Below are 72,089 nucleotides of genomic sequence, written 5' to 3'. Positions count from 1 at the left end.
CTGAGGCAAATAGTGTTGACAAACCCCTTTTCACGCGAACAGACAGCAAAATTAAATTTTATAAGACCTTCATCGGTAACCATCGAACCTTCACCAATAATGACATATGGCATATAAATCCGAGAGGAAACAAACAAAACCAAAAGCATGGTATGAGTCGCTGAAATGAAAAACCTAAGAACTATAATGAAGAACAATAGAAGAAGAATTAGAAATTAGAAAGGAGAAGAAAATTAGAAACACAAATTTCAGACAGCAATGTGGAATACAGGACGCAGGGAGATAGGGCCTTGGCAAATTGACGCAGGGAAATTGTCAAAGACAATAGTTCGCACACGTAACACGCATGAAAAAAAACAGGCTACCACGCATAGCTCTGAAAGACAGTTGGCAGTCCATCTCCGAAGAACTCTTACAGAGGCAACCTTAAAACTAACAGATCTACTAAATCTCAAATAAGTAGAACAAGAAGAAGAGCTAACACTGGAAATTAACACATACTATCTAATCAAAAAACTTGATGTATGCCTGCAATAGCAAAGAGGGGTCAGGAGGTCATGATTCCAATGAAAAGATAAATGATGTTTAAGGAAATTAACTGAGTATTTATTTTTAAAGAAAATCTTAAAGGAGTGTTTGGTATCATTTATTTCCAATCTAAGCCTTAAAAAAGTAACCTTTAACATGGCGAATACAATCTGGTAACGTAGCGTCCTGGAAAATGATATCGATGTAATTTATATTCTCATTTTAAAATCGGCGAAGACAGTTCTATGTCCCACATAAAAATTTACATCACCGATTCGGAAGCCGGGAGAGTCTCCAAATGCGTCCTTTTTGCATTTTCATTTATGAAGCCGAATTTTGCTGAAATCAGCTTCGGACTTATTATATATACAGTGTGATCCATATATTCTACATCACATGGAAATTTTATTTTAATAATGCGCATAATTTTAATTAACTTTTTTAAGTTAAGATACACTTTAAGTTACACTATTTCATCAATCCTACCATTTTAAAAAACTGCCAAAAATACTTCTTTTTCTTTCGATATGTTACAGTTACTATGAAAAGATTAATTAATATAATATTGCTGTATTAGGACAAGATCAAAGAAAATTATATATATTTGATATCAATTAAACTTTTAGTTGCGTAATCTGGGGCGCGACCTTTAATTCCATTGTTGCCAACCATTGACATATTCGGCGCCTTGCTGACTAACTGGATATTAAATTTCGCGCTGGGGATTCAGGTGGTAGCTCTGACATTGTCATTCGTTTTGACACTTTAGTTTTGCATTACGACTTTTTGGTTTAAAAAAGTGTTGTGATACTTTAAACTTAAAAATGTTTATTAGCAGACCTTGCAGTCGAACATTGTTTTTTTAGAACCTCTTTTAGTGCAAAGTGTACAAGATAGCTTAATAGCTGTAAAAAACTCATCGCAACTTCATTACAATATTTTGAACGGGAAAGTAATGGCCCTTTATGTCCTTAAGTGCAGTTAAGAAGGTGAATTTTATTGATATAAATAATGACTGTTTATATATTTATAAAAATAAATTGGAAAAATAAATTCTCTAAATTTTTTTTTCACAAAAACTATTCGATGTTTTGCAAGAGACAATAAATGTAGCAAATACTATAAGGACCATTTTACGAAAAAAAAAATCGGTCGTCGCGCGTCGGTGAGAAAATATTTATGCTCAAATTTACGTAGGGGTGGGGTTAGTTTTTACCCTTAAAGCGCTTGGCAAAACATAGACACCCAAATTTCATTCAAATCGGTATATCGGTTCTTAAAATATCTTAAAAAATGTGTTTTTTTTGTATAGAGATAAATTGTCTCCAATAAACTTATTTTGATTACAAAAATACACAGTAGTTCTAGTCTGTTCACGGAATCTTCGAACACCCTGTATACTAAAAATATTATATTAAGCGCAATAAACCTCAGATTAAATTAAAACTTTGCTACAGTGTTATCAGGACGCGGGTCTTATCTTAACATGTTCAATGCTTCATGCTCCGATGACTCAATGACCGCAAGGCCATACTAAACTGCAAAATGACAAGCACGATACCTTTTGTACATTAATATTATTCAGTCTCCATATCGCTATCGATGGTGCGATGTCTCTCGACGTATAGTAATAATAAAAATATTAAAAATGTCAATTTTGAAATTTTATTTTTTCATTGGTATTTTCTTATAATTAAAATTTTTAATTGCCTTCTATAAATTAGTTCTCAAGCTTTATTCCGAAGCTCGCAATTAGTGGAATAAATTAGTGGTTTCAATTGGCGTAGAAGTTTGTTCCTTTAATTTCAATGTAAGCATTTAGAACCTTAAAATTAGTGGTAGTAATTTTCAATTAGTAGAACAATAATTTAACAAACTTGAGCTTCATTCAGAACATGGAAATTAGTGGAATAAATTGGAGGTTTCAATTACCGTAGAAGTTGATTACAAATTAAAAATTTTAAATCTGATTGTTTTTTTTTTCGTTACTGTATATACTCGTACCCAAGTAGCATTTTCACGACTTGCGACCACATGTTTACTAAACACAACGTTGGATTAGTTACTAAAAATAGTTAGCTCCCTACCTTTGAGTATTAAAATAAATTTAAACGTTTTTATAACGTTGTTCCGACGTTGGACTAGTACTACAGTAAAGTAGAAGCTTCTGCGACGTCGAATAAACGTTGTCTTGTAACCTTTTTTGCTTAAGTGATCTTTAGGTGATTCGGACAACGTAGTTACAACATTGGACAATATAGAGTTTTCCGACGTCAGTTTCAGGACCTATTCCAACGTTATGCAAACGTCGTCTGTTTTACTAATTCCAACGTTGTTTAGATTTCCTTATTCTTACGTTGGTAGTACGTCGAGTCACTACCTTTTTGCAACTGTATTGAACCATAACATTAAATTTTAAATTTTCACTTCATTGTTCTGTTCGGTCAGACAGTTCAGTGCTGTTTTTGTTTTTATAAAAAAAACTTAATTAAAATGAGACATAAGAAAGGTACATATAAAACTAAATTTAAATATACATCGACATATATTACCGATAGTTTATCCACTCCCTCGTTTATTTATATTATAGAGGGCGGCACAAGCTAGACCCTAGGATGACTAAATTAGGCAATCTTGCGACTAGTATACTACCTGTTAAGGCTGAACTGCGACTTTATTAGTCCAGTATGCGACTACTCGAACTACTCCATCTTAATCTCCAAAACAACAAAGTGAAAGCCGCCATGTTGTTAAATAAGAAAATGTTTCGTTCCTAAAATAGCAATTCCTGTTTTTTGAATACATTAACTTGAAATATTTGACCCTAAAAAACACGGGGAAACAATTTTTTCGACTGCGAATAAATTATTCTCATTTTACTAAAAAAAAAATTCAGGGAAATTTTTAAAACTTCTTTAATTTTTAGGCCCATTAGTATTTTTCAAAGTAGAAACAATACATTTATCAATAAAGTTGTTTGCGTTTAACTTTTTTGCCTTGGGTAACGAGTTACAGAGTCGGTTAAAGTGTTTCAATAATTATGATCTTCAAACATCCTCCACACTTAAATACTTTTGTTTTGTTTTCCTTCACTGCCATCTGACATATGTCTCTAACTAAATCATAAAAATAATATTTTTACTATAATTATCCCAATTTAGGATAAAACGCGACTTAGACGCCATATTAGTTTTGTATTTTTGTGAATTAGGATTTTAAACAACGTTGCAGTTTGTACTAAATTAGGCTGCTAGTCAACGTCGGTATCCAACGTCGTTTCGACCCAAAAATTATTCTCCAAACTAGTGCAGACTAGGGTTGGCACGAGGTTGTGCTGACGTTGCGCCCCGACGTTTGGTCGCGTGACACAACGTTGTCCCGACGTCCAAATGCTGCTTGGGTAAGCTTCATTCAGAACCTGGAAATCAGTGGAATAAATTAGTAGTTTCAATTAGCCGTAGAAGTTTGTTCACCTAATTTTAATGTAAGCATTCAGAAAGTCATAATTAGTGGTAGTAATTTTCAATTAGTGGAAAAAGTTAACAAACTTTTGACTTCTACACTAATTATACTTCAAAATTTGCGAGGAATGTCCTTTTGGCCTTTGACCATCACCCGTCAAGAAAAATGTTGATTAGAAATCAAAAGTTTATTGTTTTATAAGCTAAATATTATGCTTTCTCTATGGATACAACAGACTACCGCAAGTTGTTGCTAGGATATGTTATTAATTTTAATTGCGATTTTTAGACATTATGAATGATCGTAAAGTAAAAAGTATAAAGTGTAATTGAAACTACTAATTTATTCCACTAATTGGGAATGAATGAAGCTTTACACTTTATACTTTTTTTGTTTACGATCATTCACAATGTGTAAAAAACACAATGAAAATTAATAGAATATCCTAGCAACAGCTTGCGGTATCAGTTGTATCAATTGAGAAAACCTCATAAAACAATAAACTTTTGATTTTTAACCACAATTTTTCTTGACGGAAATTAATCAAAAGCCAAAATTATATTTGTCGCAAATTTTGAAGTATAATTAGTGGATAACTTTTTCTACTAATTGAAAATATCTACCACAAATTGTGACGTTCTGAATGCTTACATTGAAATTAAAGGAACAAACTTCTACGCTAATTGAAACCAGTAATTTATTCCACTAATTGCGAGGTCCTGAATGAAGCTTTAAACTTTTGCCACTAATTATACTTCAAAATTTGCGAGTAATGTAATTTTGGCATTTCATTATCATCCGTCAAGAGAAATTGTGGTTAGAAATGAAAATTTTATTGTTTTATAAGGTAATTGTAATGATTTTCACAGTTTTTCTTTATTCAGTGTGTTTTCCCCACTCTTGTACGACCGCGAGTCTTGATGGTGCAAGTCTTGGCAAAACAGCAATTTGCAATGCTAATTTGCTGTCTAAAATAGCGAGAGAAAAAAGATACTAATTTAATAAATATTACAAATAACTAAATATATGTAGGTATGCAGTTTACAGAAAAAAATACTCTTATTATGTATATATTCTGTAAACTTTTCCTACATGTATGATGGGTTCATTATGCTAAATTGAACTTACCTTTAAAAACGGATTAGATGTGATATATCTCACGATTCTAATAAAGCGTCCGTTCAAAAGATTGCCATTTTCCATTTCAATCATCAAAACATCACAACAAACCCACCAAATAGAAAAAGTAAAATATTTTTTCGGAAGGCATCCTATCATTAAACAATACCAGCAAATATGTGATCCTCACACTCCATCCAAAATTCACTACAAGTATAGCATAGTCTGTAACAAAGGTTGGGCAAACGATAGCATATGCGTTCGGTGCAAACCTGCGTTATATTTTACATGACAGTTAAATAATTGATTCGTTGCAAGGCAAAATGTGCTAAACTATATGTCTAATCGTTGTAATGCCAGCAACGCTTTGATGGAAAAAGAGTTTGCAAAACGTGCAACGCTACAATAATATTAAAATGACCCTGGAAAATATGTTATATTAGCGTTAACTATCAGTTAGAATAAGTCTAATTAGAGAGATCAGTTTAACATAAATGAATGTTTTTATTCGCTGAATGTGATTTGTTCTAAATCGAATAATAAAATGTCAGTTCTAACAACATGTCTATATTTAAACTAAAATGATTATAATAGTTCTGCTAACTGCACTTTGTTTTTATAAATGGGTTTGCTCTCAAAAATAAGACTATTGCTGAAAATACTATATTGTTTTTTTTGTGCACTTGGACACTGCGCGCCGCCTCACTTGGACGCTATCTAGATTGTACCAACTGATTTAAAATCGGTTTATACCAAATACATTTAAATTTACATATACCGCGGCCTCCCCATAAGAGCAATGAGAGAATTTATGTCCCAGGATTGAAGGACAGAAGATCGAGTTTGACATAAGTCCATCCTTGTTCAGTAGCTGGATGTAATGCACATGCGCCGAAATGCTACTTTTCTATTGGCCGAATGGTGTCGAGATGGGTTATCGATTTATTTTTGGACGCGTCGTCGGCGTGGATTTTGTTTTCAGTTTGGACTTGGGCAGTCGCCATTAGTGTTTTCTCTAACTTTCTGTGTTTTCTCTAACTTTCTGTGTTTTCCACGTGTACTGTGTTTTCGTTTGTATTTTAATCTTTGTGCGTTTATTGACAATTTTGTGATTTAGTTTTAAAGACTTTTCCTGTAGTTTAATTAATAGAACAATGGGAATGGGCTACTGCTTTTTGTGTGGTAGAAGCCAACTAACAATTAATAATAGAAATTTTTCTCGATGTTCGTTTGTATCATGAAAGCAAAATCAGAAATAAAAGGGATGTTAATATAAGACAAAAATATACGAAACTAATTTTATTCAAAAATCAATAATTGTTAAAAGCATTATATTTAGTCTTACTAGGTATTTTAAAATAAAAAAGACATTATAATGTAAAGACTAAAAATAGATACTACATAAGGCTAATTATAATGCTTACACAGTTACACACAGACTGTCTTATTGTAAATTATTATTGTTTTTTTTTCATAATATAAAAAAGTATTTACAATGCAACAATGTAAATAATTATATTTTTTGTATCTAGCTTGATTTATGTATAAACTTAATATGTACGTTATATTTGTTTAATAAAAAATATGTTAATAATAAAGAATTACTTTTGTTTCATTTTAAACCAGGACTGATGTTGATTATTGATCATAAATACATGGGCAGTAAAAGAAACAATAGACAGTAAAAAATGTACTGTGATACTTTGTTTTGCTGCAATTTTTAAGTCGAGTGAAATAGATATGCAATTTGTACTACAAAGTTTTTAAGACAGTTCCTTAATTGAGGTTTTACTAAATTATTTTTTGAATTTTAAAAAAAGTGAAATAATGCAATTTGTACTACGAAGTTTTTAAGACAATTTCTTAATAATTGTGGTTTTACTAAATTATTTTTTTGAATTTAAAAAAAATATTGTACCTGTGACTTTTTTTCATTCGTTTTATTTAATAATAATTGTCTAACACAACAAAGTCTACTTAGAACGATATGATATAAATATAAATGAGTTCATTAAAAAATAGCCTAATTAAAATTAGTACCTAAATAAGCAAAAATTATCCCCTAATAAAACAAGAAATTAAGGAGTTCAGTAAAAGGATTGCAACTATATATTTTATTCAGTAAATTTTCATAATAGTAAGTATAAAAGCACAATCTCTAAAACGACAATATGAATAATGTATATTAAGATTTAACTCGCGTTTCAGTGAAAAAACTATATTGATATTAAAATATTTTAATACCTTCAGAATGCTAATTACATACCATAAAATAGGAGTTTTTACGATGCGGGAAGCCTATCTAGAAAAAGAATTTTAGAAATCAGCAATGGGATTCTGTAAGCTCTGTAGCAAGAAATTTCCTATCGAGCCTATGCTAGGTAAAAATGTGATTCTGATACAAATTTTTGTGTAGGATCCAGTGGCGCAGTCAAATTGAAAAAAAAATCGATTTCTGAGATAAAAATCAATATATAATACTCTATACATAGTTCTCACTGTTAGAGAGGAATTTGAAATCCTTACACACTAGGTAAAATTTTTGGTAGTATGCCAATTAAAAAATATAATAAACAAAAACAAGATAATGTCACACTTTTCACTTCCCTCTCGTTCTACCTGTCATTATTCTATCGTTTCTTTTATGTCTTTTCTTTGTTTTTTTTTTGAATTAGTCTTATATTCTTTGCTCTTAATACTAACTGTTCGTTTTGCCGTAATATAAATCGTTTTTGTGTATCAATATGGCCGCAAATAAAGGCTTAAGAAATTTTGAAAAATGTATGTTGGCTTGTTTTAAACAATTCGATGAGAATATGCATAACGCCTCCGATTTTTTTTTAAATAGAAATATTGGTGATTGTTGAGTAATTCTGAAAATAAATGGATTTTTTTAGGTGTTCTGAACGGAATCAGACCAACACAATCCTATTCAGCAAAATAAAGTCAGATTTAGTTATTTACGGATCATTTTCCAAACCCCGTTCTACAATAAACTAAATAATAAATAGTTTTGTATAGTATAGTGGGTTATTCTTTGATTTTCTTAATAAGTCAATAAGTTAAATTGTTTTCTTGTGTCTTTAGTCAGTACTTATCATAGCCTAATTTTGATAATTTTACCTATTTGTAAGGATTTCAAATTTCTCGCTAAATGTAAAAGATCAGAGCAGAAGATCAACAGCAGAAGTGTATCAAAGAAGTATTTTTCATAAACCTGAAGACAAGCCTTACCAGTCTAGAAAAAATATACATGGTGTTTCCATAAAAACAAAAACATAACTTTTGTTTATATTTAAGAACCCGTATTATTTACGAAAATCTATCTTACTGGATTCTACACAAAAATGTCTAGTCAGTTTAAATCTTCCCGATAAGAACTAAGATACTTGGAAGGGTCTGAAAATGCAACATATTCAGTCTTAAGTAGTCATCCTATATCTGTATAACCTAACCAAACCAAGTGGTAGATGAATATTTCGATTAGCGCTTCTTAATATTTACAAAAAAGAGACTATCTAAAGCTAATCTAAAAAAAAGACACTATCTAAAATTCTATCTATCTACTATTCAGGCAGATACACCATAAATACAACGAAAATGGGACACCCTGCAAAGTTTGACTTTCTAGAATATAACAAGTATTTTAATTATGAACTTGTACTTAAATAATGGGAATCGGTATATATGGAGATCTTGTTAGTCGGAAAGAGACAAATGCAAAGTGTTTATTTCATAACTACTTAATTCGGTATTTCATTTCATGCGCTTGTGCAAATACTTGCTATTCTTTATTCTCTCTTTGTTCAGTATACAGATTGTTAATTGGATGGTTACTTATTAGGGAACAGAATGGCAACACTGCCTACATTCCAGATGAATACTAAGCTAAGCTGCCGACTCTTCATGTCGCGTCGTCTTTCGATGAGCGGGCCGAGGTTGCCATATTTCAACCATAAAGCTTTCGTCGCGAGTAATAAACAAATTAACAACCTGATTGTACTGAACACATTGACGGTACTATTCATACACACAATAATCGGCACCCAACGCCAATAGCTGCCGATCGTGTATATGACTATATTATTATTATTTAACAACATATGAGTCTTCAAAATCCGATTGATGACCTTTAACCGTTTAAATCATTACAGATGCACCAATTTATATCGTTTACTCAATAAAGTAAATTAGGTATCGTACACATCAAAGAGTTAATAATTAAAAATGTAATAATTATCAAAAGTCGCCGATCCCATATACAAACAACACACAAACACAAGCGCATTTTCAAATTGTGTAATCGCTTTACTTTATTTAATTTACCTACATAAGTTACTTGATTGTGTGAGGTCATATTAATAAATAACCTTTCGTCTAAAGTGATTAAAGCAATACATATAAATTAGTAGTAATATAATTTATCATGCCATGGAATGACAAGAAGTTATCGGATGATAAGAACAGAACATATTTTTCTAGTATGAATAAATGAATTGTATGCACAAAGGCATATTTTAAGGAGTGTTATTTTGAAATTTGCTTATTTATAGTAGTATTTTTATTTATACAGGGTAATTCAAATTTCACCTCGACCAATGGGATATTATGGAGGAGATAAGTGGATGACTAAATTAGGAAATAGTTGTGCATTAATATGCCTAATAAAATTCCGTTTAGAAAAATTTAAAATTCCGAGAATTTCCAGAGATATCTGCGAAAGAACGAAAATTAAAGATTTCTATTTAATTTTTTTCTCGCGTTGTTATTTGACAGGGTATTTAAAACGAATGGTTTTGTGTCTAGCCCCCCTTTCTCCCAATCCTGGATCTGCCCCTGGCCATACCAACTAACTCAAATTAGTAAAAAAAGATAAGAATTGAGTATTATTCTGGAAAGCTTAAAAAATGACGCTTCTTATGAAGTCCTGGTCAACTATGGTTTTCATTTAGAAAAAAACATTATATCCAATGATATGTTTGTATCATATGTCAAAAATGACTGGCTTTAGAAAAAAAAAACAGAGGACACAATCTCATTAAGGATGGAGTTATCTACAACTTTTATCTGAAAACTTTTTGGAGTAAAACTTCTTTACGCGCGATGGAAGTAAACATTCAAGGCCGCGACACACGAGCTAGAGTTACGCGAGACGTCACGCCAATGTCTCCAACCGTCACAAAATGGTAACAAACTTGGAGCATCGTAACTCTGGTCCTCGAAGAGCCCCATCTTTTCATGATATTTTGACGACGTTTCGTGCATTGTGAGACTCCATCATCAATGGCAAAAAAATCGTCCGATTTAATTGGTCTTTGGAGCGTCGTTATTCGAGGCCTATGTGAGCTTGGGGGCTGAAACTCGGATTTCATGATATTTTGACGACGTTTCATGGCACTAAGAATCCCTATCATCAATGAACCAAATCAAAAAATCGCCCTATTTAAACGAAGTTTGGTATGTCGATAGATTGGACCAAGGCCATCTTGACCGCGCACAATGAGAGACTGTGACTCTTACAGTGGCACGTGTCACTGATAGAGATAGTTTTGACGTCAGAAACGTCAAAAATTTGATATCGTCCGATCACGACCAAATTTGGTGGGTAGGCTATGTGAGCGACGGTGCACACGGTCCCATCATGCAAATTTAGATACGACGTTTCGTTTACATCTTTATTAGGGTGGGATTAAGGATTTGATATTGAAGAAAAATGTAGGTCAATTTTGGCATAATTGGGGACGGGCTACAGGATGACGCCTCAACGTTTTGAACCGATGCCTCTAAATGGACAAAATCATCAGGAATTTTCTTAATCTAATAATTAAATTATGGGTCGATCGGAACCAAACTGGGTAAGTGGATAGAGGTACCCGAATGGAGTCCTCAGACAGACAGAAAATCAGATGGACATCGTAGGAAACTCACCCTGTACTTTCTTGTTCATGTGACTACCGGTTGATGTTGGTTGTAACGCCACGTGCGTAATTTTATTCAATATAGTATTATTTTCGAGATTTTTTTATAAAAATAAAGGATATTATGAAGACGAACGGACGCGTCAGGACATTACACCCTTAAAAATATTACCGCAAATTTTTCGTCGTTGCTTTTTGGGTAATCATAATTTGTCAGTTTAATAACAACATATTCGAGCCAAGTTGTTGTTGTTACCGCCTTAAGTCTTTTTATTCCTTCCTCATTTTCTCCATTTCGCTCTCTTATTCACACAGACGTAAATAAAACATCGACATACCCTACAATCGTAAATGGTTTTGTTGTCTTTTCGTAATTTATATTCCGTTTTCGTACATTTGGCGTGTTAGGCGCGAAGATAAGAGAACCTTGGTTTAATAACAGCGTAATTTAACACGTGAACGCAGAAAATAAAATATGTAATAAAAACAAAACAATATTGTTTATTTCGTACCAATAATTCGTCGTACCAAATGTTTTACCGCTTTTAAAATTGGTATTTTCAATGCGCATTCGCTTTATTGAATAAATGAAATATGAAATGTCAAAGTTAAGGTCTTAATTCTATAAATACCAAGATCCGTTCAAAAATAATAGTGATCATCATCATAATATACAGATTTCGTTACAGTGAAGCTCCTCCTAGGTTATTTATCTTTTATTTGCGTTTCATTTTTGCGCTTGTTTGTTTTCTAATATCGTTGTCCAATGATAGATTATGGTGCCTCCTTGATGTTCGGATACCACACTGTAATTTTGGTGCTTCATTTTTAGTTCTTGCTTGGTATTTGTGAAGTTGGTTGATTTTATGTTAAAAACGTTTTATTACATGATTTTTAGTAGCCAACGCCTTTTTGTCCACATTGGTACTTTTTCTCACTTTTACTCACTTCTAAGATATTGCGATTCAAAATGTCGATAGAGTTATGTTCTATATATTATGCGCATATTTCCACGCCACCGTGGTTTCCTCGGTAGACTTATTCCACTAATGTTATTGAAACGGAATTTTCTGGAACAACTTTCTAATTATTTGATTCTAGTTATTGATTTCTCTTCATATTTTAGTCTGATTCATAATTTCCGAATTCCACTTCAACAGTCATGTCTTCTTCGACTTCTTGTTCTCCTTCTTCCTCTTCTTCTTCATGCATGTTCACAAATTCTCTCTGCGGTAGCATCTCATGAATCCTCATCAGCAGTACATACGGTCAACAATTAGTACACGCTGGTGAACAAAGTATTCTGCTGTGTTCAATTAATTACCTAGTCATATTTTAACCTGATAATAGGTTCGATACAAGTGTTGCTGAGCTGAGACCGCTGTTGGAGGAAGACAAGATAGTTGTACTTGTTTATTGTTCCGTGCATTTTTTACAAAAGATAAATATTTGTACTTCGTAAACTGCAAGGAGAATGCGAAATCCTGCTGTGATTATGGATTGAGGAGAAGAATCAATTTATTTTTAATACTTTAGCGATATCAATCTCATCTTTTTTTTTCAAATAATTTTGATACTGCTGCTTTACATCTTCTCAAAATTGCTGCTGATGTAGTAAGTAAGCCAGTTATCGCATGTAAAAGTAAAATATGGTTTTACGATTTAGTAAAAGCAAATACAGTTTTTGAACAATATATTTTAGTTCGCTTTTGTTTTAGTTGTTGTTCCAGGTTTCAACAATAGATAATTTGATTAATTGGAGTCCGTGCATTGAGTAGTATTAGCAAATCAACATATTAGTTGTATCCCACACCCGGCATTTCATCAGCCGGCTATTTTTTTAAAAATAAAAATAGTTTGGGTACCTAGGTCGTTTTGGGTACCTCAGCCTTAAATGAATACTTGGGATTCACAATCCTTAGGTAATAATAGGCGGTTGAAGCGTGGTGCTAGCCGCATTACCTTCCTTGTATACCGAACGGCTCTAGCATGGCAAGCTGTACCTTGCTACTCCCAAGGCGGCAAACGCTATATACGGGAGCTATTATTATATAACAAATTAGATGTCACAACCACAATTTGTTGTATTTGCTGCATTAAATTTTATTGTTTCAACTATGAGGACATCAGCGTCATTATCAGCTTGTTTCACTGAAATATTTTCAGTGATTTAGGCCCTTTTTCAGGTAATCTTCAGTCTAGCTGGCTCATAAATCGATCAAAGATGATAACGGAACGCGAGGATGTTTTTGTAGTTCAACGATGTTGTTCTGCAGCCTTCATATTTTTTGTGGAGTCAATGAGTCAGGCTGAGTATCTTTTAAGATTTTTTTTTTATTTTTTGAATCTTTTTTTTAATAAAATACTAGGTGTTCTTTATGAAAAAAAAATCTGCCAAAATAACAATTGTTGGTATTTATACCGCTTTTTATTATTTCATGAACCTACAGGGGCGCTGACTGCGTGGGTGCTAGGGTGCTCCAGTACCCACGAGAGGAAAAACTAATGGATGCGCAGAACCCATAAACATAGGCATCAAAGCTAATCAGTGCAGCAACTTTAAGCGACACTTATCTACAGCAAGGCAAGACGTCGCTCAAAAATTGTAGTCTTTAACGTAAGTCCTAAACTTAAGTCCTTTGGTACATGCATGATGTGCATCATACTGTGGTAGTTTTTCGAAGAAATCAATTTAAATAGTTCTAAGAAAGTTTCTTCGTCCATTCTTAGGTAGTTCCAATCCCGTTTTTCAATTTTTAAATCAGCAAGCAAATTGACATGGAAATAATTGCAAAATAAAAACACTAAATCACCACAATACACCAAAACACTTTTACTTTTACACTGGACGCGCAGTTTATAATCATCTGCTAATGATGCTAACATGGTTAGCGAAACGCGCGTCCAGTGTAAAAGTAAAAGTGTTTTGGTGTATTGTGGTGATTTAGTGTTTTTATTTTGCTGTGTAACACCAAAGGTTCCAACCCACAACTGTAATGGAAATAATTATTTCATTTAAGTAGCCAATCTTTGGTCCATTTTCTTCTAATAACTAACCGTTGTTTTTTTTTTCTTTTTCTTTATTGCACATGTCAGCAAAATGCAAGACAGAACAGTATGTCGGGAGAAATAAATGAAAATTGTTTCATTTAGAAAAAAATATGCTTAAGTGAGTGTGTCACTCAGTTCATTGTAGGTAAAACTGTACTATAAAATTGCTTATGTACGACAGTCAGTACTAGAGGTTAAACTGCGCAAACTGTGGGGACTCTAATAATGTTTAGAGAGTTTATATATTTATATGATAATGATAATAATTCTAAATTGGAAGCGAATTTTAAACTACTTTTGGCGTTCCTAACAAAATACGTCAATTCTAACAATACTAGCTTACTTCAGGTTATTCTTATTACTGATTCTGAACCGTTCTAGAGCTCTATATCCCATGTGTAGATAAAAAATTGGCGCATATTTCCTCCTGCGCATTCGTGTCACAGATCTAGAACAGTTCAGAATCGGTAATAAAAACGGAATTAAACTACTGTGATCATATCCACGTGTTTGTGAGTCATTGTCAAGCAATTTAGCTAAGTTTATGAAATGTGCTATGTGATTTCAAAATTTGTTGTGTTTGCGTGTATTTTTTTTTGTTGAGGAGGGAGAATAAGCATTGCATAAGACACCCTGAAAGGGTAGTGCCGGTTTCCTACCGGCTAAAAAACCCTCCTCTGCCCTGCCACAGAACCGCATTGGAATCCGCTTTCTCATTTCTTTAATCCGGCCGCTGTGACTCCTCTTTATTTTCCATAATATGTCTTATAATCATTGTAACTTTGTCCCAGGCATTTTCCCCGCCAACTAAGCTATTTGCTACATTTCCTATGTTGAACACTTTTTTTGTATTATGCAAATATTGACCTCCAATTTGATCCCATCTAAGGCATGCAAATAAAGTATGTTCTGCGTCATCTTCGTCATGATAATTCGGCATGACAATATATACACTGAAATGTGGTCTTTTTTTTCGAACAAACAGATATTTACCAAAGCACCCATGACCCGACAACGCTTGCAGTAGTAGCAAGTAGTCTACTTCTCCGTAGCCTCTAGTAATCCACTTTTCAATGTTCGGGATAAGTTTATGTGTCCATCTGCCATGTTTTCCATTTTCCCATTTATTTTGCCACTCAGTAATCATTTTACTTCGGGCTTCTTGCCTTGGCAACCCACAGTAAGTTGTATATCTTTCTTTTATTAGAAGCTCTATTGGAGGAATTCCAGCCACAACGCAAGCACCTTCACCAGATATTGTTCTGTATGCACAGCAAACTCTGATGCATATTGTTTTCTGCACTCTTATAAGTTTCTGCAGTTGTTTTTTATTCTGCATTATAGTATGCCATGCCGGTGCTGCATATAGTAATTGAGAATGTACCACACTTGCCAGAATACACCTTTTGGATGGCTTGGGACCCCTGATATTCGACATGGGACTAGTCAATGCCGATATCGTCTTCGGCGCTTTAACAACAGTTTTGTCAATATCTACCCCGAACGTCAGTTTTGAGTCCAGCCATACACCAAGATACTTAATGGCACTACTCGGATTAACTATTGTTTGCACTACATTAAAAAATATAGTCTAGCTATTTTTTTCTTGGTCGCTAGTAGAACTGCTTCCGTTTTATGAGGTGCAAGTTGAAGGTTTTGCCTCCTCATCCACTTTGTTACTCGTATTAGTCCGGTGTCGGCCAAATTCATCAAGGATTCCTCACTACTAGCTGTTACAACCATGGCGATGCCGTCTGCAAAACCAACGAGTGTAATTCCATCTGGCATGCGGGTCTCTAGCAAACTATCATATAGAATGTTCCACAAGGTTGGGCCAAGGACCAATCCTTGAGGAACACCACCATAAATTGACACAATCTTAGTGGTCTCACACGATTCAAGTTTTATTTTTCTTTCACTCAGATATGATGATATTAATTGTACAAGATGCTCATCGATTTTTTGCGTGTATTTATTTTGGAGAATTTTTACTTATGACGGATAAATTTGTGGATCGAAACTGTAATGTGCCCAATCACGAATATCCATCCCTCCACTCTAGCTTATATGAGCAATTTTTAGCTTCATTCATTTTGTATAACTCCATATAAAATACAGTATCTGTCTGTTTTACTGCCTGTCCTTACACGATTGTAATGGATAGGTACCTATAGTTAATATTTTCATAAATTGGAATTTGCAAAAATTTTGTAAGTTTTAATTCTACAAAACTCAAATTATGCTCAATAGTATTGGAAAAATGACATAAATTGTTATGGTATTTTCTATGTATTTTACTACTTTTGTTATCTAAAGTTACTATGGAGTACTTATGCAAGAAAATCTGCTAGAACAAATCTAGAATGTCACTTTATCTAAAGAAGAAAACATTCGACTAATGTGTATGCATGCGAAACCTAGCCACTTAAAACGGACATCACAAGGAAACTGCAGGTCGCACAACACCATTACCTTTATCCAAAAGTGCTTCGTTTGTCCATTAGAGGGCACCAATCAAAATTAAACCAAATGATAATTAATTTAAAAATTATTTTTTTAAGCTTTTTATTCAGCTTATTCATTATTCATGAATATAATTTGTGATACTAACATAAAATTCCATATTTTCGCCAACTAGATAGCATAATAACCCGCTAGAGCATAATAGATTTTATGCGCCTCCATGGATCTATGTGACAGAAAAACATTTTCAAAACAAACAGAAAAAAAAGCAAGTCAGCTTTGGAAAAATATTGTGTTTCCTCAAAAAGTATACACGGTGGTGTTTTTTTTAACCGGAGACAAAAATGTGGTAAATACTAGAGGGACCATTTTACGACAAGAAATTTGGCCTTCGGTGGAGTCGGAAAATATTTATAAGTACTAAAATTAATATAGGGGTGGGGGAAGTTTTGACCATCCCCGTACTTTTTTTTGTTTTTTTGTGAAACTCAAATGTTAGAGTACTTAGCAAAACATAGACACCCAAAATCTCATTCCAATCGGAATAACGATTTTTAAAATATCTAAAAAAATGTGTTTGTTTTTTTAAAGTTTGATGCCTTCTAGCGGACAAACGAAGCACTTTTGTATAGAGATAAATTGTGTCCAATGAACTTATTTTGATTCCAAAAATACACAGTAGCTCTATGTTCAGAGTATATTGGGACACCTTGTATATAAGCTGCGGAGGAGAGTTTTCATTATGGTCTATTTCATGATATTTAAATAGCCGATACAGTTAAAATTGAAAAGAATATCAATTTCTGTTATCTTGTGCTTCAATCTACCCACTTTGCTATTTTAATTAAATTTAAATTATCACTTTGTTTCCTTTAATCTTCGAAAATATACGCTTTATAACCCCACGCAGTAAATTTCCTCTTTGATACTAAATAACCATTATTAGATAGAAACCGTAGTATTTCCTTGTACTGTTTAAGAATTATTGACAACTGTACATCTGGCGAAGCGGTAGTCGTTAAATCATTGAGAAGGGCCTCCTCTCTATTTCATTAAACAACAAGAAATTGTGTAGGCCGTATATTCTATGGTCCACGCTATCGCGATTTCTATCGTTGCTGTAATATGAAACGGGAAGCAATAAGTTCGATGTTAAAGAGAGTCTTATCGTTCGATATAACTTTGCTACTCAAAAATGCCAGAGAGAATCAACATCAGATAGAAGGCAGAGTTTCTTGTCCTGAATTGACGCGATTGATGGGTATGGTTAGAATTTATTATGTTCGTCGCAATTTATGATCCCCCCTTTATGTGTTCAATTATAAAAGGCGATTTAAAGTTCCACTCCAAAGTCTCGTGGGTTAATTAGAAATTAGAAAGTTTATTAAGCTTAGTTTAGTTAGGTAGCCTAAATCTTAAATGTGTACACTTCAAAATGTTAAGTTTGTATAGGTTATTAAACCAGTCGATAGTCGGAAAATTTATATTTTTAGTTTTTACTATATTTATAATGACGTTACAGATCACTGTCACACTGTACTTAAGGCTAAAAATATAAAGTTTACCAAAGTATAATTCCCCGTACAATATAAAATATAAAATTAAATAATCCTCGCATAATTTTCCCGAAAAAATAAATTGACAGATGAGAACTTTTATTATTAATTTAGAAAGATACACTAAAAATTCAAATAATTTAGCTACAAATTTCTTAAAAAATCATCAAAACCGGCACAATAGTACAAAATATATTAAACTTAAAAATTGCATCAAAATTTTGAGGTGTCCGTTTTTCATGCCGGTGAGTGTATTTGTATATGAAAAGCATATGGTTCTTGAGACAAGGGTATACTTTTGATTTTAGACAATATTTTTATCCATGTGTTATAGCGGATTCATGTAATTCGCCGCCATTAGAGTTATCACTTGATACATAAATATTTTTTGTTATTGGACATGATGAAAAACTTCCGTATAAACATTTTTTTCAATAACTCAGTACCTAGGAATCTTTTTTCTCACTCTTCAAATTAAATGATAATAAAATAATCCTATTTGTTGTGAACTTTTTCAATCTCCCTGTATATTCTTGTATCTATAAAAAGGAGTTAAGTTAAAAAAGATCATGTCAGAAATGGATCTTATTAATAAAACGTCAAAACAGATACATATTCTTCTGATACACTAGATGAGCTCCGTCACGTTAGAACCCGCTTTCAAGTAAAGTTTTCGATTTTTGGCTTATTATTAACTACAAACGATGCAATTGATTATAGCAAATTCAATTTTTTTGTAGTACTAATAATTAGCCAGAAAAAGTTAGCAATTGTGCGCAATGTAATAAAGAGAAAAAATATTGTTTTAACAAAGGTCTCAAAACCTTCAAAATCGTTTGTAGTTTTATGTAGTAGGAAAAAAATTTAATAAAAGATCCTTGGAATTGGTGAATTATAGTAAAATATGAAAATTAACATAGTTTGACATGTCTTTAGTTGTACCCAAACTACAAACGATGCAATTGATTGTAGTAAATTCAATTTTTTTGTAGTACTAATAATTAGCCAGAAAAACTAAACAATTGTGCGCAATGTAATAGAGAGAAAAAATATTGTTTTAACAAAAGTCTAAAAACCTTCAAAATCGTTTGTAGTGTTATGTAGTAGCAAAAAAATTCAATAAAAGATCCTTGGAATTAGTGAATTATAGTAAAATATGAAAATTAACATAGTTTGACATAATATTGACATAATAGTTGTACCCAAACTACGAACGATGTAATTGATTGTAGTAAATTCAATTTTTTTGTAATACTAATAATTAGCCAGAAAAAGTAAACAATTGTGCGCAATGTAATAAAGAGAAAAATATTGTTTTAACAAAGGTCTAAAAACCTTCAAATCGTTTGTAGTTTGGCTACAACTAAAGACATTCTGTCAAACTATGTTAATTTTCAAATTTTACTATAATTCACTAATTCCAAGAATCTTTTATTGAATTTTCTTGCTACTACATAAAACTACAAACGATTTTGAAGGTTTTTAGAGCTTTTTAAAACAATATTTTTTCTTTTTATTACATTGCGCACAATTGTTTACTTTTTCTGGCTAATTATTAGTACTACAAAAAAATTGAAATTACTACAATCAATTGCATCGTTTGTAGTTAATAATAAGCCAAAAATCGAAAACTTTTCTTGAAAGCGGGTTCCAACGTGACGGAGCTCACTAGATGTCAAAATTTACTCATTTTTTTTTTTACTTAAAAAGTATAAATTACCGAACAACATATACCACATCCACAACCGACAATAATAAATCTAATTATCTGCGCAACAATTTTATAAAAATATAAAATTATCTATTATCTGTAGCTATAAAACCTGCAGTTAACTATAAATCTCCTTCAGAAGTCCTTCAGTTTAATAATCTGACCTACCGTAACTCCAATTAATCCTTTTGTCTAGACTAAACACTAGGTTCTGCATGAGAATTGCTTAAATATACCTATATCCCCCAAAACTAAAATATGTTGGAAAGGTATAATTTGCACCGTATGTTTTATTTATATCGTTGACCTGCTCCTTCAAATGTTACACCAACCATGAGAGTCTGTTTCTGTAGAAGAACTATTCAAAATAGATCACAAAAAAGAAGATGGAACGATACGATTAATCTGCCTTACTTGACATTGTGATTCATTATACAGGGTGTTCCAGAAATAAGTGTAAGTATTTTAACTGGAAATAGTTCGAGCCCAGAAACACGCCCATGAGGTTTTTTTGCAAAAGAAATATTGAGTTTTGAAAAGTTTTCTATTTTCCCTGAAATTTTTATTGAAAAACTTTTGAATTGTTCAGATTCCGTAATTTTTTTTAGAGTGCTTCGAGAGAATGCAATGATGCCACTTCCTACGTTATCCACATTCTGTGTGTTGTAATGTTCTTATTTGGGTGGTTCGCATTGAATGCTCTGAAGGAAATATGCTCTAGGACTTCTATAAAAATCAACTTTATTCTTGAATTAATTGTACAACTGTTCTTCTGTAAATCTTAATAGTAATTATTCTATTTTTAGTATTAATGGGTCGCGATAAATTAATCATCGCGCGACACATAATGCATAGTTGCATTTCATAATATCACAAGTAATCTATACTAATCTCTACTAATATATAAAATCCTTAAGTGACTGACATACTGATTAATCACGATCCTGCTTAAACCACTCAACGTAAGAAGCTCAATTTTGGCATACAGGTTGATTTCTAGGGTGTAGAGGTTCGATAAGAAGGGATTTTTCGAAATTCCAGTTCCAAGAGGGTAAAACTACCCCTCAAATATTACAATTTTTTTTATTTAAAAAAAGGTCGTTTCCGAAAAAAACGCTTAAACACGTATATTTTATTTTGTTTTTTTTACATATTTTAAGATTTTTTAAAAAGGGTGAAACTACCCCTCATATATTACAATATTTTTTATTTAAAAAACAGTCAAGTTTCCGAAAAAACGCTTAAACACGTATATTTTATTTTGTTTTTTTACATATTTTAAGATTTTTTAAAAATGTTTACAGGTTGTTTCGAAAAATCTGGTCATTGACTAATCACGATTCTGCTTAAACTGCTTGACGTTTAAAGCTGATTTTTGCCAAACGGATTGATTGAGAGGTTCGATAAGGAAGGGTTTCTCGAATCTCAAATTCCAAGAGGGTGAAAACGCCTCTAAAATATTACAATATTTGTTACAATATTTTTTATTTAAAAAACGGCCAAGTTTCCGAAAAAACGCTTAAACACGTATATTTTATTTTGTTTTACAATTTTAAGATTTTTTAAAAATGTATACAGGGTGTTTCGAAAAATCTGGTCATTGATTAATCACGATCCTGCTTAAAGCGTTTGACGTAAAAAGCTGATTTTTGGAAAACGGATTGACTTTAGGGTGTAGAGGTTCGATAAAAAGGAATTTTTCGAAACTTGAATTCTAAGGGGGTGAAACGACCCCTCAAATATTAGAATATATTTTATCAAAAAACGGTGAGTTTTTCGGAAAAACTCTTAAACACGTATATCTTATTTTCTTATTTTACATATTTTAAGATTTTTTAAAAATTTATACAGGGTGTTTCATAAAATATGACCATTGAGTAATCACGATTCTGCTTCAACGTTTAAAGCTGATTTTTGGCAAACAGATTGACTGTGGGGTGTAGAGGTTCGATAAGGAGGGGTTTCTTGAATCTCAAATTCCAAGAGGGTGAAAACGCCCCTCAAATATTACAATATTTGTTATTTAAAAAACGGTTAGTCTTTCGGGAAAACGCTTGGACACGCACAATTTATTTTGTTTTTTTACATAATTTGATTTTTTTAAAATCATACAGGGTGTTCCAAAAAGTTGGGTAATTGATTAAGCACGATTCTGCTTAAACTGCTTGACGTAAAAAGCTTATTTTTGGCAAACGGATTTTTCGAAAGTCAAAATGGAGAGTTCAAATTGAGACATTGATTTCGAAAGTCAAATCAACGAGATGAAACCACCCCTCAAATATTACCAAGTTATATAATAATATCGCCATATTGTTTTTTCTCATGCTGACATAAATGTGAGAAAATTTTATCCAGTTTGTATGTTAATGGAAATTCTTGCTTGGCTTTATCATCACCATTACAAATGATTAATTCGACTCGAACGAAGTCGCGGGTACACGCAGTTGTAAGTACACATTTTTTATATTATTACCAAATATTTGCAATTGTTTCCCTCAATAGTTATAAGATAATCCTTACTCTTAACTGGATGAGTTAAGATCATTTAACAGCATTTTATACAGCATATCATAATAATAATAGGCAAATGTAAGGTAAGCCCGTAAAATAGCATATTGTTTTATTAGGAGTAAAAATTAAACTTTTTGCGACGAGGCTGTACGTTTGACGACATACAGCCAAGGCACTAAAAGTAATTTTTACTCCGAATAAAATATGCTATTTTTGATAAAACGCCACAAATAATTTTTTAAACAATTTCAATCGTTCCAAAAAAATGTTGCCATTATTTTTTTAAATTTTCGAAGTTAAATAACTCGGTTATTATAAATTTATTTTAAAAATGGTAAAGAGAAAATATATTTCTGTTGGGCAGATCTACCACCCCTTAAATACTTGCACTAATTTCTGGGACACCCTGTATAATTACTTATAAATGTGTAGAAATTTTAATTTGAATATGACCATATATATTCCGTAACATTATGCTATATTTTGAGTAGTAGTTTTAGATATATAGTCCGTCTAGAAAGTATCCGGAATTTTATATTCTTCCCCTAATTTTAATGTATTTTTTTTCCGTAACACCCTAAGACAACAGTAATCCATCACGTAGGTTGTGCCAATAGTAGGCTATGGTCAAAATCGCATGGCAACACCATCTGTCAAATATTGTTGATTGTAAACCGGCTTAAGATTTGAGAAATAATGTCGCAAGTAAAAAAAAAGTGAAATGGTGGAATATTTCTATAGAAAAGGTGTTCGAAACGTTAAAAAATCAGTGCAATTGACTGAACTCGGAAGAAGTGCAGTGTATGAGACAATAAAGAGGATAAAAATTGGCAAAGATATGTAGCATGGACCAGTTTCAGGAAGACCGCGTAAGATTCGCTAAAACAATTTAAACGCTTTAGTGGCATTAGGACGACAGCATCCACGCCTATAGGGTTTTGCAAATTGGTTAACAGATTTGGAAGTAAGCGAAAATTAAAAGTGTGTCCAGAAACCGTACGCATGTCACTGAAAAGACAAGGCTACATATCAAGGAAGCCAAACAAGTCTCTGCAATAACACCTCTACAAAGGCAGCGAAGAATGGATTTTTCTCAACGTTTTCACGAAGATAATTTTAATAATGTTTTTATTTCTGACGAAAGTGTTTCCAGCTTGGTGGAAATCACCTAAAAATCCTATCAAAAGAAAATGTTACCGTTCAAGTTTCAAAATTTCCCACTAAAAGAATGGTTTGGGGAGCAATATCTCAGCGTGGTGCTACACCTCTGTGTACAGTTGATGGAACTGTTAATAGTGCAAGATATTGTGATATTTTAAATGGTTTTCTTCTTGAAACGGCTCATGTTTTATATCCAGAGTGGTGGCGTTTTCAGCAGGATAATGCGAGATGCCATACGTCTGTCTATACTCAAGCTTGAATGCAAGAACACCTTTTGGCAACAATTCCAGAGCCAGCAGCTTCACCAGACCTTAGTCCCATTGAAAACATATGGGTCTAATGAAGATTGAAATAGAACGAGCAGCTTCTTGAAATAAACAAGATTTGATTCGCACAGTTTTACAGGCTTGGACTACCGCCACTGAACATTATGGTGTGGACCTAGTTTCGGGTGTACCTGGCCAAGGATCACAACAAAGAGAATTCTATTTTAATGACGTCACGTTACCTAGCAACCGTTTATTATCGCTTGCAGGCGAGAAATTGGTATCATGAAGGAAATTTAAATGCTCGCCCCTTTCCCCACCCTCCCGGGTAGAATCGAATACATTCTACAACATTTAGCTGATAGAAAATATGTTCTTGCTCTTTCTTCTTAATGCTTCTGACATAGACGACAAATTATTCACGTCAAAAAGTTAAAACGTCATTTTTATGAATTTTTGTAAGGTTAGGTTGGTTTTGGTTAGTGGATTTGGAATAATTTTCTATTTGATTTGTTTTATTTAAAATATCAATGCAAGTGGCAAGTCGGTGGTGCAAGTGTATAAAATAATTAATTTTAATTATCAATATCCACAAACATGAGGATTCAGTCTGATCACTGGGCAGTAATTTTGGACTTTGCAGAGCAACACCCGGAAATTATAACAAATAAGTCGAAAAGTTTAAAAGGGAGAGAGGTTCTTCAACAAAGTTGGAAGGAACTAACGGTCATGCTTAACAGTCCTGGCATGGGGGAGAAAAAGACAGAAGAATGTAAAAAAACCATAATAGATTGGAAAAGTAAAACTAAAGCTAAAGCCGGTTCAATCAGCACCCACCTGGAAGGTACAGGAGGTGGGCCCCCACAAAATGTAACACTGACGTCTTTTGAGGAACGGCTTTTAGCCATAATGGGCAAGGTAGATGCCGAGGGAAATCCAAAAGTTATGGAAGTGGGATAAAAAGATCCGTCAGCCCTCTGCATATAGTGCCCGAACAGCAGCCGCCCTTAAAGCAAATTAAATTGAATAAACCTATCTTCTTAACCCTCAAAAATAGCCAATGTACGCCATTTTTAACAAGTAAGTATTTAGTCTTCATATAGGAAGGAACTATCCCCATTTTCATTCTAATTCCTCTAAGATTGTAGCTCACTCTCAAAGTAATAAAAAGATGTTATCTACGATAAATAAAGAATACACAGACAGGACGAATTCATGAATTCAAGGAAAATGAAGCTCAAAAAAATAATTAACCCCCAAGTAGTGAAACCCTTGATGAAACCTATTTTGCAGGTAAGCTTGTGACTTAATATTCTTAGATGCAGCATCTAAACAGCCAAATCTTTTTTTTTGTTGTTGAAATCAGTATATTGGTCCCTATTTTGATGACTTTCAATTTTACTTTCAAAATCATCATAAAACTTTGCTAAAGGATTGCTATATTCAATGTTCACGTTTGTGTCATAATGCTGCCACCAGCATATCCAATTTGAATGTGCTTGGTGTCATTGATTACAAAAATTTAATAAATAAATTAGAAAAAAAACCTACTTAAAATTCATAGGTCAAACTCAAAACCAGGCCAACTCGATTAGAATAATTGCCGAAGAAACACAAGCACAAGGACTTTTGAAAATAGGTTCCTGTAATATTTAAACACCAACTCAGATACCTGATAAAAGTTAACATTTCTATCACATCTCCTCATACAACCCATTATAGTAAGTATCAAGTTAGATTAGACATTTTTTTGCAAATAGATTATTTTTTATTTGGTAATTTAGTAACAAATTTTAACACATTTAGATCTAATAGAAAACAATCGTAAAATGACACCCACATCCACTTATAAAGGGACATCATCACGATGCAGAGAAACCCAGCTGAATGAACGGCTTGAATCCATGAACAATTCTGTGCTTGAAGTACTAGAAAGAATGGACAATAAAATATCAAAAATTGCTAATCATCTAGGTGAATTAGTTGATGCCATAAAAGACCTGAAGAAATAATGATAAATTTATATTTTTTCCTCAAATAACTACTAAAACTTCTTTGTCCTTTATTTCAGTTTTTCATTGAATTTTTTTTTGAAGCTTAGGAAAATATGTAATAATGCTCGATTTTATAAGCTCCAATTAATTTTCTCCTGCTTTTAAAGAAGGGTGTTTTTTTTGCAGGTTAACTTGAGCTTATAAAAATAGACATGAATAAAAATTAAGACTTCATCTGTATTTTTCAAAATTTGTAGTTTATTGTTATCCTAAAAGCTGAGCAATAAGTTAGATCCATACTAAAGTAAAAATATAAAAATTATATAAGTACTTCTGTAATATTAATAAATGAAAAATAGTAACTCTATTAAGAAGATGAATGAAATAATTATGTGAAACAATACAAAATACAAAACTATTTCCTATGCAAGTGAAAAGTTAGATGCTCAATTAATTGTTATACAAATGCCGAGTTAAAATATCTTTGAATTAAAAGATCTCTAACATCCCTGCCATTTACTGCTTGATGAGCATTATTTAGATATTAATTATTAATATTATTAAATTCATTGTCATTAATTATAGGGGGCTCCTCCAGTTCTGATCTGCCACTAATGCAAATGTTATGTAGTACTGCACAAGCCGTTGTCCTTTGCCCACATTTGGTAGGATTATATCTTATAACTCGTTCTCCCATTAAACACCTAGGTACAAAAGGAAAACAGCCTTTTAAACACTATATGACTATTTGTCAATTCACTTGAAAAATAATTAAAGGATTTGTTTGGCAGATGCTTTACTATTTTATACCTTCTAATAATCATGTATCACGTCTAGAGGGCAAGTGCATATTAAAGAAATAAATATTGATCTTACTTACCTAAATCTCGTTTTTAAAACACCATTGCATCTTTCAATACAAGTTCTGGCAAAAATCTATCCTCGGGTGAATCTGGAGCAGCATTTAGAATCGGTGTCATCAGCCATGGCTCCTGCGGGTAGCCACTATCGCCAATGAGCTAACTCCTATGATCCCCATTATTATAACATTCTTCAAGATACTCTCTTATGTGGATTGTCTCCATATAAATGCATCATGAGTTGCACCTCCCCATCTGGCATTAACATTTAAAATTTTTAAATTGGCATCACATATCTAAAATTCAATTCATTAATTATTGTTTTTAAGATTAAATTACTATGAACTTTAATTTTAACTCACAATTTGCACATTCTTGGAGTGAAATCCTTTTCTATTCAGATAATTGTGCTCCTCCTCAGCTGGAGCTACAATAGCAATATGGGTGCAATCTATAGCACCAATGCATCCCGGAAAATGGTACTTTTCCATAAATTGCCTTTTTATCTTTAGCTTATCGTTAAAATTTCGAGGAAATTTAATCCATTCTTCAGTTAGATGGTCGACAATCAGATCAGTTACTTCATCAATACATTTACTAACAGTATTTTGGGCCATAGATAACTGAAAAGTTTGTCCTATCGTCCTTTGATAAGAACCTGTTGCATAGAAGTATAAACTGGAAAAAATCCTTAATGTAGGATCAACCGCACTTGGATGTGTTGTTTGTGACATATGAGGAACTATTGTTACACATAAATAATGAACCATATCTTTAGTTAATCGAAACAGATCAATGAATTGTGTGTCTCTTAGTAAAAATGGGTCACTTTCGCCCCTCATAAACCCTCTTTCAATATTATATTGATGAATTTCCTGTTGATTTTCATCATTATTGACCAAAATTGCACCCAAGATTTGAACAGGCAGCATCTAAAATAAAAATATTAGCTTGCTTGCTAGGTAGTTGCTGAATATTGACCCAATTTAATTGTGTATTTTATGTATTGACAGTATTCAAATACCTACATTATTTTTATTATTTAATGTAATAAGTACTTTGCAAGGGCACAAAGCTAACACACGTGAAACTTGAACTCCTTGCTTTCAAATTTTCAACAGAAAAACAACAAACTATGAACTAAGAAAACATATTAAATTAAATATACATATTATTTTTTTAAATTTTTAGGTTAGGGTTAGAAACTTGCGTGAAAAATGTCAAAAAACATAAATGTTTTCTGAATAGATAGTAATATTCCGAAAATTGAAAACTAAATTGAACTAAGATTTCTATAATCGCAAGGGATGTGACGTGATACCCCTGGACGTTTAGTTAAGTGTTTGGTGTTCAATAGAGGTTGTATAAGTAAATAAAATTAATAATTTGTTATAATTTTTTTAACTCAAGTCTTAAAAATATATATCAATAATTGTAATTTTGCTTTCTTTTTTCCGGATATTTTCTAGACGGACTATCAATGAGACTCAGTGAGGAAATATTCATAATTTTTTAACATTGAAAATGTTTCTGTTATCCTATATAAGGGAGCCCAAATCGAATTAAAATGCTACATTTGCCACACCATGACGTCATTTATACAAGGGTATAGGAAATCTCGGCACAGCGGCGGCAGTCGGCCAGCGCCCGCAAAAACCATTACATCGCTAATTGTTTATTGATATATCTTTATTAGTTTAAAAGCAAAAAATATGGGGTTTGCTTTGATACCTTGTCAAGACATAAGCGAAACTTTTAAATTGTTTCTTTTTATCATTTAGGCCTTCGTTTTTCGTTAAATGAAAGTTATATTTAAAAAAATCTATTTTTAAACCAAATTTTCGCATGATTGAAATGATTATTCATGTTTAAAGTTTTTTTTGGTCATAAGCGCTAATGGAAATGTTTTTTGTAAATAATTAAAAAATTACTCCCTACGAAGACTTTATTGTGTACTGGATCAAAAAATAAGTATTTGTTTTCTCTATACGGTGGTATTAATATATCGATTTTTGATGATAGTGCCCTTTTACCCGGTCTAATTTTGCACTACTTTCGGAATAAGGGTCCCCATATCATGTACTGTACTTCCATCCCTGAAAAAATCAGCTTGTGACACCGAAGTGAGAGGTAATGTCAAAATAAGCTTTAATCTACCTACATCATAGGTAGGTGTAGGTACTCTAGGTATATTTTACCTAGACAGTAGCTGAACTAGCTGACAGTAGTAATTAATTTGTTATCCGATATGTAGTTGTCATTATATAAGTTTAATCATCTTATACCTCCTATAACGGTAGATTTTGGATTTTTCCTGATTGGTTTGTTAAACAAAAATATACTGGGCATATAAATGTCTGTTACAGGTTAATTCGTTAAAGAAATATCTTACACACATATTATTTTAATAATAATAGTATAATAGTAATGGCTATATTATGTTATAACACATACATATGTATTGAATGTACTTATTCAAAACATATGTATGTGCATTGTTTTGTTTTTTTAATCACACAAATAAGAAATATTTTATAGTTTTTATTATGAAAAACAGTGATTATACAATTTATTTACACCCCTTACACTGTTTTCTGTAAGGGGTGTAACCAGGAGTATATTTCGTAACCTCTTACGATATAAGAGGGCCACAAAGTGTTTTATTACTTAATGCTTAAAATTTAATAATATATTTGTACACAAAATAAAATAGACTAGAAAGTCAATTAATTAATATTGACGTAATTACTAAATAAGTACAAGATTTTTTTTCTAATTATTTTAGTGTATTTTTAGTCACCTAATTATAAAGGAGAGATATCCAACCATTGCATTATTTTACTCACAAATAAATGTTTTATGGTTCTTATTATAAAACAACGTTTAATTTATTATACACCCCTTAACCCAAACACTCCAAGGAGGATATTTCGTGACCCCTTATTTAAAGTGGACAAGCTTTATTAGTCAATGTTTTAATTACCCAGCGTCTTTAATAAAAATCTAATGTAATTTTTCATAGAAATATCTGACATAAAAAGCAAATTTTATCAAAAAACTTTTTGATTATCTACAAGGAGTAAACCGCTGACAAATGTCTGTATACTAATGCCAAAGTAATGCCAAAAATACAAATTAAATACCAAAATTTCTCATATAATGCCCCACTAATGCCAAGCTGATTCCAATATAATACCACTAATACCACGAATAATATGTAACACATTTGTTTCACGAATTAACCTGTAACAATACTGGTAGGTACGTGCACAGATTTTTTCCTAGGTAACTTAAAAGTCGTTAAAAAGTCTAATTATATTTAAAGAAGATATAATTCCAACAAATTACATTATAAGGCCAATAATGCACAAGTAATACCATTAAAATTTTAGCGTTTTTAACTTGTGTAACATATTTCTTTAACGAATTAACCTGTAACAATAGTGGTAGGTACGCGCACAGATTTTTTCGCTAGGTAACTTATTAAGTCGTTAAACAGGCCTATAAAAGCTATAACAACATAGGTAACTAATATTTATAATTTAATTCGAGTTTTAATCTCAAATAATAAATGTTTTTACTGGTGTATTTCTGAAGTGTTCATTATTAAAAGTAGATATTCTTCAAGTTATGCGAAGTAATAAGTAATGTTTCCGGTGAGACCGCGTATATGTCACCGGATTCTGGTTAGTATAAAGACTTTTTCTATAGAAAGAGTTTTTTCTATATTTTCCTTTCAAAATAAGACTAATTTCTTCTTATTCTTTTAAATATTACAGTGTTTCTTTTTCCTAAAATGTTATACTTAATTTTCGCTTAAAATTAAAAAATCACAAATGGAGGAAAATATACGTTATTGAATAAAGTTTATACAAATCACTTTACCATAACAAAAAAGTAAAAACATGTCATGGCGGAAGATATTCAGGTGGCATTTCACACATTTATCTATTAAAATCGAGATTAAAATAATAAACTTGCGTAACATGTTATACACGAGATAGAAAGTTTCAGAATCGATTAATACGCAATACGCTACGCAGTCAACTTATTCCTATGCGCGGATGAGCGTCTTCAAGACTCTTCCTTCGGCCAGGGTCACGACGCCGCCGAAGAGGAATCGGCCTACGTTTGGCTAAACAGGCTGGACACGGTGGAGTACGATATTGGCGAGTCTGAATATTTATAAAAATTTGCAAAGTAAAATATGTTGGAAAAATAATTAGTCCATACATATATAAAAGCTCAAAGGGTTTTTTTGTTGCATCCATCCCGCCGAAAGCGCTTTACCAATCTTGATGATTCTTTTTTTAAATGAAAGGTATATATGTGTAGATTTGTTATGAAGTATTTTTATAGTGCTTAATGGCTATTTCTTTGTGTAAAACGACTAAATACTAAAACATACCTGAAAACACCTACACACAATACCTCCAGAAATAAATTAGTTGTCATTGTCAGTGGTGTGTCAGTTAGATTATATATTACGTTTTTAGATATTTTAGAGTGAGTTGATGCCGCCAGCTTTAGATACATAAATATTAGCACAAAGGTTCGTTTAAACGACATTAGTGAATTAGCTACACAAAGCGATTTTAGGAAATTCATCCTCTTAGAGAGTAAAATTATCTCGGAACAGTTTGTTGTATGAAAATTCCTTACTATTTCGTCTAGAAGAATGAAATCCTACAAAAAGAATTAGAAGAAATTTTTGAAATTCATCAACCAAATGGGTAAAGTTAGTAAAAATTTATATAAAACTTGGTGACGTCTGGATTATACACATAAAAATTGGCACAAAGGTAAAGCGAATTTATGAAATTTATACCCTTAGGGAGTAAAATAGGGAATGAAAGTTTGCTGTACGAAAATGCAATACTATAACATTATAAACCAGACAGTATAAAATTTTATACAAGGGTTTATTTAGTGACATCATAAGGAAATATATCTTCCTCAATTATCCTTCAAAGAATAAAAAATAACCTATAAAGAGAGTATTAGTGCTCTTAATAAATAAAAAAAAGATGAAAAATAAAAAACATCTATATGTTCACTAGCTCTCTATAAAGAAGTAAAAAATCATTTAAATCAATGCATAAACGATTCGAGGTGTAACGCGAACGTAGTTGCGAGAAAAAGCTAGTAATTTATTAAATTATTTTATTTAACTCATTAATTTTCATTGAAAAGGAATTTTTGTAATTCGCCACTATATTAGTTAAAAACTAAGAAACTCATATCAAATTTAAGTTTTGCGATTTTGACTTATACTTTTTATAAAATCTGAACACATTTTAAAAGAAAAAAAGTTTTTGATAATATTTGTGTAGATTGACTACAAGTTGTATAACATAAATTTCTACGACCGGTCTACCTAGTAGTCTGCAGCATCGCCTTTGGTGCAAACGTGGGCCTGTTAATCTGTGACGTGACGCACAACAGCCAAGAAAAGCAGAAGCGTGGCTAAGAATTTAGTAATTTAAAAAAAGTCTTTTAGATACAGTAGTAGGTATTAAAAAGTTTTGTGTTTAAATGGGGTTTGCCTTTAACAGTTAAAAAAATATATCGTAAAGTGTAACTTTCCGTAAGAATTCTTTATCTGATCATTGATCATGATCTGTCATCATGTTAACCTGATGTTTTGTATGTTATTTTGTTTTTTTCGAGGTTTTTTTGCTTGCTTGTTTTACGGATAGGTGCGATCGCATAATTATTATTGATAATGTTTTATTTAATGTTAACATTACTACTTTTTCAGTGAATCTTTAAATCTCTTGTTTTTTGTTCGTTATTTAAACATAATATGTATGTAATACACTCATATTAACACTAATCATATTTTTACGTTTTTATTCATCATTTTCAATGCCCCCCCGGTTGCATCTTTGTAAAGGACTGTGAATTTTTTTAAGTTAAAATTTCGCCATTGATGTTAAATATTTAAAAACATGTTATAAATATGCTGATAAGAAAGGGCATTTACGAGCATGACTAACAACCGGTAGGGTCGTATAGCAACTTGGATATTTATTTTTACACTGTTTATAAACACCATTATAGGAGTCATAAAAACTGGGGTTCGAAAATTCCACTGGGTTTTACCTGGGCACCCAATAACTTTATGGCATAGTAAACCCAGCCCTTTCTTGCATCATTAAATAAAAACATTAATATGTTCAAGTCTTATTACCATTGTATATTATAATTAGACATATTTTAAATTTTCCCCAAAAATAATATTAATGATTAAATAATAACACCATATACAGGGTGTCCCAGACTGAGTGTGCATTAGAAATATCTAGAGAACTACAATATCTAGATCAGAGATTTTTTGCACATCAGTGTCTCACAACGAGATCTATTGATCAAAAATATTTTCAATATGGCGGCACTTCCGGTAATACCGGAAGTTGACAGCACCTTTTTTATTTTAAATGGGTACCCCCATTTTTTATTACATACTTAAATTCTCGGTAAAATTTTATGAATTTTTATATTTAACACTTTATACCTTACATTAACCGTTTTTGAAAAAAAAAATATTTAAAATTTTTGAAAGAAAAAACTGCCTGTCAAAAATGTTTTATAGCCAAAACAACAAATTTAATCATTATCACAGTCACTGTGGCATAAAGAGAAGACATGTGGCTGTCTATTTGAAAAATTAAATTGTTCCAATGTCACATAATAAATCAAGAAAAAAATACGCTTTAAAAAAAAATCTTAAATAACTTATAAACGATTTATTTTAGGTATAGGGACATGTATAATCCAAAAGTAACGAATTGAAAAACCTTTTCACTAGTGAAATAAAAAAGGGAGTTTCTATTTGAAAAAAATGATTTATGATAATTTTTTAATTGCTCATCATTATAGCTACGGTCAATATTATTAGTAGTTATATATTAGTAGTCTTCTCTTTATGTCACAGTGGCTGTGATAATCACCAAATTTATCGTTTAGTCTCTACCGATTTTTTTGACAGGCAGTTTTTTTTCTTCAAAAAATTTAAATATTTTTTTTTTCTCAAAAACGGTTAATGTTAGATACAGAGTGTCTATATCAAAGTTCACAAAATTTTACAGAGAATTTAAGTATGTAATAAAAATATGGGTACCCCTTTAAAATAAGGAAGTTGCTGTCAACTTCCGGTATTTCCGGAAGTGCCGCCATATTGAAAATATTTTTCTCTCCGATCTTTATATTGTAGTTCTCTAGAAAGTTCTTATGCACGCTCAGCTTGGAACACCCTGTATATCGGTTTTGGAAAAAGAAGAGTATCAGAAGAGTATAAGTCCCCTCATACTCAATATTTAACAAGACAAAATAGTTTACCAGACTAATTGTTTTAAACATGTTAAATGGCACACCTGATATATGAAGCTTCTTCAACACACTGTATCGAGCCCTGTATGTATTTAAAATATTTCTACGAGCAATATACGGTAAGTATTAAAAATAAAAAGCTCTTGGGTTATTACCATTACGGTCGATTTTATATATGTATATTGTTATTATTGCTATAATGTATAATATTGGGTAGTAGTTTCTATACCGCAGTGTATTGGAAAATAATAAGCAACGCCAGAATCAAATTAAAATTTATGTTTAATTCTGTACGTGGGCATTAAATTATACAATAGCTTGTAATATTGCATATTAAATCCTAATCGGCTGATTGCTTCATTGGTTTTAACATTTTGGCTGTTTCTGTTTTTACACAAAATGCATTTAGTATTATATCATTTATAAGTATCATATCATTTATAAGACATACCCTACTAGATATGTATTATGGTAATTACGACATTACAATTAAACCAGTGGCCAAGCTTAACACAATGTTATATAAATTGGATTTATTACTTTTGACAGAGAAAAATATCGTATTATATGAATAAATTTTTGGATTGTTTGCATTTTAATAATTTATTGCCTTTGTGGGAAATAAACAGATATTAATGGAAATAATGTTTTAAATAATGACTGGAAAGAGACCTAACACGACTGCACATTATGATCGGTACATATGCCAATGCCACAATGATTAGAATGACCATTGATGGAAACTGTACTAAAATAATTTTCAGGTCCGGGGCTTGGAACATACTGAAAAAGAAAATGCCACTTCTCCAACTCCCAGTGGATGAGATACCAAGAATGTACAGCTTTTAAAAAATCCTCACTGTATTATTGGGCAATAAAAGGGATAGGAAGAGACTTTTTCCCAGCATGTAAAAGACCACACATAAGGTGGTATACCGATGCTTCCAAAACCAAAGCAGGGACAGGAATAGGAGTATTTGGGCCGAATACTAAATATTCCGAACCAATGGGCACCTACCCCAGCATCATTCAGGCAGAAATCTAGGCTATCAAAAGATGCGTACAATTTATCTTAGATAGGAACTGTCGAAAACGGAAAATAGCCCTCTTATTCGATAGTCAGCAGCAATAAAAGTGATCAATTCAGTAACCATCAATTCGAAGTTGGTCAAAGAATGCCAAGAGAAGCTGAACCAATTAGGTAAAGAACATAGAGTCCTCCTACTCTGGGTGCCAGCTCACCAAGGCACAGAATACAATGAAAAAGCAAATGATCTAGCTAGGAAAGGAGCCAACACTCCACTTACTGGACCAGAACCGCTCTGCTTTCCAAGTGGAAACCAACTTAATGCGGATCTCAAGAACATGGAACACTCTATCCAGAACCTGGAGTGGGAATAAATCTCCAATGGTCTAAGACACTCGAAGATATTTCTCAGAACTTACGATCAAAAAAAAGTCAAAGATTTTTCTTTACTTAAGTAAGAACAATCTTCGGATTGTCTCGGTTTTTTAACTCCTCAAAGAACATCTCAGTAGATTGTAGCTAAGAAACAACGGCGAATGGAGTGGAGGAAAGAGCGTTAAAGTTCACCGCGAAAAAGAGCGTTTAAGTTCACCCTCAAGACCCAGCCGTTTAACATAGGCCGTTATGTCCGAGGGTGATATGTCTCCTAGGTCTGATAGGTCTAGCATGGGTTTGCCAAACATCTCAAACCTGGTCCTACAACCTAACCTAACCTAACGTGCTTCATTGTTCGTCATCCTCCATACAGAGTCGGTATTCGGCGTCTTCCACCAGTCCCATCCTCTGTGATCTCAGCCGGCAGTGGCCCGTGTACAATGCAGTGAGTGTACGCGCTCCATTCCTACCAGCCTTTAGGAGTTCTCCTGTTCTATGTTTGGATGGTCCTGCTAGGATTTTCTTGGCATGTTCCATTCCGGGACTGTCATTCCAGTCCCGGAACGTCGCACCCCTAACCCATTCACAAAGCCTGTCTCTTGCGAGATTTTCTGGAATGCTAAGTGTCGGTTCTGGGCTCACGAATGGCGAGCCTGCACCAATTTTGGCGTGGGAATCAGCACGGTGTACACACAATAGATCTGTAAGATCGCGGTGATTAAGCCCCCTCCCAAACATTCAACATTCTATTAAATTCATTCAGTAAACTTGAGAAAAATGCGCTACCTATAAACGTAATATAAACCGGAACTAACACATTGAACAATATTATACTAAATAATAAAAGAAATATTTAACTCAAAGATAAATAATTGCAAATTATTAATTTACATTGCTATCGACCGTCAGTTTCCCATTTGAAATGACCACAGGCTTGGTTTGGTTTGGATATCCTTGGTCCTTTATTGGATGTCCCTCAGGCCCAGTCCAACCCTGGAGGAGATGGATGGAGAAGATCCTTTAGGACTATTTGTTATATTATATTATTTTTCCCGAAATTTTTCCTTATTTGATTTATCAAACCAAATTTGTCAATAATTCGTTTCCAAACAAAGATCGATAAAGGAACTTCAAGCTCACTAGAATTGCTTATTAGAATTGAAAAACATATATGATACTAATGAATATAATCCACCGAGAGATAACAACGTAGAACATTATCTGAAAATACGAACAATCTGCTATAAATATTCATTAAGGTTATGAAGAAAGACTCATTATAGATATGTGTTGTACAAAAGGGCAGAATAGTAGTCTTATAGATAAAAAATAGCATAGCAGTATGCCAGACCCAGAGTTGGTGGTTATGTTCCACTTCCGCACGTTAGTGGTTAAAGGTAGGTAAAAAGGCTTTACGATTTTTGCGTCTATTTTCATTTACTAGTGTATAGTATAGATACATACACTGATAAAAAAAAATATGTCAAAATACACATTAGATCATTGGTTACTTTTATGCGACACATATTTGTGTAAAATTCCATCTTGTCTGGAATTTTACATTTATCATGTAATTTTACATTTTTGGTGTGTAAAATTAAAATGTGGAAATGATGCATTTGGTATTTAAGCTTACAATGTACTTATACTTCTTTAGTGTCGTAATTATACGACTAAGTCCACTTCAGATTATGTATTTTTACTACATTAGCGTGTATTTTTACATTATATGGACATGTAACTTCTTTTACTCTGTCCGATTTAATGTGTATTTACCATAGACTTAAAATAAAATATAGACTACACTATTTACATCTCAACGCGGTCAAACAATCTTTTTTGTACACATGTTATTACTTCTGGGTACAGTCGACCGAGCCTTCCTCATCCAGCCTATGTTGTCACGTCTTTAATATTATCAATATTTTTTTTCTTGTTATACACATATATTGAGATATTAATACTACAGTTTAATAAAGTACGTTTTAATATTCCATAGATGTATTAAATAGTACTTTTTCGTTACTACTAAATTATAAGTCGGATACTGTTTAAAAAGGATAAGTTTTTTACAATATGACGACACCGATTAGAGGCGAGGGAGTCTATTCATTCATATATTACCTTGTAGTACGCGTCTCACGTGTGCGGTAAAGCTTTGTTGCCGCTATGTCCCCGGCTGTATTAACGCATTTTCTTAGCTTGTAGTCCTTAAGTGTTTATTTTATTGACTTTTTCTGTTCAAGAACTATAAAATATGGTTCGCCAGTGCCAAATTTGCAAGAAATTTGACTTAAATAATCCATTTAAGTCTTGAAACGACTTTCGACCGGTAGGCAACTCTCAATTTACCCATTGAGAGTCAGTGGCGTTGTTGTAGAAAGGCGCTTATTTAGATAATATTTTAGTAAAATGTAAAATCTGAATTTTTTCTCTTACATTACATTATTTACTTACTTACATTGTAACAAAATCATAATTATAACCCTGTTAATAATTAATAATGTTTTTATTAAAAATATATTCCGGTTTATTCTAAAATTATCTTCAGAATCTAAAATAACATACAAGAATTTTAAAGTTATATTACATTGAATGAAAATTGAATGTAATGATATTACATGAATGAAACAATATTTTTTAATATACCGGGTTGTCTCAAAAGTGGCTCACCCCCTATAATTTTTTTATTTTTTCAGATAAAAAAAACAGATTCGTATGTAAGTAGGTATATGACATAAATTAGGATTGATTGACGCATTCAATTGTTTTTGGTCACTTCCTGTTTCACCGAAATTGACTATAACTTTTAAATTTTAAACGGCACCCTCGGTATATCGATAGAAAATGACACTCTGAATAGAATGACATATCATATGTCAACTTTTGACATTGTCGCTTAAAAACAAATCGTATTTTAAATTTCAATCCAGGGTGCCATGGTGTTGTTAAAAACACTAAGTTTTAATCAAGGAGCCTTGGAAAAATAGTTTTGATCGTCTAATAGGTTTTGTGTCTTTTCTATGCCGGTTAAAAGATGTGCAAATCGTATTTTTAATCATACATAAGTCAATTTTTTCAAATGGAACAAGGGTGACTCATTAGCATATTTGGAAAAAGCATTTTTTTATGAATATATTGATACCACATACATATTTCGAGTCAAATTGTCGTTATGAACCGCGTGTTACAATTACAATTAAACCATATTGAAAAATGTCAAAAGTTGTAGTATATGTCATTCTATTCAGAGTGTCATTTTCTATCGATATACCGAGGGTGCCGTTTAAAATTTAAAAGTTATAGTCAATCCCGGTGAAACAGGAAGTGACCAAAAACAATTGAATGCGTCAATCAATCCTAATTTATGTCATATACTAACATACTAAATCTTGTTTTTTTATTTGAAAATATAAAAAAATTATAGGGATGAGCCACTTTTGGGACGCACCCGGTATAATAAAGACAGTACCGAGTTAAATAAATGTAATTTTCATTTTATCCGCTTCCTAACACCTTCCTCGCTTTAATGGAACAGATTTATGTTTTCTCTAATTTACATAATAAGACATCACTTAACCAGAAAAAAAATTATAACAAGCATATTTTTTTTTCTCTCCTTGTCGCCGATTCTATTATATCAGTGGAATAGATCCTGTTTTGATTAATATTAGGGGTTGTAAATGTTTGACTAAAATTAATAATTTATTATTAATTTCAAAAATTACGTAATTTCGATTATAAAATTTCTACTATAACGTGTATTTTATTATTTTTATCCTTTTTGGACTCTAAGACGTTTTTTCTAAACTTTTATTTAAAAAACCTGTCCTAAATCTTAATAAAATATAAAAAAGTTTAAATACGATATATTTCTAATTTAATTATAGCTTCATTAAAATAAAAAAATTACCCGGCTATGATACGGAGAGTTCAGGTGTTCTTGAGAAACGAAAGACAGTGTTGTGTTTCTCGGCAGAGTCGTCAGGGAACCACCGTTACGACAGAGACAACCTATCTCTCGCTCGTGTCGCACTCGTTATAACCTAAAACAATAACACAACAATAACAAAACATTGTCTGACCGCATGTTCCAGCTATTTAGGAATGAGATCAGTCTGTATTTTATTTTAAGTCTATGGTATTTATCATGTATTATTACACTATAGATGAATGAATATGACCTGGAACTAGGAATTGATAAATTGCATTCAAAAGGTGTTTATAAAAGAAACTCATTCGATTATTTAAATATCTATTAACTTTTAGTGTTATAGTTCCATAAAAATATATAACTACAAATCAAAAACATCGAGAATAGATTACTTAAAAAAACATAAAATAGTTTATATTACACATCGAATATAAAACAATTTAAACAGAATTAGTTCAAGATTTTATGTCCTACAATGTAATCTGTGAATGAATGCTATATTTCATATTAAAAACTTACCTTCTCAGATATATTTTGCTTTTACGAGTATGTCGAAATTCAAATGAAGTTTTACGTTAAGCTTTTGAATCATATCCAGGGTTACTACAGCTTCCTAGAAAAATGTCCGATTCTTAACTGGAGGCCTAGACACGCCAATACCTTTCAGTAAAAAATGAATCCTCAGATATTTTTTTTTCTAAAAAAATATTTAATAAATTTAACAATACTTATAAAAATATAATGCTTTAGAACTAAGTTTTTGTAATACTTATATATTTGTACATATATTTGCTGTATGAAAGTGACGAGAAAAGGAATAAGCCGATATAATACTCTTGGATCTGACCCTATTACAAACAAGTATTGTATAATAATATTATTTTGTAGGTATATGTATTTCTCACAAATACCTTTTTAAAACCGAATTCGATAAATTTTGTTCACTGAAATTTTCACATCTTCCTTGTTTTTTAGTTTAGTTTTTTTCTCGTTCCTATTTTGTTATTTCTCATAAAATTTGATATCAAAGTTTCCTTTCTGACCTATATTCAATTATCTTCATATCTCTCTTCCAATACTATATCAAGATTCACACGCAGCCCTATAACTTCTAAATATTATTTTTGGTTACAGAGTTTTAAACATTTTGTATTAAACTTATTAATAACAACTTACCTTTCGTTTTAACTAGACTGTTAATTTAAATAATGTAGATTTGTCCAATATAAGTTAAATGGTGTAGTTGTATCACTCAAAACGACAAGTGCTATAGTGATGGCGGACCTAATACAGGTCAGTCTCTATAGACAGTGGATGGCTTCATCGCGTGGTCTACTATTGCGTAATCAAGCAGGTGATCCGATACATTTTTATAATTGGTTGAAGAAACTTAATACATTGCAAATTTACAATTTGGACGAATTTTTACATTGTATTTTGTGATTCTACATAGTAGCCTATACTTTTCATGTAAATTTACGTTATGATTGGAGAAATATTACATGCAGCCTTGTAAAAATACACATAAAATGTATTTTTACCATGTATTTTGTAAATATTCTATTACTCATATGTAAAAAAAAACTCTAAATTGGCTTTTGAAAAAATAATGTAAATTTACCCTAATTTTTATTAGTGTAGTCTGTATATTATTCTCTTCCTTCTAAAATTCTACAACGGTGTAAAAAATGTAAATAATGTATACTACATAAATAATAACACTACATACTAATAACTACTACAAATACATATTGTTTTCTAATTAGTCGCATTTAAGGACGGTTTTGTTAATAAACATTGATCGCCCAAAACTACGGAAAAATTTCATAAAGTCGGATAAAAACTAGTGCGTTCGATCGATTCAAAACAAACACGAATCATAAATATTGCTTAAAATTCGTTATTTGCGTCGAACAGTCTATCGGCAAAGGCCGATTACAAATTATCGGCTTTTTTTATTTATTGTTCATTATTTCGAAATATTTTGTAAATCGTAAGCATCGATATTTACAATTCGACCTCGAGCGTAATGGAATTAATTGTTTTCTTATCGCTATTTTGACAACAAAAACCGATGAAACATCGATTTTAATCACTAATAATCCCTATTGCGTTCGATTAATTGTAATAATAAATAGTAATTTTTACACATATCACATTAATTGATTTTAATGAGGTTTCTAGTTAATAACATTTGAGGCCAAATTTGCTGAAGTCGCAAAGTTGAGATATAAGCCGGTCTTGTCATAGTTCGTGTTTGCTATTATTTTAAACATAGTAATGTATAAAAAATAGTCTAATCAATATGTATTTATTTCTTATGACATAATACAAGCAAAATTTAAACAAATCATTTGGTTATCTGCTGAATTTGGGGAAAGACTTAATACTTACTTATACATATTATACTTTAATAATTATTCATTTTTCAAGATTTGTCAACGTCATGGGCAGAGGACCTTCATATAAACAAGAATAAAGAGGTTAAATAAATAATTATCTCTATTTACACCAAATGCATTTATTAGTTTTATAAATACCGTATGATGAAAAAAAAAACGGAGTCAGCAATGGCTGTGAAATGTATGTCTAGAAAAGTCTAGGGTGCAAATTTTGATCTTGTACTATCCTTCATGCCAAAATTGCCTCATAAGCAAAAAACTCATAAGGATAATACAAAGGCCTCTGAAGCAATATATGCAAAAAGGACTATACTCTGTTTTTTTCTCAGGTAAGATTTCGACAGACGATGACAGAAAAAAAGCAGATGACATCCATACCAATACATTTATTTATCTAAAAAAAGTTTATAATATTTTTTAAGTTAACTATGGATGGGTTTATATATAAGTCCGTCATGCGTCATCCATTGTTGATTTTAACCAGTTTTATTGGTTTATTTCAAAAATGACAGATCATATTTCAATATTATTGGTTTAACGGAACGACGAAAGACAAATGGAAGTGACTTAAGATTTTTGAGAGTTGTTAAACGCTTGCCAAATTATAGGTTATAATTTTGTGTCAAATTATGTCAAATAGAAATGATAAATATTTTGCATTTTGGACTGTGTTATTACGTGTGTTTTGTGTTTTTTAAAATTAAGTGGAGGAAAACATTCAAAGGGGAAATTAAGTGTTGACCCAGACCATAGTTAATATTCGGTGCCGAGAGACCGCCAGATACAGTTTGCCAGAGATTATGGCCAGATAGTTGTATTAGCCACAAATAAAGTTTGTATACGATACCAAAAACTGGAGTATCTGCAAAATAGCAGCACACGATAAGTAAATAATAATCATATTGAATAATTATATTGATAAATGTAACAATAAATGCAGGAAGTTGCTTGAGCTTGAAACATGGCTTGAAAGCAAGAAAATTTTTTATATCTCTTTTTGGTATGTGGTGTTTTTAAAATACACCCTTGGGCTTGTTTTGTATTAACACATACTGTAATTGTTTTTAATAAAATAAATCGATTAGATTTTTCAATTTTATACAGTTTTTTTCACAATATTTTGAAGTAATCACTTGTATTTATATATATATATAAACGGGATTTGGTTTAAGTATTTAATACTCATTTCCAACTACAGCCTATTGCTGCCTTCCCGTTACCCTACGCCACACATCTCGATTTAGAGCGTCATCAGCTTCTAGGTTACGAGCTTCCATTGCTTCCGTTACCGTTCCGTTCCAGGATTTTCTAGGTCTACCTCTCTTTCTTCTGCCCTGGGGAGCCCATTGAAAAACTTTGTTTGGCCACCTGTTCTCCGGCATACGCAGAACATGTCCAAACCATTTTAAGCTGGAATTTCCGTCTCGATCTAGTACTGTTTCCTCCGATGGATTCATGATACGCCTGACGTCGATGTTTGTCTTTTTTTCATCCTAGATATACCTGCACTTCTTCTAAGGTAGTCCATTTCAACAACTTGGATTTTGCGCTTCGCGTCTGCATTCAGAGTCCATAGCTCTGAACCATAACAAAGAACTGACTCCACCAGTGTTCTTCCAAGTCTCTTTTTAGTTGTTACAGACAAGTTTCGGTCCCACCAGAGGCTATTAAGACATCCAATAACTTGTTTGCTCTTCCGAATTCGGGTTTGTATTTCTTCTTTCCTCAAACCCTCGTTGTTGATAGTAGCACCCAGATATTTAAATTTGTCTACTTGTTTAGTCAGTCACTTGTAACTCAAAATTTAAATATATTAATTTTCTGCTGAGCGTTCCAATTGTACCGACTTATTTCTTTGTAAAATAAAATAAACTACTTTGAATATGACTTAATACTCATATTATTTATTGAAAATAAAATGACAGACACATCTATCACTGTCAAGGATCTTATCGTTGGACAGACTATATAATCACAAGAATATTTCAAAAGATTTGTTACTATTATTGCCCATATAATTGGTAAAAAATATCAATCAGAAATATCAATTGAGTTTTTTTGTCAACTTTTGTGTGATTTAAATAAAGTCGTTTTATTTAGATATTACTGTATAAACAATGTACGAACTGATGAAATTATGGAATTTTAGGAATTTAATGTTTCTTAATTGAAACAGCATTTAAGCATATAGGCAAAACCAAACAAATGTGTATTTTACATTATTTCGACATTGCTATTCCAAGCATGATTACATGCGATAATTAACCTATGTTAAAGATTAAAGGTTAAACAGAAACCCAGTTTAACAACAATGCATTTATAATAATTAAACAGCGAATAAACTAAAAAGATATAAAATATTATAGCTGGTAATAATTATGAAAAAAAATACATTTATATATTAAATGTTCAAATAACTCAATGTAAATAGTAAATTATAAAAAAAAAGATGATAATTATTGTAATCTAACAGGTGATCATGTTTTTTGACGTAAATATTCGTTAAAAGCGTGATTCATTGTATTGGTGTAACAGCGGGATATTTTCAAATGCAAATATATTCTATCGCTTTGACTTTTGCAGACGTAAACAATTTGCATTGTGTATGTGAATATGATTTTGAAAATAAATTTTTTAGTCAAACATTTTTTTATACTGACCTGATAACATAATTATATATATGTTACTAGCGTGTACCCGCGACTTCGTTCGCGTCGAATTAATCATTTGTAATGGTGATGATAAAGCAAAGCAAGAATTTCCATTAACATACAAACTGGAGCAGAATCGTGGCTAATCAATTACCCAACTTTTTGAAACACATGATTTTTAAAAAAATTCAAAATATGTAAAAAAGCAAAATAAATTATGGGTGTTCAAGCGTTTTCCCGAAAGACTTACCGTTTTTTAAATAACAAATATTATAATATTTGAAGGGCGTTTTCACCCTCTTCGAGTTTGAGATTCGAGAAACCCTTCCTTATCGAACCTCTACACACCACAGTCAATCCGTTTGCCAAAAAGCAGCTTTAAAGGTCAAGCAGTTTAAACAGAATCGTGATTACTCAATGGTCATATTTTATGAAACACCCTGTATAAATTTTTAAAAAATCTTAAAATATGTAAAACAACAAAATAAAATATACGTGTTTAAGAGTTTTTCCGAAAAACTCACTGGTTTTTAAATAAAAAATATTTTAATATTTGAGGGGTGGTTTCACCCCCTTAGAAATCGAGTTTCGAAAAATCCCTTCTTATCGAACCTCTACACCCTTAAGTCAATCCGTTTTCCAAAAATCAGCTTTTTACGTCAAGCGCTTTAAGCAGGATCGTGATTAATCAATGACCAGATTTTTCGAAACATCCTGTATACATTTTTAAAAAATCTTAAAATATGTAAAAAAACAAAATAAAATATACGCGTTTGAGCGTTTATTCGGAAACTTGACTGTTTTTTAAATAAAAAATATTGTAATATTTGAGGGGTGGTTTCGCCCTCTTGGAACTGGAATTTCGAAAAATAACTTCTTTATCGAATATCTACACCCTAGAATCAACTTGTATGTCAAAATTGAGCTTCTTACGTTGGGCGGTTTGAGCAGGATCGTGATTAATCAGTGTGTCTGTCATTTAAGAATTTTGTACTTATATTAGTATAGATCATAGCATACCGTGTGGTTCACTGGGCATATGGGAAATCCCATGTGAATTTTGAAAAGGTCAAATATTATCTCCCCAAATGATTTTATACAAAAGTTGTATTAGACTTTTTTAAAGAGGCGTTAAAGTTGTACTTTCGACTACCGTGAGAGGGGAAACGATATTCTCTCGATGTTTTTTGTAAAAAATTAGACGACGCGTCCCATCAATAAAAATTCGACAAATTTGCAAGTAGCCAATAAAATGAGTGGGCTGAGCGATTTGCGGTGACGTACTTGTCAAGTCAACGTATAAAATATATTGCTGTTTATTTAAATGTTTTTTGTCCGCATTCCTTTCATAGACAATAGCAAATGTTATTTGCAAAAATCTATCTTCAAAATTCTAAAATTTTATAATACGGCCTAAAGAAAGCTACAATAATTAAAATACCAGCAAAAATATGATTCTGTCATTGTCAAATTTGCTATCACATTTTATTTACAATAATTTGTGTAATTTGGAAAGGCTGGTTATTTTTTCTAAATTCGAATTATCATCTACAAAAGAATTAGTTCATTTGATAATACTGTTCGCGGTGTATGATTTGTTTACTATTCATTACTCAATAACTCTCGTGGCCTCGCTCTTATCAAATACATCCACAATAATTCAAGGAATAATCGAAATATTTGTAACTGAAAGAACTTTATCAGAAAACTATACTAATTAATAAAATGTTCAAATAATCCACTATTAACAGTCCACGAAATATCAGACACCTGGCAGGTCAATTAATGGTGTGATATAGCCCAATTAAGTTTACTTTGAACGTATATTGTATAAATAAAAGGGAATGTACAAGAGAACCATCCACTGGAATCCAGGTCTCCTGATCTTCATGGAGAACTTGTTCTAAAGACTGTCCAGTTTTTTCGTAAGTGTCCGAAGAATAGTGAAGTGGCCTTTTCCTACTGCCTCCCCTAGCAGACGGGAGCGAATTCTTTTATTTTCTTCAACATGGATAAGAAACTTCAAATCATTGTTTTCTTCCTGTTCATTATTTTTATCTTCAAACTTACATTTGCTTAATGTCAGGCCTTTGTTTCAAATCTCTGGATTATTCTTTGAACTGTTGCTTATTCGGTAAAGTCTGTTCGGAGACTGAGCTGCGAACATATCTAACACAGAAGGGTACTATTTCCAGGAAAATGCCATTTAACCATCGTAACTTTTTCGGAAGTTGTGAAAATCATATTTTATACAAAATTACTCTATTTGATACATCTGATACATTCAAATTCTTGTAGTTTTCTAATAAAGTTCTTTCAGTTGCAAATATTTCGATTATTCCTTGAATTATTGTGGATGTATTTGATAAGAGCGAGGCCACGAGAGTTATTGAGTAATGAATAGTAAACAAATCATACACCGCGAACAGTATTCTCAAATGAACTAATTGTTTTGTAGATGATAATTCGAATTTAGAAAAAATAACCAGCCTTTCCAAATTACACAAATTATTGTAAATAAAATGTGACATCGAATTTGACAATGTCAAAATCACATTTTTGCTGGTATTTTAATTGTAGCTTTCTCTGGGCCGTATTATAAAATTTTAGCATTTTGAAGGTAAATTTTTGCAGAAAATATTTAAATGACGATTTCAAATGAAACGATATCTAGACAGAAGTACAACTTTAACCGAACTATAGTGTGTGGTACATAGGAACACGGGACATAGGAAATCCTATGTAAATTTTGAAAATGTCAAATATTATCTCCCCAGATGATTTTTCTAGATCTGTTTCCCCAGATCTTTTTCTTTTTTCTCTCAAAAAAGTCCAATACAAATTTTATGCAAAAGTTATAAGTATTAAACTTTCTTGAAGAGTGGTATATTTTTTTTAAATTGGAATTCGAATCGAATTTGACAATGACAAAATCATATTTTTGCAGGTAAAATAATTGTAGTTTTCTCTGAGCCGTATTAGAAATTTTACTAATTTTGAAGTAAATTTTTGCAAATAATATTTAAATGTCGCTTTCGAATAAAAAGAAATTCAAGGCAAAAGTATAACTTTAACTTCAAACAAGTCTAGTACAGCTTTTGCATAAAATCATCTGGAGAGATAAGTTTTGACCTTTTCAAAATTTATATGGGATACACCCCACATGTATAGTATGCTTAAAAAACGAAGTCATTTCAAAACAGTCGTTCTTTTTCTTCTATGATATTACAATTTTATTGCATCATCAGTTTTTTATGGATACTGGTAAGTAAAATAACAACCTTCTCTAAAATACCCTTAAAATTTGTTTACATCTGAAAACATTTTCCAAAAAAAAAGGTAAACTAAAAACACAATAGTTATTTTCATATTTTTTTTATTTTCAGTGTCGACCACTGAAAAAAAAGTCTGAAAACTTAAAAAATTAGTAATTTTTTATGGGGGCTATCAAGTGGAGACGTCTCCTTAGTTGACATTTAATGCAAAAGACAACCGCAGACGGTCGCATAAACAATAAGCGACCGTTTGAGAGCGAATTTGCATGAGAAAGGTACCGCCACCAATAAAATTTATCTAAAAGAAAAAATTATATTCATCACCAAGCCGTCATGGTCCAATTTTAGATAGAACGATCGCACAGCGTCAAGTCATTAAATAACAGAATTTAGCAATAATAATGATTGCATCGATTCCTATTCGCCTCGTTTCATAAGAATTGTGAATCTTAATATCCCTCAGATGGTATAGAGTAAGTATTATGAATTATTTTTACAGGGTGATTCTCTAACTTGGAATACATTCACTACATCAAATACATTTTTTTGGTTTGGAAATATGCTTGGACACGTAGATTAGAAGATTAGTACTTTGAATTAGGTTGCTGTAAAAATAATATAGGTATAATTCATATGCCAGCAGATTTGCAACTCTAATTATTTAATACTAAAAGACCTATTATTTAATATTAAAGGGTTTATGATGTTCCATCATGCATGGGAACCTATATAATTTCAGTTCGAACTCTTTTATCCCACTATTGTCCCCGTTTTGGTTATCTGCCAAGTCGAGCACAGCCGTACCATTCTTTTCTCGAAGGTATTAGCGGCACTTTTGACCACCCTGTAACTTCTTTGTGGATAAATCAAGAATATTAATTTTAACTAAACATGAGGACATACTATAGCTGACTAGATTACCAAAATATCTAGTAATTATACCTCATAGTTTATGAATTATTGCTTGTCAAATTTCTTTAATTTCGACATTGACTCACTGACACTACATCAAAATTCTAAGGGACTTCTAGATGTGTCACAAACAGGGGCGGATCGTGAATTTGTGGGGCCCTGGGCTGAAACTACTTAGGGGCCTACATAAGTACTCAACTAATAGCCATATCAAAAAACTGTTTCTATAATGATATATTATTATTCTTCTTCTTTACGTGCCGTCTCTTTCGTGGAGGTTAGCGATCACATTGGCAAAATCTTCACGATTCTCGGCTTTCCTTTAAGTTCTTCAAAAGTTAGGTGAGTCCAGTTTCTGATGTTTCTCAACCAAGATAGTTTCTTCCTGCCGAGACCTCTCTTTCCTTCAATCTTACCCTTAACTATCAATTGTAAGACGTGGTATTTTTCATTTCTCAATATATTTCCTAAGTATGATGTTTTTCTTATTTTTATTATATTGAGCAATTCTCTTTCTCTGCCTATTCTGCTATAGACTTCGGTATTTGAGATATGTGGATTTAAGTAACATAAATGTTACTTAAATCTACGCAAGTATTAGTTGTACAAAAGGCGACCTTATTGCTGTGGTAGCAATCTCTTCCAGGCAATCTTTGGGTGAGAGAGAAACCGAAATAGTGATATTTTATAAGAATATAAAAAAACAATAAAACAATTTTATTTATTTACTTATTATGAATTAGTAAAATAAATTGATAGGTTGTAGTCACAGAAATTGACAGTTATTTGGTCATCACATTCCAAGTCTTTAGTTAGATCACAATTTATGGAAAGAAGTGATAAACTATTTAGTCGATGGTTAGACATTGTTGTCCTATATTTATTTTCTACATAGGACATCTTGGAGAAGGAGCGTTCTGCTTTACAGCTAGTGATTGGCAATGTTAAAAAAATCTTTAAAATGGTATAGCAGTTAGGGAACACGTTAATAAGTTTATTTTCATACATGAGCATAAAAATGTCACTGCAAGAGGTGTAAGACTCAGACATAGATTGGAGTAAGTATGATTTTAATTGAATGCACTCATTCACTAAATGCTCGTCTACGTCATCGGGATTGTAATCAATAATATGAAGTGTAATTTCCAAATCTATGTTTTCGATATTTTTGTCTTGCAAATCCATTAAAAATTTGAATTTCTTGCTATATGTCTCATAGACTTGTCTCCTTTTATTTAAATCCATAATCAGCTTATCCAACGCAACTTTTAACGTGTCTCTTTAAATCTTTCTGCGCCGTATACTGAGAATTCACCTGTAGACTTATCTGAAAATTTTGGGATAATGCGTCTCTTGTTTATGTAATTGTAGTCTATTATTACACTAGTACTTAATTTTTTAGCTTTTTCGTCGTATTCCTGTAACATTTGATCTGATTAATGTCGTATGTCTTTTAAAGAAACAATTAACTTGTTGCCTTCACAAATGTCTAAACTAGGGCTCTGTATTTTTTATTAACTAAATGAAATCTCTCCAAAACTTCTTCCCAAAAGATAATCAAAATTGCAGTCTCGAGTTTCGCCATTTTATTGAATAAATTTCGTGCCTCTTTCCGGAAATCAACTTTCTCAACCTCATTTTCGCTGAAACTTTTGAAAATTTTCATAATGTAATCATAATTATTTTTTAAGGCTTTGACAGCATCATAGTGGCAAGGGGGCCATCTTGCCTGGCTTAAACTTTTAACCTGAATTTTAATTTTATTTCACGATTCAACAGTTCCCACCTATGGGTCTATTGTTTTTCGCGGGGCCTGGGGGCTCCTTGTAACCTCGGGGCCCTGGGCTGCAGCCCAAACAGCCCGTAGGTAGATCCGGCCCTGGTCACAAATATCAAATTTTGAATTTTAGGTAACTTTAAGCATATAACCAAAGGGAAAAATGAAAAATGTCGAAATATCCTTATGGATTAAAAGTAAGCTGTCTACCCGCTACCGGTAACTGACTTTCCGGCGATAGTAATAGGAGAACCGGTGATAGGATTGTTTTGAAAATGTGGATTTATATAAAAATATAAAGGCACATGGTTCATATCTAAAATATTTTCAGCATTACAGTGTTGCCATCCTGAGAGAAGTGGTGCATCTTTGCTTTTTAAATGGATCACCCGGTATATTATTACATTTTTGGAACTACTTGCTATCTCATAATTTTTCTATTATACTAACCTATACTTTATATCCTCTATTATACTACTATATCTTATATTACTATATTACTTATAAATCTATTATACTACTATATCTTAAATATAAAAAATTAAATATGTGTAAAATTGACAAAAACATGATTTTGAATAAGCATTTGTAAAATCCTGACTTCAACATTTTTAAAAATGAAATTTGTGTTATAACGAAAGTCGGAAACACAAGTCGTTAGAAAACTAGAATTAATCCATTTGATATTATCTGACTTTATACAATAATTCAAAGTTTATGAATTCTTGCTAGACAAACTTCTTTAATATTATTTTGATTGATATATTACCAGAAAAAGGTAGGAAGATAACCTACAAATGAGATCCCACCAAAAACATAGAATGTAAAAAATGCCAAGTCTCGCAATACAAGTCAGTTTATTTTATTTAGTTTCTCTTTAAATACCTATTCAAAAATTTTGTACAAATTGTTAGTATCAATATTAGACATCTTTATTTCTGTAATAATTATAATGACTTGGCAATTGCACGGCACCATAATTAAAAAAGAATAATCTACCATTTCGATTACTAAGTAAATCTAAACAGTGACCTTAAAAATAAAGTTTTTTAATTAGTATAGAATATCATATCGTGCAATTGCCAAGTCGTGATAATTATTGCAGAAATAAAATTGTCATATATTGATACTAACAATTTATAACAAAACTGTTGAATAGGTGCTTAAAGAGAAACCAAATAAAATAAACTGACTTGGTTTTACATGAGGTCTCACAGCTTTTTATAGTGGAAGAATTGTATTGTGAGGCTTGGTATTTTTTACATTCTATGTTTTTGATGGGATCACTTTTTCAAAAAAATACCATATGAGATGATTTTCCTTACCGGTACAAGGTGTCCCATTTTGGTTTAAGTTTAAGTCATAAGGTATCTCAGTTATTAGTGAACATAGAAGGATGCGGTTTGCACATACCAGCCCCAATTTTTTGTAAACCGAAATATGCTGTAAACAAAAACTTAACAGGAACTTTTAGAGGATGTTCCTTTAGCTAATTTACGTGAATTATACTTTCATCAAGATGGAGCTCCCGTTCACAACTTTGAAAATATAATAATTTTTTAAACAACTATTTTCCAAACCAATGATTTTGAATCAATAGACCCACATACTATGGTTCCCAGATCTCCGGATTTGCCCTTTCGCGATTTCTGCATGTATTTAGGGATTTTTGAAAAATTAAATATATCGTGGGAACTACAACAAAAATATCGAGGACTTGGAAAATGCTATCAGGCAGGTTTTTAGGTATTTACAACCCCATCTCGTAATAATAAATCCCCTTATAAAAAAAAGAAAAATACATTCGGAGATTCAGTTAAAAGCACAATATTTTAGTCCCAAATAAAATTTTAATATGTGTATGAAAATTTTAGTAAATACCATTTTTATTTTTTATTATCTATCACATCACGGCCCACTAATAGGAAAATCATATCTTTTAAATATTGGAATAAATAGTGAAAATAAATACAGAGCGATATATATTTTTGAGAAGCTCATAGCAAGCTAGATCATATGATTTATAAATATACAGGGTATTCCACTTTAGAAAACATAAGTTTAGTTCATATCTTCAAAAATATTTTTTTCGTAGAAAATCAGACTACGCCAAAGTATTCTACGTAAAAAGGTCTAGAATAGACAGTTTTCAGCTTGTCGATACCTCTCACAATAACATATATACGTGGGCTGTCCTAAATTGCAAAATTCTTAAAAACACTCTGTAGCTCATAAATGAGGAAGCTTATGAAAATTTTGTTTACAGCATCTTCCATTTCATAAAAAAAGGGAGAGGTTTGTGCAAACCTCATCCTCCTATCTTCACTATTAAAGGAGATAATGTATGCTTTCAACTAAAATGGGACACCCTGTACACTCCAGAGAGTTGATTTAGACACTCGCTATTGGAATGCCATTACGTGACTGATAACTGCATTTCGGAATCCGCGTAATCAATGCCACACCCGTCCAGATTTGCCATAGCTGGAAAATGGAGACGTTACCTTAAAATACTTTATTGTATAACTTTAACGTATTAAAATCTCATAATAACAGCGGAAACATTCAGTCAAGGTCAAAACAATATCGATTTAATCATTATCTGATACCAATATTTTTCTACATCAAAACCTATTAAAAATATTAACGGATTAGAGACTCATTAATAATAATTATTATTTCCTTTCACTCATATCGACAAAGATAATATATTCCTAAGAAAAATAGGAACCAGTTGTCAAATATAATTTAGGATACAAAAATCAATCTAATATCCAATCAACTTTTTTCAGAAGTATGTCTTTTTTACCTCTTCCTGGTAGTAGATATCTAATAAACTTGTTTTTTGATTGTGAGATTTTTTTTTAGTTTTTAATTATATTGGCTAAAATGTATAAATTAGATGTACGTTTCGGCTTAAGAATGTTCTTTCTGTTTTCTGTAGCTTAATAAATGCAGTGATTATAATTATATGACTATTACCCTTTTTATACAGGATGAGTTTTAAATAAGTGCAAATATTTTTAGTTTTTAGCCTCAGAAACACGTCTACGAGGTGTTTTAGCGAAAAAAAAATTATTAAAATTGGAATTTTTGTAATTTTTTTTGGACATTTGTTTAGTTTCTTGTTAAAAATACAGTTTCTTGATAAGATGGCAACATAAGTAGTATATTAAATTTACAAGAAAGAATACTCAGAAAAGATCCAGTGGTTCTCAAAGTTTAAGCAAAACATTAAAAAGACCTTTTAAAAAAATTAATTAGTTAAAATTTTTTAGTTTTTGAAGTAAAATAACTCGGTTATTTTGGACTTATTTGAAAAAAGGTAAAGGGAAAATATGTTTCTTTTGTCAAGATCTACCAGCCCTGAAAATATTTGTATGTACTTATTTAAGATTTACCCTGTATATTTTTTTATTATTATAATAAAAAACCAAAATTCAGATGACGTAGAATGTGTTCTGCTGTTTTTTATTCTTACTGACAGAATCTGTTAATATCGTCAGCTTTAAATATCTTTTACGTTTTTAGTGCCCTATTATTAGTGGACCAACTAGAGTTGAAACAGGTTTCCTTACTTTGCTTATTTGGTTTGTCGTAAATTTTGGCTAATTTTTCTTTTTTGTTTTTTTTAACATTTCAAACTGTGTACGCTTAAATTCACTCCAAACACCCGTTTGCGGAACTACAACCTTGTTCTTGCGCTATTTCTGTCAAATTTTTACATGTCGCGTTTTTCTTTCAAACAGCCATAGCCGCCTATTAAGTAAACGATTGATTTTATTATTGACCTTAAGTAAAAAATTATTGACCTTAAGTAAAAAAGCCACTATGCAGCATTTGTATGTCGTTAAAGTAGTACTTCCCCTAGGAGATGCAAGACCTTGTCGTTGGTGGGGAAGCTCCTGGTCAGGTGCTGGAGGGAATACCCCTAGATAGCGTCTAGCTTGGTTTAACAATCATCTCACTCATCGTCTTGTCCCGCGCTGTAGTGGCATGGCTAGGGAATTGAATCAAGACATATAACGATGCCGGACGAGGCTACTTCTGTCCGTCATACCAGGCACCCTCTACTGACTGTGGTCATGTGTTGCGGGTAGAGGATGTGGGGGGTCTTGGCTTTACCGCCTGGACCAAGAGGAGACAACCTCACCAAAAACCTAAATCCTACGATACACGATGGCGGGACCAGGTCAAAGGGATGCGTGGCTAGATAGATTACTAGCCATTACTGGTCTCAACCTTGGGGCATCAGGGGGCACCCCATTGTATTTACCCCTTACTACATGCGGATCTCTGTAGAAGTGGACCGACCATCCCTAGCGACTCGTGGGAATACTATGAGATCTAGCATTAAAAACACCACCGGTGAAGCTCTGGGGATGCCCCCTAGCGGCACTGGGAACATTACAAATGAAAGTTCCAAGGGACTAAATCCAAAGGAAACTACAAGAGGAGGCTGACACTTGCTTGGGATCATCCTCCAGAAGTGGCACACAAGCTACCACCTTCTCCAGCAAGGATTGGGAGCTACCTCTAGACCCAATAGGCGACACACGCTACCGTTTCGTGTACCCGGCCTGGGTCAATCAGGCGGGCTAGACGATCCTCTGAGGGTAGGTCTTAGCGGAGCAGAAGCACGGAGATACCTCCGACTGCTCCACGAAGCAAATGCGAAAACACTCCTCCGAAAAGGGGAGAGTAAAGAAACCAAAAAACAACCTGACTCATCTCCATCAAAGGGCAAGAGAGGGAGCGAGAACCTCTCACCTCTTCTTCGGCAGGGAGAGAAAAAAGCCAGGATGGAAAGCCGTATCACCAGCTTTGCCGCTATTGCTGGACAAGTGAAAATGGGCTGCCAAAGGAGGCATATCCAGAGGTTGCTCTGACCACCAACCAGCAAAAGTCTCTAAAAGAGGCTATACTGGACGAAGTAGTGGTGATCGGATCGCAACACAGCGATCTACAAAATGTGGGTCAGCTGCGTTTTGCGGAGATACACTTTCGGGTGGGCATGATCCTCATAGATTGTGCATCTCAAGACTCGGCGAATTGGTTGGTGGAAATCGCACCTAAGCTTAAAAATTGGCAGAGGCCGGAACTGGCTGCAGTGAAGGTAGAAAACATCCCTAAAGGGGCGGCGATCACGGTCTTTCTGCCGAAGAGTAAGGGGAATATCCAGGGTCAGAACTTCAATGTAAGGACATCGAGTTCAGGAGATCAACTCGAGGGAGGAGGGTCATGGTCAGGTCCTCACAATAGGAACTGACCTCAAATCCAAGGAGGCAATAGGGAAAGAGGGACATATCCTCTATTATAGATACATAAATACGGGACAACACCGGTATCAGGTCTAAGGAGAGACCAAGTTAAAGAGGTGGAGAAAATGGAGACAGATCTTCCAGCCTTCACCTCACAAATTTCTCAGCCGAAGGCAAGCTTCTCGATTATGAAGGGCGGCACGGAGGGCCAAACTCCAACTGTGGAAGGGTGTGTACCCTCGGAGGAAAAACTGTTGTCAGAGGAGGATGGGAAATACCCTGTCCCCTCTACAACAGGGGTATGATGGGTTATAGACTGTGTGATGACTCAAGGAAGGGAGGCACAATAGATCTTTAAGGTCGCAGTGATTAACCCCCCCCCCTTACTCATTCTACATTCTACATTCTACAAAATAGTAATTAATTTTTCCGGTGTAAAACGTCCCTGCTTGCCTCTTAGACTTTTCATCCTGACTTTTTCCTCTCCTTGCCGGAGCAGAGGGGAGGGGTTCTCGCTCCCGCTGTTGCCCTTTTGTGGAGATGCGCCAGGCTGTTTCTTGGTCCCAGCAAAGCACTCCTCGAGAAAGGGGAAAATAACCCTTTTTCGAGGAATGCTTTGCTTTCGCTTTCTTTGGAGCAAGTCCTTCGTGGATCTCTAATTGGATTGTCTAGATCGACTGGTTGATCCAGGCCGAATAGGCGAAACGGTAACTTGTGTCGCTTGCTGTGTCTAGAGGTAAGCTCCCGACCATTACTAAAGAAGGTTGTAGCTTGTGTGCCACTTGTAGAAGTTGGTCTCGTGCAAGTGTCAGTTGCCACTCCTATAGTTCCTTTCGGGATTGGTCCCTTGGACCTTGCATTGATAATGTTCGCAGTGTTACTAGAGAGTAGAGAGTCTCCCTACAGCATCACCGGTGATATTTTTTCTACTTCATCTCATCGATCCACTTCTACACAGCCCCGCATGTAGAAGTAAGGACTAAATACAGGTTGCCCCTGGTGCCTTAAGGTTGAGACCAGTAGAGGCTAGTCTTCTATCTAACGATGCATCCCTTTGACCAGGTCCCGCCATCGTAGGATTGGGACTTAACCGCCTGTTGGTCCGGGCGGTTAAGCCAAGACCCCAACCCACACCCTCTACCTGTGAGACATGACCACAGACAGTAGAACTTCCCTATTAACCGAACAGGACAATCCCATCCGACATCGTTATAGGTCTTGGTGCAATTCTCTGGTCAAGACACTACAGCCAGGAACAAGACAGCAAGATTCTCCTTAGACCCATCCACAGTACCACAGTATTCCCCATAGCACCTGACTAGGAGCTTCCTCACCAACGACAAGGTCTCGCATCTCCTAGAGAAAACCAGGCTAACGTAACATTGCTACGTACTGCAAATGTATAGGTAAAATGTTAAAGAAATAAACTTTCCTTAGATGTAATAGAATCATAACGTAATGCTTTTGCCAGCCCAAAAGGTTCATGAAATATTAAAATAATACTGTTAAACACGGCAAATACCTAAATCGAAGACTGCTCGAAAAACGCTTTATCTTTGATTTTTCCGATTTATGTATAAGCTGTTCTAAATAATTCAATGGCTGGAACGCTTCATGTAGTGCATAAATATTAATATTCTTTGGGCGGGCGGGCCAGACTCGAGCTTAGAGAAGACGTAAAAGGTTTTCTTGTTCGTCGAACAGATTTCCTTATGGAAGCGGATTAATTATGAATTACATGAGTCTCGCTAGCTGAATAAAAGAAAGTATAATATTTTAATCTCGCTTCAGAGCGAATATCTAAAGGACTGTATAGATTAGTTTGCTTTAGCTTCGTGAATAAAAATTAGGGCTTATCTATATTACTCCATAATGTTCGCCAGGTCTTCCAGTAATTTGGAAGTTCTCTTTTCGTTGATTTTTGTGAGATTCGATAGAGAAGATAGAGAAATATTAGTTATTCTATTAATAGAAATAAAGTAATTTAAGGAAATGAGAATCTTTCTTTTGTTTTAAGGATAAAATATCGGTTAGGCATTTTCATTTAAAATATGGGAATGAATTAATCAGTTAGGTCTGTTGCTTTATAGATATTCTGTAGATTCATATAATTGTATAAAGAGTATTAAATTAATGATGAATTGAGCATTATAATTTTTCTTTTCTTGCGCTACCATGCTATATAGGGTGAGTCTTAAATAAGTGCAAATATTTTTAGGAGTGGTATATTTCGATTTTAGGAATACTTATGAGTTTTTTTTGCATTATGACGTTGAATATCGTGCATTTTCTTTTAAATTTTCCTGCATATTTTAGAAATATTTTTAGAACTGTCTATTCATCGCCAATTTTCACACGGTATAGTTTCTTAATCTCTGATATTACCATGGTTACGGCACTAAAAGAGATGCAAATACAGAAAAAAGCCGGTGGCTTCCAATTTTTTTTAATTTTCAAGCTTAAATAACTCGGATATTTTAGGCTATAATGTACAGTAAATTGCAGTTACACTGTTTATGTACTACAGCATCAATTCTTAATAATTAACGTTACTCTCATGTTCCATTTACCAATTACTACATAATATAGTGAAAAAATACTATCCATCTTATCTTCCTATCCTAATATCTTCTTCTTACAGTGCTATACTCTACATAGAGCGTCGGCTACCTCTCGCATGTACTTGTGATGTCTGTCATCAGTGTTTCACAAGTACACGGGACCTACAGTTTATTATCCAATCCGAACGGCACTATTTTGAGAAGTTGTACAAGGCAAATATACTTAAGGTGGTTTGCCATTGCCTTCCTTAGGGTGGCGGCTCGTTGGTCGCTCTATTTAGATAAATAAATATTTTTATTTAAATAAATAAAGCGACCGTACTGGCTGGGGATCGAACCCAGTACCTTCTGCTCCTCAGATCGACACACTAACGCTGGAGCTACGGCCGATCACTATCCTAATATAGTTTTGTCAAATTGTCCTCAAAAAATCGTTAGCTGAAAAGTTTTGGGGTAGTTTTGATTTCTTCATAATATACAGGGTAATTCAAATTCGAACCCCCCCATGGGAATCTCGAAAAGTATATTAAACTCGAGTTTGATTAAATTAGGGAAAAGTTGTGCATCAATGTGCCTAATAAAATGCCATTTAGAAACATTTATAATTCCGAATATTGAGGAGATAGGAGGTATCCTAAAACTAAAAGTACATTTTCATTACTACTTTTTTCCAGCTACAAAACAGCTTTTTTTCGGATTTATCATTCGACGTTGCGCATCTCCTGACCACCATCAACAACCTTATGTTTTCTTAGAAACGTCCATATTAGATCTAAATAGACAAAATTGATCTCAAATACAAGAAGACAATAGAGAAAGGGGGATATATTCTCTATTATATATTCGGGACAGTACCGGTATCAGGTCTAAAGAGAGACCAAGTTAAAGAGGTGGAGAAAATGGGGACAGATCCTCCAGTCTCCAACTCAGGGGACCTCAGTCGGAGACAGACTTCTCGAGTGTGAGGCCCGCCGCAAATTGAACCTAGTCCACGCACAGCACACGCCCAACCCATTCTTGATTCCACGCACACGTTTTCCACGTTTCCATTTAGTGTCGATCATGACTGAAAACGAGCAACTTCTTGATTTAGAATCAGAATCCGAGAACGAAGAAGGACTTGTTTTACTTCATTTGCCTAATAAAAAGAGAAAGGAAAGTAAAAAAACGCATATTTTGCGAAAAAAAGCAAGCCACGGAAAGTTTAGATTGTCTAGCGAAGTTCCAGACAGCCTATTTAAACAGTATTTTCGATTAAACAGGAAACAGGAGTTTTTAAAGTGTATGAACTAATAAAAACACACATTACAGGTAAGGATGCAATGCCCAAAAACCTATTGGAAGTGAAGAAAAACTAGCAGTTTGTCGCAAAAGTCGCAAAAGTAGAAGGGGATGGAACCCACGACTCACGAAAACTGTGTCTGAACGCAACTAGATTCACGAAAAGACTGTGATAGAAGTGGAGTGTCTTTAATTTGCGATACTCCCTTCTTTCCTGTGTTTTACAAAATTCCCCACGCATGGGTTGGGCGTGTGCTGTGCGCGGGCTGGGTTCAATTTGCAGCGGGCCTGAAGGGCACGGAGAACTAACCCCAATCATAGAAGGGTGTATCTCGTAGGAGGTATACTGATAAAAAAGATAGACTTGAACTAAAGTCGTCATCGTTCTTGGAAAAAAAAATTACTGGCAAGAGAATTTATTTTAGGGTAAAAGAAAATATTTTGCCTGAAGAAAAACTCTCTTAACACAAGAAAACTGGTTCTCTTGAAAAATTCGAAAATTTCTCTTGAATCTATTTTCATTCAATCAAGTGCAAGTTACTTTGTTTTAAGATAATAAGAAAAATACGCTAGGAAGAATTCAAAACTATTCAAGAAACATGGCCATTTTTCCAATAGCAAAATACTCTTTTGATGAAAAATAATAACGACACGCAAAGACGATGACGAAGGACGGTATATACAATCAGTCGGCAGTCCGATCAGTCGTACGTCGCATTTCATAGGTCGCACATCATAGTACGCACGGGTTTTGTTGCTTGGAATGTTCCACTTGGAATTTTACATAATTTGCTTTTTAAACGCATATCGTATAACAAATTAGTGATCGTTATTAACATGCATTTGTCATTTTTTATTGACAAATTTAAGGATATATGGATTCTTTAAAGGAGTTTCTGAAAAAAATGGAAATTAGAGCATTTATTTGCTATATTTGAAGGTAAGAGACATTTACCTAATGCACCTGTTTAAATAATGCATGCGTGATTATAGATAGAATAAGACTATAGGTATAGATTTTTTTATGCAAATAATTACAACAAATTTAGAATTTCAAGTCGTCGTATTAAAAAATTCAAAATGTGACCAAAGCTTATAATTTTAATAATTTATTTGCTTTACTTTGATTAATCATGATGTAAATTTTTTTCTAATTTGTAGAGTGATGAACTACCCCAAAAAATACCAAGGAGTGAAGAAGCAGAAATAACTACTATCGAGGAAAATAATATCACTTTACTTACTACAGACCAGGGAAACATAAATTTATCAGAAAATTATACAGAGTCCGGCAATAGTGCGTCGGGCATTTGCAGCTCCTAGAATGAAAAACTTGAGAATTTTGTTTAAGAGCAGACCTAAAGTATGTACCAGGATGTATTTCAGGAAAATATTTTAACTTCTATAGGGTGGCTCAAAAAAGTGTGAGTGGACCTGGATGATTTTTTTTAAATTGAATGAAAGTATATTATTGCATTTTTGGCTTCCTTTCAGATCACTTTACATAACCCTAAGATATGAATAAATATATTTCGATAGTTTCAGAGATATTAATAAATAAATAAAAAATATATATTTTTCAGTCCTTTTCAAAAAAATTATTAAAAATACAAGAACTGTTCTGAAATCAAAACTATGTTAGGTATTTACTTTACTTTAGATGGTCTATTCTTACTTTGCTATAAATATGGTAATCGTAAATCATACAGGATGTTCAATATTCTACGCCAAACTTTCTAAAATATAAAATAATTTGTCTTTGTTTTTTAAATGGAACATCCTGTATATTATTTTTTTATTAGATGGAATTAAAAATGAACATTTTTTGTATTTAAAGTATTTCAAAATTTTTAATAGTTTTCCGGATACACGCAGTATTATTTCATATGGCGCTTTCAATGGTAAAATACGAGAGAAAAATCATTGGGTGGCTTTGATAAAAATTTACTGTGGAAAATGCCATATGAAATATAAAACCGCAAATATCTGCGAAACCGTTAAACATTTTGAAATACTCTAAATACAAAAAATGTTCATTTTTTAATTCTCCGTCTACTGAAAAAATAATATACAGGGCGTTCCATTTAAAAAAACGATGAAAAATTATTTTATATTTTAGAAAGTTTGGCGTAGAATTTTGAACATCCTGTATGATTTACGATTTTCATATTTATAGCAAAGTAAGTACAAACCATCTAAAGTAAATACCTAATATAGTTTTTATTTCAGAACAGTTCCTGTATTTTTAATATTTTTTTTTTAAGAAGGGCTGAAAAATATATATTTTTGAATATCTCTGAAACTATCGAAATATATTTATTCATATCTTAGGGTTATGTAAAGTGATCTGAAAAGAAGCCAAAAAATGCAATAATATACAGGGTGTTCCATTTAAAAAAAAATATCCAGGTCCACTCACACTTTTTTGAGCCGTACATACTTTAAGTCTGCACTTATACAAAATTCTCAAGTTTTTTATTATATGAGCTACAGATGCCCGACGCACTATTGCCGGACCCTGTATATCTCTAATATGCCTGTATATGATGTATAGACTTTTCTTAGATCAAAATAAATTTTACTTGAGTCAATAGTATTCGCTATTGGTTTAAGAAAAGTGTCTCATTAATCAAGAAATGTCCCTTTTCAATCAAGAATTTTTGCATGAATCAAAGAGACTATTGTTCTTGTAGCAAGAACTTCTTTGCATATTCATTTTGGGTCAAGAGTGAAATACTTTGGACAGATAGATTCTTCTATTCTCTAAAGTAATTTTTTAAAGCTTATGAAAAGATAGTTAATGCTTTGGGTAAAGAAACGTCGTTTGGCCCTATTGAAAAGCACCAATCTTTTGGGTCAAAATCATATTCATTTCGACTGAGAGATCCTTTTTTCAGTGTAGATGCCCACACCTCGAAGAACAAACGTCTGTTGTCTGGGGAGGATGGGAAATATTCTGTCCCCCCTACAACAGAAAGATCCCTATGTATGATGAGTTTAAAAAGTTAGAGTGTTAAGTTAAAAAAGGCGGACACATTAAATCTTTAAGGTCAGGGTGATTAACTTCTCTTTCAGAAGGGTCCTGCTACAACAAAAAGTAATGATGAGCGAGATTGGTCTTGGTCTTGCGGTCTTAGTATTGGTCTTGTACAAACTTACGCAAGACAAAGACAAAACGTGCAAGGTTATTGTGGTCTTGCATTTTTGTCACGTTTTTTCTGTTCTTTTTTCAATTTTCTTTATCAAGAAAAAATAACATTAGACTACACTAAATAATTTGAGGTACCGGTAATAAATTTCAATGCCAGTTTTTTAATATAATAAAATATTTTAAATTTTTATTTTATATGTGCGTCAAAACAAATTAATATATAGTTAGTCTATATTTTAGATATGTCTATGCTTTCAACATATGAACTGAAATATAACAACACCAGTATCAAGAGAAAAAACTTACAGCTTTTTCGTCATTAATAATTAATGCTACTCTTGTATGTACACCAATAAATATGAATGTATTATGCAAATCAATGCGCAAAATAAATTGTTGAACTTAAAAATGCGCATGTAAATATAAATAATGACCATTTGCAAAACGTACGCTGCAACGTTTATCAAGATGTTCAAATTGTGCAACCACAAAATCGTATGTACTTTGAAGTCGGAGGCGTGACGAAAAAATTAATTACTTACAAAGATTATCTTCGTCCATCTGGCTGGTCCAAATCTGTTGAATAATTTAAAAGTTTCCCAGTGATTGACATGCATAGGTTATTTACAGGCATTGTTCTTTGTTTACTAATAACGAAATTTAATTATCTACGCTATCCAAAAAGGATCGAAAAAAGAAGAAGTTATAAATTTATGACCATCGAAATACACTGACTGTTGAATGTTTTTCCAGACGGGCACAAAAAAAATAAAACGTGTCCGTTTAGTTTTGGTGGTTATTCATTAAATGGAATTATTAATTATATTTTTTGAGGCGGTTATTAAACTCCACTGGTAAATAATAATTTGATATAAAGGCAGATTTACACGTATACAGTAACTGGCGCCAGTGTCCCTGTCCCTGCGCCAGTGTCCCACAGCCATGCCAGGGCAGCACTGGCATGGCTGTGGCATAGTGTAAACATTTTTTGTGCCAGTCCAGAGCTGTCCGCCAGCCCAGGGCTGAATAGAGAGGGCGTCTATTTTTCGCGCCAGTAGCCTAGTGGTTTAATTGGTGTGTTTATACATTGTATATACGCAATTAAATTATTGAATTTGTAGTTGAATGGCCAGAAAACTGTCTGAAAATGAAACTCTTAATTCAGCTTTATAGTGGACAAGAATGTTTGTGGGATATTAAAGGCGATAAATATAAAAATAAACAAATGCGTACATCGGCGTTAAAAAAAGATTGGGAAGGAATGGAACGAATGTGACTTAGTAATTTATAATATTAAACCCAAAATGAAGGGCATTAGAAGTACATACTGTTTAGAAATAGACAAAATTGAAAAATCTACAAGATATGGTGCTGGAAGAAACGTCTATGTGGTCAATCTAAAAGCCAACCTGTATTCATGCGAGGATATTCCAATCATAGTTGTTTCAAGAGCAAAATCGGACCATAAAAAACTCTTCAATAGTAACGTTAACATTTTATGCATACATTTAATTTTTAACAACAGTTTGTATTGAACTAATTTTTTAAGTGACAAGTATATGGCAAGCTATCGAGGTCTGTGGTCAGTTGTGAGATTGAGCCTCACAATTGACGACAGATAAAAAAAAAGCTTTCAACTAACTGGACTCGTGTAAACAACGTGAGTCAGTTCTTTCCGAGCCAGAGCTCGCGTACCAGTAAAACTGTCATCAGCTACTAACTGTAAACGTGTAAACGACATAGCCCAGCGTAGTGCCAGTGATGAGCCGACTTACCAGTGGGACTGGCGTCAGCTGGACTGGATACGTGTAAATCTGCCTTAACACTCTTTTAGAGATTGGTGTGCTAATTTAAATAATATATGTTTCAATCTATTAGACGTTGATGAACTCAATCAATATTTTTGGAGTATTTGGTTTCTATTGTCATAGTTAATTATAAATCGAAATTGAAGTGAAACTTCTTTACGCCCGCTGGGAGTAAAACTTCAGAGCCGTGACACGACACATGAGAGAAAAGGTGGCAAGGACAGCCTACAGCTTAGAAAAAATCGTCCGATTTAAATCAGATTTGGTATGTCAATAGATTGAACCCAAGGTCAACTGACCGCCGACGACACGTGTCACTGTAATAGTTAATTTTGACGCAAGAAACGTCAAAAGTTGTTGTCGTGCGATTGCGACCAAATGGCTATTTGAGCGACGCGACGCAACGGTGCCACATGGTTCAACCCTGCAAAGTCGGATACGATGTTTCTTTTACGTCTTCATCAGGTTGCGACTAAGGATTTGAAATTGAAGAAAAATGTGGGTCGATGTCGGCATAATTGTGGACGGGCTACGGAATGACGCTTTCGACGGTTCAAATCGATGCCTCTAAATGGAGAAAATCATCAGGATTTTTCTTAATTATGGGTCGATTGGAACCAAACTTGGCACATTAATAGAGTACCCGAATGGAGTCCTCAGACGGACAGACGTCATTTTAATGCAAGTTTTCTGAAAGTGAATCAAATTATTTTTAATTTTTAATTTTTTACTTTTTTAGCATTTCAAACTACACTTTTTCAAACATGTTCTTCAAATCCTTCAATTTAACAGCTGTTAGTAAGAAGTTTCGCTTAAAATATGTGCACATAATGCACACACAATTTTTTTTGAAAAACAATAATATGTATAACCACTTGATTGAAACATTATATTCTTTTCGTCGTAAACAGAACTAGCAATATAACCGTTTCTGATTTTTAAATATTATAGAAAAGGGTATATTTATGGTCAATAAAGTTACTAGAAATGAAGTCTCATGAAATATGCAATAATATAGTCTTAACTTTGAGGTATCTAAACGCGATAAAAGCGATAAAAAAGCTATATAGACGCCCCTACAAAATTTATTATTTCCAATTTACTTTTATGTTTATGCCGAAGCCTGTCATTTATTATGAATATTAGATAACCCATTTTATTTTATCATCTTCGCTGAAAGCGCCGAATTTAAGTTGACAAATACTACATTGAGTTTATTGAAAGCGTGAAAAATGTCATAATATTATTGGTAATTGTTTATGAATTTCATAAACATACGATAATTGATAATATTCATCGAAAAAACAACAAATCGCATTTTATTTTCAAATAAAATTGAACTGAGGCCGCCTCAATGTACGTTTGTTTTTCTTCCAGAGAGAGTGTCGCCTTGGCGTTTCAACCTAAATGTGCCCCAAACAATAATATTATTCGATCAAGATAATGTGATATAGAAATTTTCGAGCACCGTGTGAAAATCAATAACAAATATTTCGGGTAAACATAATAACGGGCGCGACAATGTCCTTTTATCATTGCCATGTAAAACAAATGATACCGCGCAAAGGTGTTTCTTAGTTGAATGTCTTTTATATGAGATATCCGTGAATTAAATGGAGACTTCTGGAGGTTTTAAGACGATTATTTATTATTAAGATAAAGTTTTATCAGTTTTGTTCCCCTTACTTTAATTAGGGAAGAGGAGTAATCTATACTATTATGTGTATGCTATAAATAACTACCGAGGAATTATGATCTCAATGCGGAAGACATCGTAAGGGTAGCCACATGCATACAGTTTTTCATTAAACCAAAACTGCTCAATTCCTCGACTGCGTCAAACGGACAGGCTCCCACAAAAAGAGTAATTTTTACTCCTAACACAACAATATACCATTGAGTTAATAATATTTACTGGAAATTATAAAAATAATAACTTGAATATAGCAGCATGTTTTATAAAATTCGAAGGAAGCAGATTACAACTTTGACAAAACAGTAATGTCTTTTTAAGTTTAACTTTTTAGACAACTGGAGTCTGATCAGTGAACATCCTAGTTGTTGATGACTCTATGATGCTATAGAAATACCATCATAGAGCCATTGCCATTTCAGGCTTGTTACTTAAAAGGGCCTAGTTAAAAGGACCTAGTTGTCCATATCATATTTTTTTAGGAAAAGATAAAACAATAATTGTAACCGAAACAAAATGAAATCATCTTCCCCATGAAACAAAATCCCCAACATAGCTTTGAAAGATCTTGTCCCAGTGGAAAATCCAAAAAAAAAACGCAAAATCAAGTCAAGGTGCAAAGTCTGGAGTCAATGTTGTGGATAAGATGTGCACTCATAATTATTATGTCTAGAAATAGCAGGTTTTGTCACTTTTCTTAATAAGCTTAATTTTGCATAACTTAATGTAATATACCTATCTAGATTTCTTTCTGAAAACTATCGCTGAAGGATTCGTTAGGTTAGTTATTCTAAAAATATTCCAAGTAAATAAACGGCGATAAAATTTATTCTTTTGGATGTCGAGGAACCATCAAGGTCTACTAAAGTACATGATCTTGAAATATTACAAGTGAAAAAAGGTCCAAAATTGACAAAAAAATTATTACAGGAAAACACAGTTAAAAAGAGTAACAAGCCTGAAATTGCAATGGCATTTCTTCGGTCGAATATGTGGCGCGAGAAAATTCAGGTCTGGGGCTCCAAAAAGACATACTATGGAGACCACGGAGCAACCCAAGAAGTATGGGCCGACCAAAAAAGACATAAAGTTAAGAGTCTATTACGCTGTTCTTTCGGGTCTCTCTCAAGGGTCCGCTAAAGCGGGTGTGTAGCCGAACGAAATATATATATATATATATATATATATATATATATATATATATATATATATATATATATATATATATATATATATATATATATATATATATTGTATTTCAAATATCTGCCTAAGGCTTAGCCCAATCCTGTCATGTTAAGCCACACCCAAAATTCCAAACATTTGTGCTTTGATGAAGGCTAGATGAAGGTTTGCAGAGATTCAGCTACCATACGGATATAGTATCATTCTTTATCTTTAATTTCCTTCTTCATTTGTGTAAAAATACCTAGCCAGTTTTACAAAAAAGGTTAAATGCCGAACGCTTATTTTGCCACCTTTTCGAACTAGTGAAATAACTATTAAGATAAAGTTAGAACAGCGGCACGAAGACAATGGATGAGATTGGCTGAGGAGATCGCATAGCATGGAAAAACTTAGAATAGGCCTATATCCGACGACAAAAAAAGAATGGTATCTCAAAAAAATTGTACATTGAGTTATCACTCATTGCAAATTGTTTAATAACAATATGTTTCTCAATCTTAGGTTTAGGTAGGAAGTTTATTTAACAGTTAATTTAAAGTGGTTTGTTATTTGGCACAAAATGGTAATGAGCCAAGTCTACTTTACATTGCAGCAGTTATGGAGGTGGTAACTTTTGACGAATGATGTTACTTAAGATACTTATTTCTGTTTAAAGAAATACACAGAGGCAACAGAAGCAAATGGAATATTCGTTCTAGTCTGGCATAAATTGAAACATTTCTATCTCTTGAATCAATTGGTCAATGACACTGTGTTCTGCAAATCATATGTATAACGGCCGCAAACCATCGTAGATTCTTTATTTAATTTGGTTTGCTGTTTGACACGAGCGAGTAACGAGTGGTATCCTCTCAAAACTGCAGCAGTTTATTAAGCAGGTATATAATAATAATTTTTAAGAAACCATTTTTCTGGTTAAAGAAATAAACTGAGCCAAAATTTGGGCTTTCGATTTGAGATGAGTCGAGTCCTCTCAAAACTAAGCATTTTGAAGAAAATGCTTCAAATGTTATATTAGTAATTATGCATTATTAAGTTAATTAACACAACAATTTGTTTAAATAATAATAATTGTAAATATTGAAAAAAATTTCAGAAATGGAATGTGGATTCAGAAACTGCTTTGACCCCCTTTGCTAAGGCATTGTTGATAGATTTTACTTATTCATCTGATGCACTTGGAACAGCTAACTGTGTTTTTCCTGTAATAATTTTTTTTGTCAATTTTGGACCTTTTTTCACTTGTAATATTTCAAGATCATGTACTTTAGTAGACCTTGATGGTTCCTCGACATCCAAAAGAATAAATTTTATCGCCGTTATTTTACTTGGAATATTTTTAGAATAACTAACCTAACGAATCCTTCAGCGATAGTTTTCGGAAAGAAATCTAGATAGGTATATTACATTAAGTTCTGCAAAATTAAGCTTATTAAAAAAGTGACAAAACCTGCTATTCCTAGACATAATAATTATGAGTGCACATCTTACCCACAACATTGACTCCAGACTTTGCACCTTGACTTGATTTTGCGTTTTTTTTTTGGATTTTCCACTGGGACAAGATCTTTCAAAGCTATGTTGGGGATTTTGTTTCATGGGGAAGATGATTTCATTTTGTTTCGGTTACAATTATTGTTTATCTTTTTCTAAAAAATATGATATGGACAACTAGGTCCTTTTTATACTATCTAGTGTAGGATATTCAAGATTATCAACCCATGCCTTGTTAATTTTCTGTGTCCTCATACTCTGCTTAAATCGTGTAGGCTTCATAATTCAGAAATTTTTTTTCTCGGGGGCTGCTCTTCTAGTTCCTCAATCCATTTTAATAAAATGTTCTGGATCTTTGCTTGATCGATTTTCTATGCTTTCATCTATTTCTAATACACTATATTTAAAAAATGGTACATTATTGTTTTATCGCACACCTACCAAAACTATGCCACGGCTACTCACCCAGGGTATTTAAATACCCCGAGGATTTTCAATACGGTATTTCTAAATGTTGATAAACGATATTTCTTGAATTGTTGAAAAGATCTTCTAGCACACATATCTACACACTACGGTTAAAGAATACACTAGGCGGATATAATTTTGACAATCCCACACCAATATATCTAAGTAAAACATCCGTATGGTGTACTAAAATACCCCGCACAAGTGCTAGAGGGTAGAGAAACTTCTTTTTGGGTTAAGGAAATACACAGAGGCAAAAAGGCAAAAAATATATCTGTTCGACTATGGCATCATCAAGGAAAGATTAATACGTCTCTATCATCCATTGAAGCTTGTTCAATAATACTGCGTTTCGCAAGTCCTTTGTGTAAGCTGCCGCAAACAATCGCAGGTCGTTTATTCAATTTGGTTCGCGATTTGGCAGGAGCGGACTTCAAACTGCAGCAGTTTATGCGGGTGACAGTTTATAAATGTACCGGCGGCGGTGCCGGCGTCGGCGGTGTCAGGAATACGCCCTGATCAATTCAGCGCGGCGAGACGCTATACATACACGTATTAAAAATATAATATCCGTTCGCTTTACGGGGACATTAACACGCCATGCCGTTTCCTGCGGCGCGCAATTTCGAATTATAACTTTTCGTATGTAAATGGACGACACGCAGGAGCAGGCCGACTGACGTTAAACGGCATTACTATTATCCAATTTTCGCACAACAAATTGTACAATAAAGGTTTATAATACAGCTAAAATAATAATTGCAACACCTGGACACCTGTAGTACCAAATTTCATTACAATGCAATTGGGCAGTTTGGCAATGTAAAAATGTTATCGTCCAACTAGTTTAGTAGTACGATACGACGTATAGGATCTGATGAATATGGAAAATATTAGAAAGTTTTGGTATGAATTTATGGAACTGTAGGTACCAGCATTCATTTATATGAGACGTTAGATAAAAAAAAGTGAATAATAAGAAGATCAGAAGCAAAATGCTAACTGCCATCATCGCATTCCCCACTAGTTATCTAATCCATCAATCTACATCTACAATCCAGGCTAATATGCTAATTGATTCAGTATAAAGAGTAGATAAATTAATCAATGGGCACCATTGTATATATAAATCTCGGAACATAGGGGACAGTTCTTAGTCTCACCATTCTCAATTAACCATACTTGAAACATTCAAAAAATTATGTTACCGAGAAAACATCATAATGTTGTCAAATAAGTCTGTTACCAAATATTTCTTAATGCTGAAGTACCTGAATAATATTAAAACGGATGTGCTTCACAATGATTACTTCGATTTATAAACCAGAGTCATTGATACGTCAGGCTAAGAAATATACACCACATCTTACGATATCTTATCCACTAGAAACTTCATTGGAGAAAGCGTAAATTTTAACAAGCTGTTTCTGGATCATAGAGTAATAACATTTTAAGCAATTCTACTATGAAAATTCTTACAATATGGCAACCGCTTAATAAAGCATACTAATGCTGGCAACCTCAGTGGACTCTCGATTTCACCCAATTCCGTCATAGGTGAATGCTCTAGTATATAAACTAAGTAGTTCTAAGGGTTATATTAGTCTGCATTGGATTGGTTAGTGACACCTACATTTACAGTATAATCAGAACATATTTTATTGTATTTTTATACTTTAGGATCGTTAGGCTTAGTTTTTCTTCTTTTAATCATGTACTTCACAACTAGTCTTTCCATTCCATCACAGAGGTTGAATTTGATCTTTTCGACTCCGCTTTTCCTCCCTCCTATATTACTGTTCTTATCCATCTATTACAGCTTGTTCTTTTGCTATATCTGTGCCATCGTAATCCTTTTTTCATCAATGTGGCTATATTACATTTGATTTTGTGAAATATTTGACGCCCGTCACTTTATCTCCTCACGAGACTCGAGCGACGCGCTGCGCCGTTTGATTACAGTAATAACGAATTAGTTGATACATCTCAACGCCAACTGAATTAGTACCGGCCGGGCGACTTAACTAACAGCTATCAACGCTTTCAGCAGGGACTGTCGTTATCCTTAAAAAATCCTACCGCTTTACTACAAAAGTTCATGTTTTTAGAACTCTTATTACCTCTAGTACCTCAGAAATAACAATGTGTAGGTCATAATAATCTTTTTCATCTCACTAAACTATCGAAAAATAGGAAAAATAGGTAGGATATTATTTTAATTCAGAGTAATTTGGAACTTATTTGGATTCAGGAGGTCATTTGTGTCAGGATCGATTTTTATGCAGACCTGTGTAATTCCAATGGCGAGCAATGCATTTGCACGGATTGGATGAATGCACAGGAGCCAGCTTAAAGATGAACGCGCACTGAATTGTACAGGCTGGCCGGTTGACTTAACTATAAAGGAGGGCGCGCACTGCATCGGATCGGACCGACCAGCAAAAGCGACTGCGACCATCGTAGATATAGACGGTTTCCACTAAAAAAATTGGCCTGTAGAGGCCAGATAGCAACACATAACACAACATGTTGCTATATATAGAAACAATAATACATTATGTAAGAAAGTTTTACTCCCGGTCAGAAATATATTTACTTACCGCCTTTGTAAATCAAACTATGGTTGATCAAACCGTTTGTGAAATCAACGGAAAGGTAGTTGACGCATTTCAATTTTTCAACCCTAACTTTCTTCGCCTTAATGATGCTAAAGTCAAGAAAGGGTTTTTTTTGGGTCCCTATATTAGACAGTTTATCGATGATTCGATTATTGTTTAGTAACTAAAATAATTTTTTCACATGTTCAAGTTACATTCATGTCCATAAAATTATTATTAATTTCGAACAGCGATAAAAATAGATATGTGGGTCCCCCGAAAATAGTGGGCCGCAGAAGAAA

At 32.9% G+C, this 72,089-nt stretch overlaps 2 protein-coding genes across 2 annotated transcripts; one reads left to right on the top strand and one right to left on the bottom strand.

The window, feature by feature from the left end:
* Positions 1–24,343: 24,343 nt before the first annotated feature.
* LOC115889077 lies at positions 24,344–24,706 on the top strand. The gene has a single exon (XM_030908992.1). The coding sequence runs from the start codon at positions 24,344–24,346 to the stop codon at positions 24,704–24,706; it is 363 nt and encodes a 120-aa protein (XP_030764852.1).
* A 2,100-nt stretch (positions 24,707–26,806) lies between these two features.
* Positions 26,807–71,000, bottom strand: LOC115889076 (putative nuclease HARBI1). Its single transcript, XM_030908991.1, has 3 exons — positions 70,866–71,000; positions 26,963–27,532; positions 26,807–26,896 (listed from the first exon to the last, which is right to left on the bottom strand). Exons 1-3 carry the CDS (start codon positions 70,998–71,000, stop codon positions 26,807–26,809), a joined length of 795 nt encoding a protein of 264 aa, XP_030764851.1.
* Positions 71,001–72,089: the final 1,089 nt, after the last annotated feature.

This window comes from Sitophilus oryzae, unplaced genomic scaffold, assembly GCF_002938485.1.
Source record: "Sitophilus oryzae breed Bouriz unplaced genomic scaffold, Soryzae_2.0 scaffold_810_pilon_pilon, whole genome shotgun sequence".
Taxonomy (NCBI): domain Eukaryota; kingdom Metazoa; phylum Arthropoda; class Insecta; order Coleoptera; family Curculionidae; genus Sitophilus; species Sitophilus oryzae.
The sequence above is the reverse complement of the archived record's forward strand: the minus strand, read 5'-3'. Positions and strand labels throughout refer to the sequence as shown.

Bases quoted from the DNA above. Each gene is read 5' to 3' on its own strand.
- LOC115889077 (XM_030908992.1), top strand. From the start codon at position 24,344: ATGAGGATTCAGTCTGATCACTGGGCAGTAATTTTGGACTTTGCAGAG.
- LOC115889076 (XM_030908991.1), bottom strand. From the start codon at position 71,000: ATGGATAAGAACAGTAATATAGGAGGGAGGAAAAGCGGAGTCGAAAAG. The intron at 27,533-70,865 runs GTATAAAAATAC...TTTTTATTTTAG, and splicing joins CTAAGCCTAACGATCCTAAA to ATGCTGCCTGTTCAAATCTT. The intron at 26,897-26,962 runs GTGAGTTAAAAT...ATTGAATTTTAG, and splicing joins ACTCCAAGAATGTGCAAATT to ATATGTGATGCCAATTTAAA.